The sequence below is a fragment of a genome, unplaced genomic scaffold (genome assembly GCF_019419815.1).
Source record: "Pyrus x bretschneideri cultivar Hongxiangsu unplaced genomic scaffold, Pyrus_bretschneideri_v1 Contig37, whole genome shotgun sequence".
NCBI lineage: Eukaryota > Viridiplantae > Streptophyta > Magnoliopsida > Rosales > Rosaceae > Pyrus > Pyrus x bretschneideri.
Window position 1 is genome coordinate 2,698,458 of NW_025999690.1, and position 55,455 is coordinate 2,753,912.

At 39.3% G+C, this 55,455-nt stretch overlaps 2 protein-coding genes and 1 pseudogene across 3 annotated transcripts; 2 read left to right on the forward strand and 1 right to left on the reverse strand.

The window, feature by feature from the left end:
- Positions 1–15,058: 15,058 nt before the first annotated feature.
- On the reverse strand, positions 15,059–20,191 carry LOC125480898. The gene is given in 5 exon segments (XM_048592140.1): positions 15,059–17,127; positions 17,593–18,103; positions 18,185–19,288; positions 19,382–19,660; positions 19,721–20,191. Coding segments are annotated over 5 exon segments (4,395 nt in total). The 3' UTR covers positions 15,059–15,097.
- Positions 20,192–23,234: 3,043 nt separating this feature from the next.
- Positions 23,235–28,154, forward strand: LOC103967687 (tyrosine-sulfated glycopeptide receptor 1-like). Of its 2 annotated transcripts, none has more exons than XM_048563917.1 (2): positions 23,235–27,138; positions 27,767–28,154. In XM_048563917.1, coding segments are annotated over exons 1-2 (3,213 nt in total). In that variant the 5' UTR covers positions 23,235–23,926; the 3' UTR covers positions 27,768–28,154. The 2 variants fall into 2 exon arrangements, with proteins under 2 accessions (XP_048419874.1, XP_048419873.1); XM_048563916.1 differs by having other exon boundaries at positions 27,807–28,154.
- Positions 28,155–40,612: 12,458 nt separating this feature from the next.
- LOC125480899 lies at positions 40,613–41,286 on the forward strand (annotated as a pseudogene).
- The last annotated feature ends 14,169 nt before the right edge of the window (positions 41,287–55,455 follow it).

The following is a 55,455-nucleotide window of genomic DNA, read 5'->3' on the forward strand; positions in this document are numbered from 1 at the left end:
CTTATTCTTTCATCATTGCACCACCAATTGAACACATGCACCCATCACCAAAACCACTCCCCATTGCCGTGCACTCCCACTCCAGATTTTCAGCCATCCCAATTCATCATTGCACATCAACACATTCCAGCATTTCCACATGCATCCCCCTTGCATTTCAGCCACACATTCACCCACATGCACCATTCAAACATACACCCATTCACCACCAGAAATCATCATTGCCGTGGCTCCCCCTCCACTTTCCAGCATCCCATTTCCAGCTTTGCACATGCATTCACTTTACCTAGCTGTCATGTTCCCTCTCCCATCCATTCATCTCCCTATAAAAACCATACACACTTCACACAACACTGATTCATTCTTCCATTTTCAGAAATTCACCAAAGAGAGCCCTTTGTGCCGTGAGTCTCCCTACCAATCCAAACACCACCAGAAATCATCCCATTGCCGTGGCCTCCCCCTTCCATTTTCACCACTCCCCAAACCATTCACACCATCAAACTAACCTTAGACCTTGTGCTACAACAAAGAGGAAGAGAAGCGGGCCTAAACGTTCATACAATTCAAGTTTGAGTTGTTGGAATGTTTAGGTGTTTCTTTTCCTTTGAATTCAATGTTTAATTTCATTTCCCTTTGTTTTGTACGTATGAGGAACTAAACCCCCCTTGGCTAGGGGGGATTCAAAATATATGTTTATGCTTGCATTTTGATTTGATTACTTCTAATTGCGTTTCATAAGTTGTGGATTCAATTTGTTTAACTGTTTGATTGATAACTTATTTATGTATGTTTATTAAGAGTACACGCTTAATTTTCATGCATGAATATGATGCTAGAATATAAGTGAGTTTCACCTAATAGTTACGAACTTATATTCACAAGTAGTGGAGGTTGCTTATAAACAATCGCGTTAAACGAATTCTTGGCATAAGTTTCATGCAATCATAGTAACGATTCGCGTCAACACTTATAATTTTCATAGAGCGTAATGATTCTTGCTTGTATCTCTATTATGCAATCATGTAGGGGACTTGTGGGGAATGTTTTGGGTTGTCGTATGCAATCATCCAATTCAATAACGTTAGGAAGATTTGAAGGTTAATTAGTGCATCACGGTTAACTTAGGGTGTTGAGAATTCATGGTTTATTGAAATGCAATTGGAAATCTTTTTATTATGCAAGTGTAACATGTGTGGAGATGAACCCCTTGGCTAGCATCCATTCATTCCATTTCATCAATTTCATATTTACATTCTGTTTTAATTGCAATTTGTTCATTTAGTTTAATTTCGTCAAATCAAAACCCCCCCCCTTTACTTTCTTGTTCTTTAGTGCTTAGAATCTGTTTAGTTTATGTTTTAAAATGTTTTGAATCAAGCCATAATCTTAAATTCGTCCAAAATTGGGTTTAAGGTCAGAAACTGCCTAGTTAGTGTTTTTAGGCAGTTTTGAGTCTTTTGAACTTGTTTTGAGTCCTTTGAGTCTTTGTATTGTCCAAATTAGTTAGAAAGTATCTTAGTTTGTGTTTATAAGTGTTTTGATTCAAGTTATTACACAAAGTCGTCCAAATTCACCAAAGTGCTCAAAACTGCCCAGAAAGTGTTTTTAAGGCAGTTTTGAGTGTTTTGGGTGATGTTTGAGTCTTTTGGTTTGTTTTAGTGTTTTAAGCGTTTAGTTTCGCATTCTTTGAGTCTAGTTTAGTGTTTTAAACTTTATTTTACGTTTTTGAGTCAGTTTCCAAGTGATTTGCAATCCCTCCTAATCCCCGGTTAAGAACGATCCCTACTTATACTTATACTACAATTGTCAAAAAGAAGGTTTAATTTGTGTGCGTATAATTCTCGCATCAAATTTTGGCGCCGTTGCCGGGGATTAGCAAATTTGCTAATCTCTTGGATTGTTCGTTTCTGTTATGTATTTTAGTTTTAGTTTTTGATTTGTGTTTTGTTTGTTGATTTCAAGTACTAGAGAAGCACAACATGGCAAATGATAATGCTTCTCTTTTGTCACAGCTCATGGAAAGGTCCCAAATGCAAAGCGTTGATATATTTGATATTCAATCAAGGAATAACGTGTTTTCCAATACTTACAATTCGGATTGGAGTGATCATTCAACTTCTATGTGGTGGGAACCTCAAAATGTTCAACAAGAAGGATATTGGCAGCCACCTCATATTCAATATGCCCAACCAAACTCAAGTTCGTCAATAGATTATAATCAAAAGCTTAATGAATTAATTTGTTTGGTGCAGGGCTCACAAAATCAAGACAATGAGGCTCAACAAGAAGGATATTGGCAGCCATATGAGGAGTTCTATTCAACGCCTATACAGCCACCACAACCTGCCTAAAGTAATGTAGGTAATTCAAATGATAATGATACGATTTTTCAATTACTTACTACTTTGACCTAGGGAATCCAAACTCAAAACAAGGAGAGGGAAAATCAAGACAAAAGGTTGGACTACTTGGAAAAGCAAATTGGGCAGATCGCGGAGTTCGTAGGACAATTTCAAGACCAAGGCGAACTCCCTAGTTCAACCATTGCAAATCCGAAGGGAGAATTTGAAACTGCCAAGGAAATCATGTTGAGAAGTGACAAGAAGGTTAGAACGGACCCTCAACCATCAAAATCAAATCACAAGGAAGAGGAATACACCCAACCCACGGCAAGAGTGGAAACACCTTTGCCGGAGGCACCTATTGCTCCTACGCCATCGAATTCAAGTAAGGTTGTTCCAAATTTAATTAGTTCTAACCCCATTCCACCTAATATCCCTATTCCTTGCAGGTTCATGAATTCCAAGGAAGAAGAAAGTGAAAAAGACACCTTGGAAGCCCTTCCAAAGGTGAAAAGTAGGGAATATCATGAATTCATCAAAGAGGACGTTCTTGAGATAAACAACCCCAAAGAAGTTGAATTTTATGACACAAGACAAGGACCAATCCTCACATCAAATCTGACCAAGTGCAAAGTCCCTGAAACGTTCAAAGAAGGGGTGTTTATTCTTGAGTTCTTATTGGATCACATAAGTAAGCCACCTCCTCCAATTTCAATTTTCTTTTATACTAACGTGTTGTTAATGATTCAGGCATCCAATCTTGAATTTAAACCATTACCGGATCATTTCAAGTATCACCTTCCATTCAAAGATCAATTCCATGCCGTTTGATTCGAAATAAAAAAAAAAAAAAAAAAAGAAAAAAAAAAAGAAGAAAAAAAAAAGAATGTAGCCTTCACAAAGGTTGTGTACGTGAAGCCCCACTACGTGGCAACACTCTCGGAGCAGGAGGCATCGGAGCAGAAGGCATCGGAGCAAGAGGCATCGGAGATAGAGCATTCGAGGCCTCAATACTTGGCGGAACGCTGGATGACCCAGGAAAAAGGTGCCTCTGGAAGAAAGACGCAAACCTTTGACGGTCACTTTGCATTCGACCTTGAGATTCTTGCATCTCATCAAGCTTCCTCTTCATGCTTGTCGAATAATTATTGGCAAGCACGTGCAAACTTCTATTCTCGTGCTTAAGCTGTTTGATCTCCTGCTTGAGATTTTCCACCTCTGCCATCAATGATTCAACCTGACGGGAGCGAGCAAGCAGGCGTTGGCCCATGTTGGACACAGAGCCTGCGCACTGAACACTGAGAGCCAGGGACTCTTGAACGGCCAACTCATCGGACCGTCCTGAAAGCAGTTGACTATCTTTGGGAGTGAAGAGGTTCCGAGCTACTATCGTAGCTGTTGTTGCATCCATCATCATGGAGTCTTCACCTGAAAGAGGACCGTTAGAAGATAAGAAAGAAGGGCGCCATACATTACCTTGACGGGGCGCAACCGGATCGCTGCTGAGACTCAATTCTAAGCTAAGGTTCGATGGGTTTGCCATTTTTCAAAAGTGTTCAAAGAGAAGGGCTGGATGGAGTTAAATTTCAAAGGGCCGGAGACGATTTTCACAGATGGGCAGTCTTCAGAGTGTGTATGTTGGTGGTGATCGATAGCTCTATAAAAAGCCAAGGCGAGCGTCCACCGATTCAAAAAGCCGGAATTTCCTGCGTAAAGTTCGGCGACGCTCTCTCGGTTTTTCAGAAAACGCGTTCAACTTTGTCAAAAGATCTCTGACAGAGTTGAAGACACGTGGAGGCCATCATCGCAACTACACATCTTTAGCCGACAAGCGCAAAGTTCGGCGACGCTTTCTCTGCTTTTCAGAAAACGCGTGTAACTTTGTCAAAAGTGGCGCTCGTTCAGAAATCGAAGGGGCGTCGTTCAGAAATCGAAGGGGCGCATTCAAAGATCGAAGAGTCGTCACTATTTCAAAAAGCCGGATTTGCGGGATCAAAACGTTTATCGACAACGGTAAAAGAATAGTACCACCACTTGCTATTAGGAAATCCCTATATATGTCGACCTTCATCTTTTATGGCAAGGCAGACCTGAAGAAAATGCCCAACTCTTCCTCACCTTTGAGGGCACACTCCCAGCAAAGCCTTTCGAAACACTTAATTCTTTCTTCTTCCCCAAAGATGATACCAGATGCCTGGAGTACAGATGACCCAGGAGGAAGCAGCACAACAAATACATGTGCTGATTCATTCACCGCTTCTTCAAAAGCAAAGGTATCTCATATCATCAAGGTCAAAAGCAAAAGTATCTCATATCATGCTCTTTCCCTGTCTTTTCCTTTGTCTTTGTTATTACTCGCATAGCAAAGTAAAAGAAGCAATCAGCCGGCACTTGGAGTCAGTCTTCCGATATGGAGCCGACTGCCTGGAAGCTATTCCCTGGTTGCTTACCTAGCGTTGCTCTTGAGTAGTCATCTTCAACGGTTGATACACTTCCAGAGAAGGGACCACTTCTGCAAAGGGGAGCAAGTAAGGCAAGTGAAAATGATACATTGAAGCATGTGGAGACAAGCAACAACTGCATATGCTGAGCTATCCTCTAACCCTCTTCAATACGAATTGGAAAGATTGAACAAAGAAACAGATAAAAGGAGGAAGCTCAGACCTTCGGGGAAGACCAAAAGAATCCTGCTGCCCAGTTCAAGAGTAGCACAAAGGAAAATCAACGAGTGGAGGAGACCAAAAGAATCCTCCAGCCCAGTTCAAGTGTAAGCCTGTGGAATCACAAAGATCAAAGCCTCAATGCAATCACCAAGGAGAAGAGGGAATTTACACTCCATAACCAGATTTGCGTCCCTAAACTCTTCTCTTTGTTAGTTACATTTTGCCATGTTTAGTATGTTTAAGTGCTTTTTGTGTGTTTACTTATGTTTTGTGTGAATCTATGCTTAAAACATTGAGGACAATGTTTGATTTAAGTGTGGGGGTGGGGGGGGTAACTAAGTATATTTAATGCAAATTCGTGGGATTGTATCACCCATTACTTCAAATGTTGTTCCTTGCTGTTTTAAGGTGTTTTTAAGTGTTTTAGTATGTTTTGTTTTTATAACTCCGAAAATCACATAAAAATTTGAAAAACATGTTTTGAAAAGCCTAAAAAGAGTGTTTTGAGTCGTTTTTGTGTGTTTGTGTCTTAGGGTACCTTCCAACACAATGATGAGGATTTGGTTTGTAATTGCATGACTGTTAAAAAGAGTTATAAACATAGAGAAAAGTTTGATTTACTCTTGGTATATGCTTGGTTATGGTTATAATGTATGACTTCACATGCAATCATAAAAGAAAAATTCGTTTTTGTAACATGCTTGAAGGAAGGAACTCAAATAAACGCTACAACCCTGTGAGACTTGAGCCATTACCTTCTTTGGAGAGTTTTAATCTGTGATTCTTTGTTTTCTAAAGTTGTTGCATGATCTCATTATTCCTTGCTTGGTTGCTACTTAGAATGCAATTGTATCATGATAGAACTAAATGCTAGAACTTATATCCGTTTCATTCAAACCATGACATTGAATTGCATAACATATATCAAGATGAAGTTGTGTAGTTGCCACCATAGCCAAATAGCCTTACTTCCCATATTTCGTATATGTTGTAAGTTTTACCCCCGTTGAGCTTTGTTTAGCCTTTATTCTTTGTTAACCCACATTATCCTCACCTAGCCTAGTTTAGGACTGTTGGAAATGTGCCCTAAAACCAATCATATGATGATACTTTACGGACATTTCAAACTAATGTAGTTTAAATGTAAAGGGCAAAGATTATTGTTTGAGCCGTCTCATATAAATGTTATATGCTTAAACGATAAGTCCAAGGAATATGTGATTGGAAGAATGCGATCTAAAGAAGTTAGATTCATGAGACCATTCTTTCGTTGACACATCCTAAACGTTCCTGATCATAGGATTGTCAATTGGGCATTGACAGTCCGTTAAGATCAGTACGTGCTATGTCTTCTCTCAGGGAGAGTGACTAGTCTCAAGTCATTGGTGTGTGTGACATCAAGACAAGTACGTAGGTGCTCAATAGAGAATGAGTTCACTGAACACGATCAACGAAGAGTTCTCATATTCATGTCACATGAGAACTCATGGTTGGGATAATGTAAATTAGTCTTTTGACCTGAGGCATCACAGTTGTCTTGTGGTTAGGTCCTTAATCTTTGATTATGTCAAAGTCACTCCATCAGGAGGGTGTCTACGACATCGTTGGGGTTAAGCCACTTAGCCATGGAGGCAAGTGAATGCGCAACAAGGGATCTCTAACCTTCAAACTGTTTGAGGGAGAATACTCTATGATATGATTAAGAATCTTTGGCCAAAGTATGAATGAGATTTAGGAATGTGTTCCAAATCACATTCAAGGTAATCATATAAGCACAAGACTCACATTGGATAGTAGACATGAATAAACTATCAAACCAAACAATGTGGTCAAGAGTATTGTATTAGAGAAAGACTGTATTGCATTTGTAATCCTAAAACTGAATAGGTTCTCCACCTCTTCTGATTAACTTGGGTAACCATGACATGCTGCTAGGCGTCAACCATGGTTTGTGGAAGCCCTAAAAGTGTATTATCACTAACGGGAGAATTGAAAGTAAGTTTCAATTCACAATCGATTTGAAAGAGTTTGAATCGCCCACTGCCTCGCTAAAAGGAACCTAATGGATCGTACACCGTGTAAGGTAGAGATTGAAGATTCAACGGAGATGAGTAAGAATAATTAAATGGTTTAATTATTTATGGCAAGGATTAATTAATATGTTAATTAATCAAACGAATAAGTTCGTTAAAGACCTCGGGATAGTTTTGGACCTTAAGGCCCAATGGGCTTCGAACGTCAAGTCCATTGACTTAAGTTGTATGACAACTTAATGAATAATGATTCACAAAGGCCCAAATAGCCCAATAAATCCCCTTAGGCCGGCCATTTAGAGGAGGGTAGTGAACTTGGCTTAATTGCAAGTTTGCCACTCCATTGTGAGGTGGTATAAAGACATCTTTATAGCCATTTCATCCTTAGGGTTTTCTAAGGAGTAAGGATGAGAACACAAACTCTCCTTTCTCTTTAGAAATGGCCGGCCACCCTTGAGGAAAACATCTAGCAATCTTACTTCCTCAAGGTCACTCATTTCTTCTACAATATGCCTTGGTGTGGAGACTTAGAGGTTCTCAATTTTGGGAACTTGGAGAAACCTTTTCATCCATCCAAATCCATGGATCTAAGATGCAAGGAATGAAGGCCCTCTCTTTGGGTGATTAGCCTTTGCTTATGCAAAGAGGAATCTACAAAGGTATTGATTTCTCAACTCACTTTGTTTTGAGTTGAGTCTTGGTTCACCTATCTACTAGGCTTTGAAGTTCATGGGTTAAGTTTTGTTTTTGAGTGCATATAAACATGATTCCGCCTTTTAATTGTTAATTGCATGTTGTTGATGTTGCTCAAATGAACTTGTTTTTGACAAATCTTCCTTTAAGGACAATCCACACCCTTGTTCTTAAAAGATAGTGAGCATGACTTAAACGAATTCCTTTTGAGTTACATTATGCAAGAAAATGAGTGTGGGGGAAGGAATGTTTGTTCTTAAGTTTATATGTATGTTTTGAGATTAAAAAAAAAAAAAAAAGAAAAAAAAAATTGTGAAAAACATATGAAAAAGAAAAACAGAAAAGAAAAGAAAGAAAGAAAGGAAAAAGAGCTTGTTCCCCCTGTTTGTTCAAAAGTTGAGTTTTCATTCAAAAGTGAATTCTAAGTTAATTCAAATGCTTTGCTCGCTATTTCTTTAAGAACCTTTGTTTTCCTTATCCCTTTTTTGTTAGCCAAACACCTTTAGCCCCGTTTCAACCCTTATGCTTCTATCTTGATCGTTATGTGTTCAATAATGTGGAGTTTGGAATTGATATGAGCTTATGAAATCACTGGTTCTCATTCTAAGTAGTAGCATTCCATTCATGAGATCATATTCATGTCATTATCGTAAATCCAGAAAATGCTTTCTTTTGTTATAACATATGTGAGATACTAGTCTTTCATGTTTACATCAATCTCTCACATATAACTAGTGTAGGGTGTGTAGTCAGAAAATCTGTGTGAAAAACGAGAGTACATCTAGTAAGGAATTGAGGGAATTCTCTAAGGCATGTTACTACATTCAAAACATGGTTTTAAATGTTTAATTGTGAACTAGTATGTGGTGACTATGATTAAGAATGTACTTAAGTGTAAAGATGGCTAAAATCTGTGGGAATAATGATTTTTAACTTGTCATGTGCATTGGAAATCCCTGAGACGATTGTTGGAAGGTGTAGGTTGTGTTTTGTTCATTTTGTTTTGTTTTTGGTTTCTTTTGTTTTGTTTTGCTCGAGGACTAGCAAAAGCTAAGTGTGGGGGAATTTGATAGGAGCATATTCATGCTACTTAAATGGCTAGTTCTCGTGCAGTTACGTTATGTTTCATTAGTTATTTTAGTCCTTTATGCTTCTTTTGTGTGTTTTCAGGTTCTAAGGGCAAAGTATGCAAAAGGATGCCTTTTGGAGCCTTTTGGAGCAAATTAGAGAGTGGAATGGATTGCATATGCTTAAAGCCAAGTAGATGGACGAAATTGAAGACCAAACCATTCACTTATCACTTATCAAACCATTCACTTATCATAACCATTCACTTATCACTTATCAAACCATTCACTTATCATAACCATTCACTTATCACTTATCATAACCATAACCATGCATTCCATCCTTTAATTCACCCACATGCACTCATAATCATTCACACCTTGCAGCCACATGCATTTCCAACCTAATCACTCACCCACACAATCTGTCATCATTCACACAAACACCATCATTGCCGTGCATCCCATTCCATTCATTCCAGCCAAGCCACATGCAATCCCTTTAATTAATTCAACCTAGCTGTCATTGCACATGCATTCATTATTCACTTTGTATTCCCTTTGCATTCAGCCACATGCACTTATTCTTTCATCATTGCACCACCAATTCAACACATGCACCCATCACCAAAACCACTCCCCATTGCTGTGCACTCCCACTCCAGATTTTCAGCCATCCCAATTCATCATTGCACATCAACACATTCCAGCATTTCCACATGCATCCCCCTTGCATTTCAGCCACACATTCACCCACATGCACCATTCAAACATACACCCATTCACCACCAGAAATCATCATTGCCGTGGCTCCCCCTCCACTTTCCAGCATCCCATTTCCAGCTTTGCACATGCATTCACTTTACCTAGCTGTCATGTTCCCTCTCCCATCCATTCATCTCCCTATAAAAACCATACACACTTCACACAACACTGATTCATTCTTCCATTTTCAGAAATTCACCAAAGAGAGCCCTTTGTGCCGTGAGTCTCCCTACCAATCCAAACACCACCAGAAATCATCCCATTGCTGTGGCCTCCCCCTTCCATTTTCACCACTCCCCAAACCATTCACACCATCAAACTAACCTTAGACCTTGTGCTACAACAAAGAGGAAGAGAAGCGGGCCTAAACGTTCATACAATTCAAGTTTGAGTTGTTGGAATGTTTAGGTGTTTCTTTTCCTTTGAATTCAATGTTTAATTTCAATTCCCTTTGTTTTGTACGTATGAGGAACTAAACCCCCCTTGGCTAGGGGGGGATTCGAAATATATGTTTATGCTTGCATTTTGATTTGATTACTTCTAATTGCGTTTCATAAGTTGTGGATTCAATTTGTTTAACTGTTTGATTGATAACTTATTTATGTATGTTTATTAAGAGTACACGCTTAATTTTCATGCATGAATATGACGCTAGAATATAAGTGCGTTTCACCTAATAGTTATGAACTTATATTCACAAGTAGTGGAGGTTGCTTATAAACAATCGCGTTAAACGAATTCTTGGCATAAGTTTCATGCAATCATAGTAACGAATGCCTCGTCAACACTTATAATTTTCATAGAGCGTAATGATTCTTGCTTGTATCTCTATTATGCAATCATGTAGGGGACTTGTGGGGAATGTTTTGGGTTGTCGTATGCAATCATCCAATTCAATAACGTTAAGAAGATTTGAAGGTTAATTAGTGCATCACGGTTAACTTGGGGTGTTGAGAATTCATGGTTTATTGAAATGCAATTGGAAATCTTTTTATTATGCAAGTGTAACATGTGTGGAGATGAACCCCTTGGCTAGCATCCATTCATTCCATTTCATCAATTTCATATTTACATTCTGTTTTAATTGCAATTTGTTCATTTAGTTTAATTTCGTCAAATCAAAACCCCCCCTTTACTTTCTTGTTCTTTAGTGCTTAGAATCTGTTTAGTTTATGTTTTAAAATGTTTTGAATCAAGCCATAATCTTAAATTCGTCCAAAATTGGGTTTAAGGTCAGAAACTGCCTAGTTAGTGTTTTTAGGCAGTTTTGAGTCTTTTGAACTTGTTTTGAGTCCTTTGAGTCTTTGTATTGTCCAAATTAGTTAGAAAGTATCTTAGTTTGTGTTTATAAGTGTTTTGATTCAAGTTATTACACAAATTCGTCCAAATTCACCAAAGTGCTCAAAACTGCCCAGAAAGTGTTTTTAAGGCAGTTTTGAGTGTTTTGGGTGATGTTTGAGTCTTTTGGTTTGTTTTAGTGTTTTAAGCGTTTAGTTTCGCATTCTTTGAGTCTAGTTTAGTGTTTTAAACTTTATTTTACGTTTTTGAGTCAGTTTCCAAGTGATTTGCAATCCCTCCTAATCCCCGGTTAAGAACGATCCCTACTTATACTTATACTACAATTGTCAAAAAGAGGGTTTAATTTGTGTGCGTATAATTCTCGCATCACCTTCTTGCCCCTAATGTGGTCGATGAATTCATCTAACCAGGCCTGTGCTTCTTTTGGCAACATCAGCTTGGGCAACCTTTCTTCCCGAGTTATGCCAAAGTTTTATGCATGCACTAGGTTTTCACAGAGAGTGTCAACCAGCAATGGTGGGGACATTCCTCTCTCAAGCGAGATAGTTCTAAAACATATTAGCTCCAGACTTCATCTTGGTATTGGTATCAATACCATGTCCTCTTGAGCTCTCATTAGGAATCTGTACTTCCCAGGATGAGGGCTCTGTGGCACATGATCTCCTTCCCCCCTCAGTCTTGCTATTTGCCTTTTCTACCTTCTTTTTGCTTCTCCAATGAAGTTGATTTCTTCCCCCATGAGGTACTTTCTCAAACTTCACATTTTCAGAGGTTTCTGAGGCAGTGAAGACTTTTAATGAGTTTATGTGAGCTTTGTGCTGCCTCTGAACTCTCCTGATCATAGAGGCTTCAATTTCTTTGACAGACTTCTCTTTTCCTACTACGTACCATTTCCGCTCGAGTCGGGCAAAATCTTTCTTGGTGAATAAGGATATAATGCTCTTTGTTCTTCCTTTCATTCTGACATCATTGTAACTTGGTTGGGGAGGTCTTACATCCACCCATTTTGGTATTTTGGCTTCTCTGTCATCCACATCTTCAGAGGCTTCATAATTTCTACATACCTCTGATAAGCCCTTTGGTTGAGAATCTCATCCCAATCTTTGGAAAACATTTCTGGAGGTCACTTTCTCAACTGTCTACATGATACTTCTGTGGGCTTCTTGTTATTCTTTCTCATTTCTTCTAATCAACTTCTGATCAATAATGGCTCCTAATGCTGGTACTTCTAACTCATATTCTTCCTGGCACTTACTACATAACATCAGTCCTTTAACTATGGCTGTTTTGGGTTTCTCGGGCAGCTTGATAGTTCCTTCTGTTGGTTTGTCAACTTGCCTTCTTTCTGCTTTCACTTCCCAGGTGACTTTTCCTTTCCCTTTTTCTGCCCAAGTCAAGTTGATCATGTTTATTGGGGCTTTTAGGAAGGGATCCGTGTCAATCATCATATTGGCTTGTGGTTTTTCCAACATCAATTTTCCCTTCACTATAAGGTTTTGTATCCAATCCTTAAACTGGGCACAGTTGGTTATGGAGTGATTGAAGGTATAATGTAGCTTGCAATACTCCTTTCCCCTTAGCTTTTCTGGCTTAGGTATTTTTTTGGTACGATCACTTTTGCTCGCACCAACTCTTCATATATCTCTAAGGCCTTGGTTAAATCAAAAGAATAACTTTGGTATTTTGGAGGCTTCATAGGGACAAATCCAACATCATTCATCGCCACTTTCTGATCTTTGACTGGTTGGACTTGATAAGCTCATATTTATATATATTTTATATCAAATTCACTTGTCTTTTCTTAGTTAGTTCCTTATATTTTTGAGTTATTTACCTTGTTTTTGTGTTTTTTAGGATTTGTCAAGTAAAGAAAAGAAAAATAACACAAGTGGAATGTTAAGTAATAAATTCGTCAAAACTGCCTGTGCAGGTCAGCTGACTTTGGAAGCCAGTTGCGGACAGCTCAGAATGAATTAGAGAATGAGCCTTATATGCTTGGAAAGCTATGGATGTCTATTTTCTGGACCATTTTACAGATTGTTAATATCATTTTTCTAGAAAAATGGTCCAGAAAATAGACATCCGTAGCTTTCCAAGCATATAAGGCTCATTCTCTAATTCATTCTGAGCTGTCCGCAACTGGCTTCCAAAGTCAGCTGACCTGCACAGGCAGTTTTGACGAATTTATTACTTAACATTCCACTTGTGTTATTTTTCTTTTCTTTACTTGACAAATCCTAAAAAACACAAAAACAAGGTAAATAACTCAAAAATATAAGGAACTAACTAAGAAAAGACAAGTGAATTTGATATAAAATATATATAAATATGAGCTTATCAAATACCCCCACACTTAGCTTTTGCTAGTCCTTGAGCAAAACAAAGAAAACATGAAAAGTAGCAACATGAAAAACATTAGCTCCCCACTATGTCACCCTCATAGAATTTCATTCAAGAAAACAAATCATCAAGAACCTTAGCTAGCACCAAGCAAGCTAATCCAAGCTCATCTTCCTTATTCAAATGTTAACAGCGACCTTTTAATCATCCTTGAAGTGTAGTGTGTGTAATAGCCATGCTAATGCAATTTCAAGTTTTGTTTTAAAACACTACATGCAAACTAGTGACCTTCTCACGGGACATACACTCAATCACACATATGTTTAGTTTAACGTGTTTCGCTCAAAGAATCAAATGTGAAAGATCTAACATAAGCTTGCATAAAGATCTCATCTCCACAATCATAATTGCAAAACTAAAATCAAGAGGACTTTTATTGGTTGTAATGAGGCTTAGGGAGGGGGTTATAGAAATGAAAGGATAGGTAAACACAAGTTCCAAGCTACATTGCAAGCAATTCTCTTGTTGAGATTTATAAGAACTCAAGCTCTCCAACCACTCTACTAATACCTCCAATCACACCCCTAAACTTTTTATTTGCTTTGTATACAAAAATTTTTCTTCTCCTTTTTTTTTCTTCTCTTTTTTTTTTTTTTTTTTTTTTGAACCAATTTTCGCACATAACTAAATACAAACATGAAATACCCCCACACTTATTCTTTTGCCAAACTCTTTCAAAGTACTTCACAAACATTTCTCATAAGACAATCTCACATTGCTCACTAGCTAGCTTGGAAAGGGTAAGGAAAAATGTTTAAGGTATAAGGGCAGACATATCTGGTGATAAGAATTAAAAGGCTTAACATATAGGCTCAAATTGGCAATCTAATGATCTCATTTTTCTTTAGGAAACATGTTTATTTGGGCCATGGTGATAAACCTAATGCCTCTATCATTTTCAAGTTCATGCAATCAATGACAAACATTTCGAAAGATCGTTATGCAAGTTCTAGAGATGTAAGTCACATAAGTTCATCACACATGAAAGAATAGGAGTGTATGAAAAATGCACACACTTTCAATAGGCTCAAAAACTCACATAGGTTGTATATGGTCACTATGTTCACATATGAAGCTTTAAATCATGCTTTAGTTTCACATCAACAAGGCTATGTGCTTTTGGTTTTTCAAAGATGATTAAACATGTATAAAGCTAACAAGAGAATAAGGAACTTCACACAATACATGCTTACTAAGTTCTTGATCACCATGCTCCAAATTCAATCCAATTATATCATTGGGTCGGGAAACTAATAAAAATCTAATTCAAAACAATAAATAAAATAAGACTATTTTTGAATTTTTCATATTTTCAAAATTTTCTCTTTTTTTTTTATTTTTTATTTTTTTTAAGAGTCAACAAAACTAATTAAGAAAACAAAAAAAAAAAACAACAAGGAAACAAATTAAACCAGTTCTTAGTCAAAGGGACGAAAATTTTCAATTTGGTCATTTTTTCAATCTTTACCCCCAAACTTAAACTGGACATTGTCCCCAATGTCATAAAACACAATAATGCATAAAATAAAAAAATAAAAAAGAAATAAAATAGTAAGAAACAAAATAAAGCATTTGGACTGAAAACTTCCCCAATTTGCAATAAAATCAAGTGATGACCCCCAAACTTCAATTCTGCAATCAACTCCAAGGGTGGACATAACCTAAGATTCCTACAAAGAAAAGAAATACTTCAGCTTAGCACGCATGAAAACTCAGAAAACAAAACAAACGAAAAATTGAAAATGACATGAAAAGATAATGAATAGAAATATTGGGTTGCCTCCCAATAAGCGCTTGCTTTTACGTCCTCAGCCGGACGGTACCAAGAGTAATCATTCAAGGGAAGCTGGTTCTTGGAGGGGTACAACCTCCACATCATGCTCCGCAAAAGACTCGTAATATGGTTTGAGTCTATGTCCATTCACTTTGAACAGGTTTCTGGTCTTTGCACTTTGGATTTCCACTGCACCATGAGGAAAAATATTAGTTATAACAAATGGACCAACCCATCGAGAACGAAGCTTACCTAGAAATAACCGAAGGCGAGAATTAAATAGAAGAACTTTCTGTCCAATGGCAAAGCTCTTCCTTGATATCATCTTGTCATGAAATGCCTTTGATTTCTCCTTGTATATTCGACTAGACTCGTATGCATCATTCCGAATTTCATCTAACTCATTCAATTGAAGCTTCCTCTGCTGTCCGGCAACACTCATATCCATGTTGTAGGCTTTGATAGCCCAATAAGCTTTGTGTTATAATTCTACTGGAAGACGGCATGGTTTCCCATAAACTAATCGAAATGGGGACATTCCAATAGGAGTCTTATAAGCAGTCCTATAAGCCCACAATGCATCGTTCAAGCGCATGCTCCAATCCTTCCTACTAGGACTCACAGTTTTCTCCAAAATTTGCTTTACCTCACGGTTTGATACTTCTGCTTGACCACTAGTTTGCGGATGATAAGGTGTAGACACCTTATGTGTGACATTGTACTTCCTAAGCAACGCTTCAAATGTTCTATTGCAAAAGTGACTCCCTCCATCGCTAATGATTGCTCTAGGTGTCCCAAATCTTGCAAAGATGTTAGTCTTAATAAAATCTGAAACAATTTTTGAATCATTAGTTTTGGTAGCTTTCGCTTCCACCCATTTAGAAACATAATCCACAGCCAATAAAATGTAAAGAAAACCATTTGAAGATGGAAAAGGTCCCATGAAATCAATGCCCCATACATCAAAGATCTCAACAATCAAAATAGGGGTTTGTGGCATTTGATTTCTTGGGCCCAAGTTACCTGTTCGTTGACAACGATCACATGTTGCACAAAACTCGTACACATCCTTAAACAAACTAGGCCAATAAAAACCACTCTCTAACACCTTAAGGGCTGTCCTTTTTGCTCCAAAATGGCCGCCACATGCATAAGAATGACAAAAAGTTAGAATAGATTTAAACTCAGATTCAGGGACACACCTTCTAATCAATTGATCAGGGCAATATTTCCATAAATAAGGATCATCCCACTCGTAGTATTTGGCGGTTTTGACAAGCTTATCTTTCTGAGCACGTGTAAAATCATCCGGAATCTTTTTGGTGACCTTGTAATTGATAATATCTGCATACCAAGGGTCAGTAACCTTTAATGAAAACAATTGCTCATCCGGAAAACTCTCACGTAAAGGGATGAAATCTTCCTCTATGTTTGAGTGCACAAGTCTGCTAAGATGATCTGCTACAACATTCTCACTCCCTTTCTTATCCTTGATCTCTAAGTCAAACTCTTGAAGCAGAAGTATCCATCGAATGAGTCGCGGTTTTGCATATTTTTTTGTGAGTAAATACTTCAAAGCTGCATGGTCAGAAAACACAATAACTTTAGTTCCAATTAGATAAGATCTAAATTTTTCTAAAGCAAATACAACAGCTAGAAGCTCCTTCTCTGTTGTTGAATAATTCAACTGTGCATCATTGAGTGTTCGTGATGCATAATAGATGACATGTGGCACTTTGTTGACACGTTGTCCTAGAACTGCACCGACAGCATAATCTGAAGCATCGCACATTAACTCAAAAGGTAAACTCCAATCTGGTGGCATGATCACAGGAGCCGTGGATAACAACTCCTTAAGTTTGTTGAATGCTACCACACACTCTTCATTCATATCAAATATTACATCATTTTGAAGCAAACGGCACAAGGGTCTAGAAATCATTGAGAAGTCTTTCATAAACCTACGATAGAAACCTGCATGTCCAAGAAAAGAACGAACCTCCCTGACAGTAGTAGGGAGAGGTAAAGAACTAACAATTTCTACTTTAGATTTATCAACTTCAATTCCATTTTCAGATATGACATGCCCTAAAACTAATCCATGTGAAACCATGAAATGACATTTTTCCCAATTTAAGACCAGATTAGTTTCTTGACAACGTTTTAAAACTAAGGACAAATTATGTAGACATGTATCAAAAGAATCACCATAAACTGAAAAATCATCCATGAACACTTCAATTATTTTCTCAATCATATCAGAAAAGATACTTACCATACACCTTTGAAATGTGGTGGGGGCGTTGCAAAGTCCAAACGGCATCCTCCGGTATGCAAATGTGCCAAATGGACATGTGAAAGTCGTCTTTTCTTGATCCTCCGGAGCAACTGCAATTTGATTATATCCAGAATAGCCATCAAGAAAGCAATAATGAGAATGACCAGCTAACCTTTCTAACATTTGATCAATGAATGGAACTGGAAAGTGATCTTTGCGTGTGGTGCTATTTATCTTCCGGTAGTCTGTACAGACTCTCCAACTATTTTGCACACGTGTAGGCACTAGCTCACTAGCTTCATTCTTAACAACTGTGACTCCGGATCGCTTCGGAACTACTTGAACAGGGCTTACCCACTTGCTGTCCGAGATAGGATATATGATGCTAACATCAAGAAGCTTGATAACCTCTTTCTTGACGACCTCCATCATGAGTGGGTTCAAACGGCGTTGAGCTTCCCTTGTAGGTTTTGCACCTTCCTCCAGCATAATCCTATGCATACATGTAGCTGGATTTATGCCTTTGATATCTGCAATGCTCCAAGCTATGGCAGTTTTGTGATCCTTCAGTACCCGGATCAGTTTCTCCCCTTCTTCTGCTGTGAGTTGTGATGATATGATGACCGGTAATGTTTCATCCTCTCCCAAAAATGCATACTTCAAATGTTCAGGAATCGGTTTAAGCTCCAATTTGGGTGCCTGAATCACAGAAGGAAGAATTTTTTCGTTAGAAGTAGGTAGAGAAATAAAATGGGAAGAAAACTTACCATGAATTGGTGAAAGAAACTCAAGGGCTGCCACTGTCTGGATTAATTCTTCTTCAATGTGCTCGGAATAATTAAGTTTTCCATGTGTAATGCTATGCACTAACGCCTTCTCTAAATTGTCTTGTCCTACACCTTCATTAAAACAATCCTGCACAAAATAATCAAACGCATCAATAGACAAACAAGATTCAAAATCATTAGGGTACCTCATAGCATTGAAGATTTTGAACTTGACACTTTCTCCATCAATTTCCATGGTTAAAGTACCATCATAGACATCAATCTTCGTACGCGCCGTTCTAAGGAATGGTCTTCCCAATATAAGAGGAAGTGCAGTAGGCATAGGGTCATGTTCCATCTCAAGAACAAAAAAATCAGCGGGAAAAATAAGTTCATTCACTTGCACAAGTACATCCTCCAATAGGCCTTTGGGATATCTATTTGAATGATCTGCCAACTGGATTACTACCTTTGTTTCCTTCAAGTCTCCAAGGTTTAGTGATTCATACACTGAATATGGCATCAGATTGATGGATGCCCCCAGATCGCACAATGCTCTTCCAAACTCTTTCCCTCCAATTACACATGGAATGGTAAAGCTACCGGCATCCTTCAACTTCGGTGGTAGCTTTCTCTGCAAAACAGCTGATACTTCCTCGCTTAATGCCACAGTTTCTTGATCATTGAATCTTCTCTTGTTCGTACAAATCTCTTTAAGGAACTTTGCATACTTGGGCACTTGTTTTATGGCATCTAAAAGAGGTAAGTTCACTTGGACTTGTCGGAAAGTATCCAAGATTTCCTTATCAGTTTGCTCCTTCTTAGACTTCATAAACCTACGAGGAAAAGGAATAGGGACACATGAGTTAAATGAATTTTGAACTTCTTTACTTACCTTATCAGAATCTTTTTTGTTTAATTCTGTATCTTTATGAGACTTTTCAGTTTCTGTTGAAGCCTCATCTTGCTCAAGATTTTTGGTTTGTTGCTCCCCTTGCTCATTTGTATCTTTTCTAGTCCTCTTTTGCATCCTTGGCTGCTCAAAAACTTCTTTTCCACTCCTTAAAGTCACAACATTCATCTGCTCCGCATTTGGATTCACCACGGTTTGGCTAGGCAACCTTCCTGGTTGATGTTGTTGCCCCATCAAACTTGCTAACTGACTCATTTGGCACTCAAGGTTTTCAATTGCTTTGTCTGTTTTCTGTTGATGAGATTGAGTAGAGTTAGCTAAAGAAGCAATTAAATCCTCAAGAGACTTACTTGGAGCTTGTTGTTGTTGAGGCTGAAACGGTGCCTGCGGTCTTGCTTGAAAGAAGCCAGGTGGACGGTTATAGTTGTTGGGAACAGATTGTTGTCCGTTGTCTTGATTGTTCCACTTTAAATGTGGATGATCGCGCCACCCTGCGTTATAGTTGTTGGAGTATGGATCATACTTTTGTCTTTGTTGCCCCTGAAACCCTCCTAACGCATTAGCTTGCTCAAGACCACCTTGATCCATTAACGAAGGGCACATATCGGTGGCATGTCCCATCATTGAACAAACACCGCACACCTGTTTTGGAGCCACCATAACCTGTTGCACAAGATTAGTCAAGTTAGCTAATTGTAATTCAATACTAGAGTTAGCACTTACCTCGTTAACTTTCTTAAGAGGTAGCTCATCTCTCCCTCCAAATTGTCGTGTGTTGTCAGCAATGTTCTTTAATAATGCCTTAGCATTTGTTGGTGTCTTGTCCATGAATGCTCCTCCACTTGCTGCATCAAGCATTACACGATCAGTACCACACAATCCTTCATAAAAATATTGTATTAAAAGATGCTCTGAAATTTGATGATTAGGACAAGATGCAACCAAATGTGTGAATCGCTCATAGTAATCTCCAAAGGGCTCTCCATGTTGTTGTCGGATTGCACATATGTCTTTCCTTATGCTTGCAGCTTTTGTGGCCGGAAAATATTGCTCCAAGAATGCTTGCTTCACCTGGTTCCATGTGTTCATTGATCCTGGAGGTAAATTGTAAAGCCACTCCTTTGCCTTAGCTTCTAATGTAAATGGGAATGCCCTCAACTTGACTTGCTCCTCATCCACATTGGCTGGTCTCATTCCCGAGCATACCACATGAAACTCCATGAGATGCTTGTTGGCATCCTCTGTTGAGAAGCCATGGAACTTAGGCAAGTAGTGAATCATGCCGGACTTAAGCTCAAATCCTCCTCCTGCATTTGGATATGTGATGCACAATGGTTGTTGATCCGTATTAGGCGTTGCCAACTCTTCATATATCTCTAAGGCCTTGGTTAAATCAAAAGAATAACTTTGGTATTTTGGAGGCTTCATAGGGACAAATCCAACATCATTCATCACCATTTTCTGATCTTTGACTGGTTGGACTAAACCCTTCACTATTAAAGGTTTAAAAGGGGTAGTCATCTCAGCCACACACATGTCCATCCCTTCTCTTCCATGGCCATCATTTTGTTCTAGCTCAGCTCCTTTAAACTCCACTTAGTGAATTGCAACTTTATTTTTTGTAAAAAAGATGAGCTTTAGATAAGTGTTTCACTTGTTGTTCCTCAAGCAATAGCTTTTCGTACTTTGTGGCAGCAATTACCAACTCTTGTAAATCATTGAATTGTACATCATAAAACTTTTTCCTCAAAGGCAGCCTCAAAGTCTTCTGAGCAATGGATATAAGTTGGGCATGATTGATAAGGAATTGGCTCCTCATTCTTGTCCTTTTGAACCTCATCACGAAGTCTTATGTAGACTTATGTTCATATTGTTTCACCTCCACTAAGTCATTGATAGACATCTCGGGCTCCATCCTATAGAACTGCTCATGGAAAGCCATCTCCATTGGCCCCCAGTTAACAATAGAATTGAAGGGCAATAGAGAATACCATTGAGATGCTAGGCCAACCAACGAGTTCCCAAACAATCTTAACTTATAATTAGAATTGTCTTCAAATGCCACACAATGGTTGGAGAACTTGAAGATGTGATTTCTAGAAAATACACTGCCATCTTCCCCACTAAAAGTAGGAAATGCGGGCATCTTAAAGTTAAGTGGGAAAGGATTTTGCTCATCAATATACTCCGAGTGTGGCTTCTGGTAAGTGTTCCTGAACAGCAGGCGAGCCTGCAATTGAGCATTCTGGGCCACCATCCTTCTTAGCTCAACTAACTCATCTCTGAGTTGTTGGTTAGTTGTATTGCTGTATGGGGTATGTGGGGATCCCCATTTTGAGCTGCGATCATTGCCCGATAAGGTTTCCTTTTTTGGGTCGGGTTGTCTCCACTTGGCATCCCCTCCCTTACTGGCTAATAGTGGAGGCCTATAAGGATGAGGCTTGTCTGCCTTGGTAGGTTCGCCTTTTCCACTGGATTCTCCGATTAACTGGGGCATCCTATACTTCTTTCTTTCTTGCCCGCTCTGCCCCCTACTACCTAGTGAAAATAATAGGGGGTCAGGCAACTCCTTATCTAGGATCTCCTCCAAAACTGGCTGACTAGCTCTAGATTCTTCCTTATTTTTTCCTTTATCCTTCTTTTCCTTAAGCACAAGAAATAGGGGGATAACTGGTTCTTTCTCAAGGCTCTCTTCCTTCATTATTTCCCTGACATAACCATTCTTTGGAGTACAGTACTCCATATCTAATCTTCTTTGCAGACTCTCTGTTAAATAACAGAGTCTGCTTACTTTTCCTCTAGTTTCTAGAGTGATTTTCTCTATACTTTTCAGCACTTGTAAATCTTCATTGGTCACCTTTCCTCCTAACTTTTTACATGAAGTTAGGCTTTCTAGAATAGTTGGTCCTAGCAAGGAAGGAAAATCCTCTGGATGATTTATCATGCTTGATCTTGGTAAACACTAGGGTGGGCCGTATTTTGTGTTCCACCTGAAAGTTTTCTCCTTCCTTCTTTTTCTTGGCATACAAGACTATGAATATCCCATCGGGCGTGCCAAAACTATGTTCGGGTGAAGATTTCTCTAGAGAAGGATCCTCAGACCTCAGCATAGCTTCCCAAGGGATTGGCACTTTGGACGTGTAGTCGGGCTCTTACTTGTTAATGTGCTACAAGAAAAGGACAAAGTTAGTTCTGAAAGGTGTCTTTGTGAGGCCTTAGGTGTAGGCCTTGAGGCTCACAATCAAAACTAACTAAGTGCTAGGCGTGCCATTTCTATCTCAGTATAGCAGATGTAGAGCAAGAGTGTTTTTAGTCGATTACTTACGCCCCAAGTTACTCGGATTTCTTGTTATCAAAGGATTGTCATGGATGCGTTGAGTCCACATTAAGTTCTTTTTCTTGCCTTGTAAACAAGGACTTTTAGTTCATAGTCTTGTATATTTGAATGAAGGGAGTCCAGAGCCCCTTAAGCCATTTGTTTGGTCCTAGATTGCTTTTACTGATAACATATCCATTAAACTAGCTAGATCCAGATGCAAATGTGACTCTTAAAATAGGAAAACTGATGGAAATAACTTGAATACATACTAGAGAATGCATTAAGTAATGGATCTACAAATTTAGAAAACAAACAAAGAGCGTCAGGCAAGATTTCACCTTGTCTGTCAAGGTTGAACATTTTTCAATCACTTCTCTTTGAATTAACAGGGGTTTATATGCTAAAAGGGGATGGATGGTAAACAAGTTTACACAAGGGAATCGATACTACGCCACTGAGGGAGATAGCTTGTCGCTAAAAATGACTGAATCTGGGTTGATTTTAGTTTTTGGATGCAAATCTGGCTTGAGAGCAGAGTTTGTATATTTGTTTGTTTGATGGGTTGAGTGTCCTTATCTCTGGGGCCTCTTTCTCCTTTTATAGGAAATTTAGCCCCAACTGCTGTGATTTTGCTCTTGCCCGAAAGCACTGAAGGGTAATGAGTCATCAGCCTTTTACTTGGAATGCCACTAGAAAGTGTTCTTTGGCTGGTAGTAAGTTAGTCTTCATCACTTGTTACTTCAGTGGTAAGCAAATGGCTTGTATCTTGGTTGAGAATGATTCACTTTGCCTTTGGGCTTGGTGCTGGGCTTCGGGCAAGTCCCTTTTTAGTCGACATCCTGGGCTTTCCTTCATCTAAAGTCCAATGTACAAATATTAACCCAAACACCATCATCTCCCAATCTCCAATCTGGCACCCAAAATTTGGATAGCTGAAGGGAAAAAAACCCACGATTTGGATTCTGAAATGGAAAATTTCTCGAGCGAACAGAAGATTTGAGTGCTGGTTTGTCTCTCTCTCTCTGTCTCTCTCCCAAATTTGCTAGTTCTGCGGTGGGTTTATGTTAAAGTGAATATCCACATCGTACTGCACACGCTAACCTCTCTCTTCCTTACTTCTTATGGTGGCGTTGAAAGAAAGAGGATGACCATCATCACCACCATAATGACCATCATCATGATTTCAAGATTAGAAACTGTCCAACACCAACAGCCACTACCAGCCGCCCACAAAGTAAACGCTCCTTCCCTCCCCTTTTATTTATTATTATCTCCTCCCCATGTCAACGTCACTTGTCTCACACACCCATTGCTCTCTCTCTTGCACCCCCCACCCCCCCTCCCTCCCTCCTCCTCTCTCGGTCAATTGCCTATTTGGGGTTTCTTCTTTTGTTTTCCTGCTATCCCAAAAACCCAATTCCCCCCGCCCTCTGCACCAGGTAGATATAGCTCTCCCTGTCCTCTCTCAGGCATTTATTCAAACACCCGCTGGGCGTTCTAGATTGGTACTATTCCCACTGCTGTTTATTCTATGATTCCAATAGATTGTGGTTATAGTATTGATGGTGATGTGATTGAGTGAGAGAGAGAGTGAGAGAGAAAGAGTCTTCATGTCTTCTTCTCTTGTTCGGATGAAACACGACAAGCAGAAGGTGAAGGTCCCAGCAATACCAACACCACCAACCTTTCGTCTTCTCAGCTATTTGGGTCAATGGGTTCTCGTCCTTCTTATTCTTCCTTGCTCTGCCTCTGCTGCATGCGACCGGCTCGATCGCGACGCTCTTTTGTCCTTGCCCTTCAACACACCGTTGAATTGGTCTGCTTCCACTGACTGCTGCCTTTGGGATGGAGTCACCTGCGACCCGGTTAAGCACAGCCGCGTCGTCCGGCTTTCTCTGCCCAGGAGAGGCTTATCCGGTGTCGTCTCTCCGGCCATCACCAACCTCACCCGTCTCACCCACCTCAATCTTTCCCACAATTCCCTCTTGGGTTCTCTGCCAGACGACTTGCTTTCTTCCCTCCCAAGTATTGAGGTCATTGACTTGAGCTTCAATCGTCTCATCGGCCGCTTCCCACAATCCTCCAATGAAAGCAGCCACCTGCAGATTATAAACTTGTCCAGCAACTTCTTCAATGGAACAATCCCAGCTTCGATCCTCGTCCCTTCAGTGTCCGTTTTCAATGTCAGCAACAACAGCTTTTCGGGACCAATACCGGTCAGCGATGGCGGGAATCACACTTCCCTTACCTTCTTGGACTTGTCCTTCAATAAATTCACTCGCCCAATTCCCCCAGGAATCGGATTGTGTTCGAGGCTCCAAACTTTTCGGGCAGGCTTCAATGCCCTCAATGGTTCTCTCCCTGATGAAATTTTTATGCTTGCTGATCTCCAACAGCTCTCTCTGCCTGTCAATAGTTTCTCTGGACCCATCAGTGGTGGCATCATGAACCTCACCAATCTCAGGATCCTCGAGCTTTATTCGAACAACTTCTTTGGGCAAATCCCCGGGGATATTGGTAACCTTTTCAGGTTGGAGAATCTGCTCCTCCACATCAACAACTTGACAGGTGCCTTGCCTCCGTCCCTCACCAACTGCACAAATCTATCCACCTTGAATTTGCGGGTTAACAACTTGACTGGACAGCTCTCTGCCTTCAATTTTTCCACTCTCCAACGCCTCGCCACTCTGGACCTTGGCAACAATAACTTCATTGGTGAGTTACCTCAAAGCCTCTACTCTTGCAAGTCCTTAACTGCTATTAGATTGGCCAGCAACCAGCTCACAGGCGAGATATCACCTCAAATAGTCGCGTTAGAATCGTTGTCTTTTCTGTCCATCTCTACCAACAACCTGACAAATGCCGCGGGGGCCTTTAGGAATCTGAAGGGTTGCAAGAATCTGACCACTCTGGTCTTGTCGAAGAATTTTTGGAATGAGCCTTTGCCAGATGATAAAAGCCTTGGAGACCCAGTTGGATTCCAAAAGCTTCAGGTTTTTGCTATTGGGGGTTGCCAATTCACAGGTCAAGTACCCACCTGGCTAGCCAATGTTACAGCTCTTGAAGTCTTAGACTTGTCGTTTAATTTTATAACCGGTTCTATCCCTGGTTGGTTGGGTAGTCTGCACAACCTTTTCTACGTAGATTTGTCTAATAACCTCCTTAGAGGAGGATTTCCTCTTGTGTTCTGCGGGATGCAAGCTTTGACATTGAAAGAGGCTAGTGATGTAGTGGACAGAAGTTATCTAGAGTTGCCCGTCTTTGTGAAGCCCAACAGTGCTACTAATCAGCAGTACAATCAGTTGTCCAACCTCCCTCCGGCAATATATTTGGGTAACAACAGCCTTACTGGCAGTATCCCCATTGAGATTGGTCGATTGAAGTATATTCATGTGTTGGACCTCAGTCATAACAACTTCACTGGCAGCATCCCGGAACAGATTTCTAACCTCACCAACTTAGAGAAATTGAACCTCTCCTATAACCATCTATCCGGTGAAATCCCTGCTTCTCTCAAAGGTCTGCATTTCTTGTCTTCCTTCAGTGTGGCATACAACGATCTTCAGGGACTTGTACCATCTGGAGGTCAGTTTGATACTTTTATGAACTCCAGCTTTGAAGGGAATGCTAGACTATGTGGCCCTCCAACTGCTCACATCACTTGTCCTCAACCTTTATCACTTGCTGGTCGAAGATCTAACAGAAGCCTTCTTATTGGACTCACCTTCGGGATCTGTTTTGGCATTGTATTTATTGTTGTCATGCTAGTAGTGTGGATGTTGTCTAATAGAAAAATCATTCCCGGAGGAGATACTGACAAGACGGATTTCGAGACCATGTCTAGCCAATCCACTGCTGTTGCTTCTGAGCTTGGCAAGGATACCAGCTTAGTCATACTGTTCCCAACCAAGACCAATGAAATCAAGGATCTTAGTATAACTGAAATCTTGAAGGCGACTGACAATTTCAGTCAAGCAAACATCATCGGGTGTGGAGGTTTTGGTCTGGTTTACAGAGCAACGTTGGCAAATGGGACCAGGCTAGCTGTTAAGAAACTCTCTGGGGACTTGGGTCTGGTGGAAAGGGAATTCACAGCAGAAGTTGAGGCACTGTCCACTGCCCAACATGAGAATCTGGTTTCCCTGCAAGGTTATTGCGTGCATGATGGCGTTCGCCTATTAATGTATTCGTATATGGAGAATGGAAGTCTGGATTATTGGTTACATGAGAAAGTGGATGGTCCTTCTCGATTAGATTGGCCAATTCGACTGGATATTCTGCGAGGAGCAGGCTGTGGGTTGGCTTACATGCACCAAATATGTGAGCCACACATTGTGCATCGTGATATCAAGTCAAGCAACATCCTCCTGGATGATAAATTTCAAGCACATGTTGCTGATTTTGGATTGTCCCGGTTGATTCTTCCGTACCAGACTCATGTTACAACCGAGCTTGTTGGAACTCTTGGTTACATTCCTCCAGAGTATGGACAAGCATGGGTGGCTACTTTGAGAGGAGATATGTACAGTTTCGGGGTTGTCATGCTTGAGCTGCTAACCAGAAAAAGGCCTTTTGAGGTATGCAAGCCAAGGGGGTCAAGAGAGTTGGTTGGCTGGGTGCAGCAAATGAGGAGAGAAGGCAAACCTGAGGAAGTTTTTGATCCTCTCCTGAGAGGGAAAGGCTTTGAAGAAGAGATGTTGCAGGTTCTTGATGTGGCTTGCTTGTGTGTCAACCAGAACCCTCTTAAGAGACCGACGATCAAGGAAGTTATCATTTGGCTGAAAGATGTAGGGACATCCCAGCAACACGAAGATAAAAACTAGTAAATTATTTTTTTCCTTTGACACTTGTTAAGAAAGTATTTATATGTATACTTGCACATAAATATTTTGGGTTTATTGTCGCAGAATTTCACCGCATTACTTATGTAAATGATATTTGCTTTAAACATCTACGAGGCAGTTATAGTTTTGTGTAAACCTGAGGCTCACATTTCCAACTCTTTCATTACAGAAAACTTGAATTTTTGCACAAAATCGATCTTTCTGTCTTAGACTTTCACCCCTTCTCTGAACTGGAATCGCACAGAAGAAACTGCTTGTGATATTTGTACATTGGATTTATAGCAATTGATTGCATTGTCATTCATTCGATTCATTGATGAACATAATATATAAAAAAATAAATGTCTGTTGAAATCTTTTGTAATCAGTCTTTTACTGTTAGATTCTCTGTAAATTTCTAAATTTTGAGACACCTGCTGATGCACAAATCACTAGTTCTGCTAATCCGGAGTGTGAATTGCACAAATCTTTGGGAATGCAGAATTGCAGATGTCACTGAACATTTCGGTATGATTAATTAGTTGGTTTTGCTCATTCCTGATATGAATAGATTATCTCTGCCATGATTATATGATATATAGAGTTTTTTTTTTTTCTCATGAAAAGAAAGACGATGTTATTGATACTGATATTCAAGTACGACCAGAATCGCGAAGGAGAACATCCTGAATTAAGTCAGGAGGAACGTTGCTCCACACTGTCGCACCGCAGAGTCTTGGATTTGGATTTGAAAAGGCGAAAGCTCACAAGAGTGATGTCTGCATTGCCACCTTCATGAGGTAGACATCACTAAGAGTATGGGGGAGGCAAAGAGGTTTGAAAAATTCTTGGTACACAACTTTTGTGGGAAAATGCTTTGGTGAGTCATTGATTCTGCATAATATATGCAAAAGTTTTGCAGATTTGACAGCATGTTTGGTTTCTGTAATTTTCAAATTTCTCCAACTTTAATGTGTTTTTCCTTACTTGATTTAGATGTGTTTCTTTTTACTTAGCAGGACAGTAGTGGCTACAGAAAATCATACTAGTTTGTCGCTTTTGCACGTCCTATCAGTAGCTTGCAGAAGAAGCTTCCAGATTTCAGATAAAATTAAATTAAAGAAATATAAAAGTTTCGAATCGGAAAGCGATTTTCAAACTCCCACTTTTTTAAGTTTTCTCTTCTTGCACCGAGTCTGCATCGCTTTTTAGCCTTTAAATTGAAAAAAGTCAAGAAAGATAAATGAACTAGTACTAAAACAAAAGGAGAAGTGCCAAAGTGAGGAAATGATATGTTTGTTTTCGAATTATTTACTTAACACAATGGACAATCTCATGTTCTACTTCTTTTTAAGTGTATTTCCACGAATATTTTGAAAAACGAATTCTAACACAAACGTGAGAAGAAAAGGCTTCTGAAGAAAAAGAAGTTATTGCAATGTCATTATGTCGTAATTCCCCCTTCCTTCCAATTTAAGTTCTCGCATCAATGGAATTAATCACAAATTTGCTAGTAACTAATATCTATGATCACTCAGTACTACGGTTTTGTAGTATTTCTCTTTACTTGTAAACGAGAAGTATCAGATTTGAATCTCGTGGATGATGAAATTCAATGTCAAATTAGATTACTCATTATATGATTTAACCGAACTCTTCTCTCGCTTTGGTGTTAAATATATTATTGTACTAAAAAAAAATATACATGACCACTTAAAGCTTTTTCGGCCGTATTTTAAGTTCGTTTTGCTAAAGAGAGACCGAAAGAAGTTTCTATTTATAGCATTGAAAGCCCTAAACCCTTTTTTTTTTATGTTAGTAAGATAGCTTTATTTCTTTGCTACGTAACATGTCTCGTTTCAAATCTGGATCTTTTTACGAATATTAAACCGATTTCTTAGTGTTCAAATGCGTTACCCTTGTACACTCAAAATTCAAATTTAATATCTTTTTAAATATGTAATCGATTCACTAGTGCCGAAATGTGTGTGTAAACACGAATTTTCCTGACGAAGAATGAGACAAGAACACGTGTACAAAGTAATATTTTGTATTAAAGATTTTGGGTTACAATCTCTTTGTAATTTGGTCATCTGATTCAATCTCCGTAAGATGTTGGTTTGTACACGTGTTGTTGATCCAAAGGCTGTCGAGGCTTGATCTTGGATGAACAGTTGGAAGTTTCTTTAAGGGCCGTCAGGGCTTGATCTTGAAGAACAGGGATGAACAGATCGTCGAGGGCTTTTGGGCTTGATCTTGAAGTTGTTGATCCAAAGGGCCGTTGGGGCTTGATCTTAGGATGAACAGGTGGGAGCTTCTTCAAGGGCCGTCGGGGCCTGATCTTTGAATAATGGTTGTGCGGATTTCTTCAAGGGCTGTTGAGCTTGATCTTGAAGGTTATGGATGAGCGGATCTTCAAGGGCTTTTGGGCTTGATCTTGAAGAACGGTTGGATGTGTGGATTTGTTGATGTTGTTGATCCAAAGGGCAGTTGGGGCTTGATCTTGGGATGAACGGATGATGAACGAAGAACACTTTCTTTAAGGGCCGTCGGGGGTTAATCTTGAAGAATGGTTGTACAGATTTCTTCAAGGGCTTTTGGGCTTGATCTTGAAGAACGGTTGGATGTGTGGATTTGTTGATGTTGTTGATCCAAAGGGCCGTTGGGGCTTGATCTTGGGATGAACAGATGATGAACGATGAACACTTTCTTCAAGGGCCGTTGGGGCTTGATCTTGAAGGAGGATTTGATGAAGAACGAAGAGGGCTTTCTTGATCCTTCGGGATTTGCTTGAGAGCTTTAGAGTTTCAAAGCTTCAAGGTTTTGGTGTAATGTGAATTGGTCCCATTCATGAATGCCTTGGCTTCCTATTTATAGAATTCCAAAACTTGATTTTTGGATTTAAATAATCAGATGAAATAAATCATTTCTGCCAGGTATTGACATGTGTCCTATTTGATGACTTTTCCATTTATTTCGATTTTTCGTTGAGTCACACGCTACATGTAAAATTTATGTGACATGTGAGCGTTGAAATTTTAATTATTGGTCAACATTCATTTCATCGAAATTTCAATGTCTACAGTGTGATATTATTACACCCAAATTTAATATTGTTTTTCTTGTAACTTAAATTAAATTAGAACATCACTTGAACTATTTCAAATTATGTTCTCTAATCATTTCGACTTATTGTTTCGTTTCATTTGTTTTTGTTATGAGGGTTTGACTTCCTTTACTTCATTATGAAGACTAAATTTAGTAAATTAAATGACATGAAAGCTGATGATAATTATCGTGCTTATTTCTTATTAGCGACACATCATTTAGTTTCTAAATTTAGTCTACAAATTTAGATTACTCCATCTTAGACCCAAAAAAAAAGACAGAAAAATGAGTCAATAAGCTAAACAGTTCACACCGGAGAAAGAGATGAAGCAGACGGAGCTCACCGCGCTGCTCTGCGTGATATGGGCGGCGACACTCCTCTACGGAAGCGGTAGATTAAGCACATGATTATTTACACTGTAGTTGGTTTAAAGACACGATTAATAGTTTAAGTTTGAAAACATGATTAGTGGTAAAGATTTAGATTACAAGGCAGGACAGGAATATCCTTGTTTAGATTTTATCTAATATATTGTCAGCCATTATTTGGTCATTCATTTGATGAATCTACAAACTTCCCCAAACTTGACAGCATATCCATTGACATCCCATTTGAATTTTCTGTCCCACCTTCATCAGAGAGCCCATCCAATATCCATGGTGAGTGGGTCACAAGATTGGATGTGGACTTTGCTGTTTGTAGTGGAATTTCACACCTTGTGTGTATGTGAGTAGGGGTCCAAGGATGTAGAACTTACTGTTTATAATGGATGTATTTTTTCAAGTTTATAATGGATTTCATACAATTGTTTTAAGAGAGCAGTTTTCCTGCAACGGGTTATCACCCTTTCTGCATCTCTCATTGTCTGGTTAAGGAGATATGTAAAGAGAAACAGAGAGAGCTATACTTTCATTGCATGTAAGTTTTACGCTTATTTAGAGTCACATAATCTTTCCTAATCCAAACAATTACAAAGTTGAAATTGAGAGTGTTGAGTCAACGACTTATCTAATTATGGTTACATTCCAATCCAAATGACAATCATTGCAAACCCCATAATTACAATTATTACTCTTTTTTGGCCAATGCAAGATGTTGGCAATAGCAAGTGCTCCATTACTCTTTCAACATCCCCAACAAACCCATGATTACAAGCCTTGTATTCTCCAACATTGACAAGGAGGGTGAAAACATTTTCTCCCCTAAAACTCCAAAGAAATTAGGGAGAAGGAAAAAGGGAGAGGAAAAAAAAAAAAAAAAAAGAAAAAGGGAAAAGGAAACATCAAGGGGGTGTTTGTTTGCCCTCACTAAGTCGGACTGGACTGGACTGGACTAGCTATTAGTCCAATACTGTGTTTGTTCCATGCTGGGACTAACATTAATGAGACTAAAGGGGACTAGCATGGACAAAACCCTTCACTAAGAGGTCTTAGTGAGACCCCCCAATAACCATGGGACTAGCTAAGACTATCCTCTATTTCTCGTCCTTGTCATGCTCAACGACCACTCCCGACAAACTCCTCGTCATCTCCGGTCACCTAGATCAATCATTAACTTTCCGACTCTCTTTCAGATCCATTTCACAACCAACTTTCATATAAAATATACCAAATTGAAGCTGGGAGTGACAAGATTACGATTTTACTTGAATTGAGGCCAAAATGTGGTCGAATGTGGCCGGAAAATGGCCTGGAAGTCTCGGCCTGTTTGGGCTTCTTCAAATCCATGATAGATTCGAGCATGCAAAGCTAAGATCTCGGTCCAGGGATGGTGATGAATTTTTTGGCGGTGCTAACTTCATCCAATTTAATGAGGGTTGGCCAAAAAACACATCGTGAAACCTGCAACTCGTCGGGAAAATTGGAGCCGTGAGGTTCCGTTCGAACAACGCATAGCTAGAGAGGGAGGGAGGATAGAGAAATAGAGACTGGAATCAATAAGGTGTTTGACCAGGAATGAGAAAGAGACATGAATTGAGAGGTCTAAGAGGAAAAAAAGAGGGAGAGGGTGGGACGATGAGAGAAGAGGAAAAGAGTGGGATGGAAATGGTAGGAAAAGATGGAGAAAAAGATAAGATCATAATAAAATATTAATAATTTATATATTAATAATTTATATATTAAATAAAATAATATTAGAATTTGTTATTATCCAGCTTCTTAGTCCAATACTGCACCAAACGCTTCACTAAGTTAGTCAAGTTTAGTCTAGTCTAAGCCAGTCCAGCTTAGTCCTTGAAGCTAATCCAGTCCGAGATAGTCCGGCGCAACAAACGCCCCCCAATTGTACTAGTAAATATTGACAGCAATGAGTCAATCAAACAGGCCTGTCAAATACAGAGACCCCTCCATGTCAGCTACATCAGTGTCCATGCTTTGAAGGTCTGGCTAGTTAAAAACCAAGCGTGTGGGCATAAATTTTAACCTCTAATGTGCTCCGAAAACCTAAATTGGGTTGGCCCCCAATTAGGTCAAAAAACTGAGTAGTGGCACTCCAAAGCAAGGAGAAGATAACCCACATAACAATTGAAACCAAACCAGACCAGCAGAAACAAGCATCTTCCATGGAGTAATGTAGTGTAGGTACAAGGAAAAAAGGTTAAAGTAAGACCGGACGGTGAGGTTTAGTGAGTTCTAAGGCCATCATATGTATATATGTGACATCTTTATAACAACATGCATGCGAGATGCATCATCTAAGAATGATGGATCTCGTAAACATGTTGTTAAAGGAAGAAACGTCAGGTATGATGGGCTAAGACAATAAGTTTTGGTGGATAAGGTGAAAAGAAGAGAAGGAAATTAGCTAGTCATCTCCTTCAATGTACCAGCAAAGGAGCATGGTAGCACAGCGGCGTAGGATGTAAATGTGGGCACGTTGCTCCTTCACCAAGGCAGCGCATTTCCGGCTAAAACCGTTGCTGGTTGGCTTCAAGTGAGCCTTGACTGTGGCTGATTCACCCTGGTTGCATTGTACTTGAACCATAACCATGACTGATGATGGCTAGGCTAGTTGAAGGGTGATGTTTTGAAATGAAAATAGAAAGGAAAAGAAAAAAAAAGAAAAATAAAGAAACAAAGCTCAGGAGAGCTTGAAGGAGTAGAGTGTAGGGTAAGATGGTAGGAAGTATATATACAATTTCAAAGCATGGAGTTGACTAAAGTTTGAACCAAGGATGTGAACATGGTCAGGCTCGGAAACTGAGGGATATGCAGCCTTAGCAGCATAGTATTCTATGAAGAAGGGGGAGTGAACGTGGGGTTCGATGTAATAAAAAATTGGAAATTACTTGCATCCACCTTGTTGTTCCCTCAATTATAAAGGGGTGCATTTTCACATCACTCTTAAGTGGTGATAAATGCAACAATGATAAATAAAATGGTGAACATCACTATCATTTAAGGATGGTGTGTAAAAATATTTCTATTATAAACTAGATGAAGTCTACACATTGTGTGTAAACATAAAAATTTTAAAAAGAAGAAAAATATATGAAAAAGATAGAAGTTTGAGAGAAATGTGAGAAAGAGAAAGAGAGAGTGAGAGAAAAGGTGAAATTTTTTATATATTATTTTAAGTTAGAGATGCTTTACTGATATGTGGGTAAAATTAAAATTTGGTTTGTGCGAAATTGCATTACTGATGATGATTTTATTTTGTGATAGAAGTCTAAATTGTATTTTCATCCTGTTTTGATTGATAAACATGATTTTGTTAATAAGTATAGATAATATATTTGACAAATAAATTATAAATAATATATTTTAATTGGATAATATCATAATTTGGACTGTTCATTTTCTTAATCATTATTTAAAATCATCTCTGCATAAAAATTTATTTACAGTAAATCCTCTATAAATAACTAATCTTGAGACTAAGGAAATCATATTAATTTAGCAGAATATGGATTAATAATTTAATCAATTAATTAATTTAATAACATATTAATTTATCAATATATTTTTTATTTACTTAAATATTGTACATTGTATTTAGTTTCTCGTCTTACGAACTAACAATTTTATGTGATTATTTAACAAAGTAAAATTCATGAATCTACTTGTTTTTTCCAAAAGAGTAATGCTAGGTGAGAACATTTTTGCTCACCACCATTTAGTGTGATGTATGTTTACCATCCTATTTATCACCGTTAGATGAATTTGAAAACTAAATGAAGTGTCACCAATAAGAAATAAGCACGTAAATCAAAACTTAAGTAATAATCCAATCATTAACTTCCATATCATTTAGTTTATAAAATTTTATCTACAAATTTAGCCTCCCTAGTATTATCTTTCCCAAAAAATAGATTGTACATTATTCTATTTATGAACATATAACCAAGCAAAAACTCTTTTTAAATTAGCAAAAGCCATAGTAACACAACAATCATACGTACAACAATAGCTCTCATCTCAAATGTGTACAGAAATCAACAATGACGGATGAATGCGTAAAGAATTGTGCAAGTAAAGCAAATATAATTCAGGTAGCAGTAAAAACAATTGCAACAGTGAGTGTTAGAAAAATTTAACTTGGTGTTTTAAAAATTTAACTTGCAAGTGAGTCAAAGGACGATATCAAATACAATAAAACTTGCAAATGAGTAAAAGGACGATATCAAAAATACGATCAACTGGTCTTCAGAGTATCTCTCAACTGATCTTGAAAAAGGTGATGTTAACCGACACAAATCCACAAAATTCTCCAACCTAGAGAATGCTCTCTATCAGTGGACCGTTCAATACCAAGAATGTGTGAATTTCAAGAACATGCAAACGATGATTGAGCCATATTTTAAGGATGTCTCATAGTTGAATCACAAGTATTTATCAAGAAATTATTAATTTATATATTATGTAGGACCTATATAAATTTTTATAATATATTCTCTTATAAATTTACCAAATTATTGATTTAGCACGTTCCCAAGTCAAGACTGTCCAAAAACATTATTTAACCGAGGTTTTTCATCATGACTTTGGTAACAATTAACATTCTCATGATGAATTGTTCATTTGTTTGAAGTATATGCATGTCTAAAAGATCACTAATTTGAATAATTTTTTATGTATGTAGATATATCTTTAAATGATGATTAAGAAAATGGAAGCTTCCGATTTTACCAATTGCACAATTAAAGTACATCAATCACAACGAGTGGTTCAGAAAGTGCAACTGTGAAGTGAGTATGGTCCAAAAAATTTAATACATGGACGCGTTCTACCAAAAAAGAGGTTGATAGCAAACTTCTCCCTCGCAACTTTCTATTTTACTTTATTGGTTCTCGTTTTCATTCAATGTTGTAAAATAATACAAATCATCAGCTTCCTAAATTATCATTTAAAGATCAACTTTACGAAAAATATCAACTAAATAAAAATCGTTGAACCGTTCATTAATGTTGTCAAAATTCTAATGTTTAACAGAAAACATGATTCTAATTTTTTTAAAGAGATAATCTTTAAAGATTAACCTAAAAAAATAAAGAAAAACTAATGAAAAATATTTGAAAACTTTAAATTTTAACGATAAGGATAAAATAAAGGGTAAAGTGAATAATACCATAATTGACTTTTTAGTATAAAAATATGGTTTTTCGTTAAAGTGAATTGTACCAGGAGCTTTTCGTTAAAGTTTATAAAAACAAATGATTTGGATCATTACAACATTACAAAATGAGAAGAAGAGTTAAAAAAAAAAAAAAAAACTAATGAAAATGGTTTGAAAACTTTGAGTTTTAACAATAAGGACAAAATAAGGGGTAAAATGAATAGTACCATGTTTAAGTTTTTAATATAAAAATAAAATTTTTCATTAAAGTGAATAGTACCATGAATTTTTCATTAAAACCCTCTTAAAAAAAAAAAGTAAAACGAAAGAGCCTAAAAGAGAGTGTTGCAAGTATTTTAAAAGGAAAAAAAAAAATGTAGCGTATATTAGGTGGAGTGTGGGGTCGAAGTGAATCATTGAAAGGGGCAAAGGTGGGCATGAAAACTTGAAAAAGAGGAGAGCTGCTTAATCAAGAGAAGGCAAGAGGGATTTGGCATGGGTTATGGGAAGTTGGGAACCATGAACCGGCAATCTGACCTCAATTCTGATTTTTGAGGTACATTGGTTTGGCTGGATTCAGTATACGGCCAAGGATTGTCGGCCTTTTTACTTTCGGTGTTTTTCTGTGTTCTTTTGTTTTATGTGATCATAGTTATGTTACGTCAACATTTTTTATATATTTTTTATAATGATAATAAGATAAAAATAAATAATAATATAAAATATTAACGTAACTTAACCGTGACTACACAAACAAGAGAATACTAGAAATAGGAAGACAGACAATCCTTATCACTAGCATTCTGGTGATCGGCCATTAGTCCTCACAAATCCCAATAGCCGAATAAACTATCAAATCACAATTAATTTAGCTCAAGTGAAGTGACATTCATTATATTAGTGCCGGGTGGAGAAATTATTGAATAAAATATCGTCATGTGTTCATATGTTCTAGAAGAGGTGTTATTCACAAATCTATTTTTATTTTTAATATATTTTTATTAATTTTTGTCTATTGATTTTTTTTAATTCATTCGATTAGATGATCGGAAATTGAAAAAAATATATGGAAGGTAAATTAAAATGAGTATGTGAATAACATCATCCTATGTTCTAATATCCCGTAATAATTTTTTGCTATGTACATCTAATTGTTCCTAAATTTAAATGACGGGGAATATTAGATATTTAATTCACTAAGTTATACAATGATCCATAATTTGTAAACTTTGTCAACAATTGTACTTAATTAATTTAAAATATGTTTACCGTTCACCTTAACAGACAAAAAAATGTGGGAGGTCTCTAGTTCGATGCTCCGAGCTAGTGAGTTTGCTTGACTGTAGCTACGAGCAGAGTTAATTTCTCATAGCCTCTCTGGGCCCGAAATAGGTAAATAATTGTGACTTGCCACCAGTTATTCCTCTTTAAAACAAAAAGATTCCAAATGTAACTTATTCGTCTTTAGTATCGCTTGTATTAAAAAATAGCAAACCTATATGACTAGCATTATTTTAATTATACGTCTTAGGTGAAAGAGGGTTAATTATTTTACAGCTAGCTGTATATGTCGATGCCAACTGTTTATGAATGAGGAAATGTGTTTAAATATAACATGATTCTTTTCAGTCAGATGTGTCCATAGTGCTGCCAGTGGCATCTATCTAAACATCAAGAACATATCTGAGAGGATGTGATATGCGGGCAACTGACTAGTAAACATATATGGTGGCTTCATGGACTTTGCAATTAAATAAGGGTTCGAATAATTTTGAAATGGGAATCATATTTTACAATCGTTTGTTCACTTGAACTTGAAGTGGCATACCTTACCTTAGGTGATTTTTTTGGATTTGGTATTTGGATTCATATTCTCTCTGTTGATGCACAAAATCGATGAGGACTTTGGTACAACAGAAAGTGTCAAGTTTGTGACCTTCGCTAAATTGCTCTAGTCATTAATGTGGATAAGTATGTAAATGGATAGAGACAGGGAAGCAAACAACACAAGATGTACATGGTTCACCCTGATTGGCTACGTCCAAGGAGTAAAGGAGTTCTCATTAGTTGTGAAGGGTTTACACAAATACATAGATTCAAGCTCTCTTTTAGTGAGTTCTAGTGAATAGTTTAGTACAAATGACATTAGAGATTATTGTAGGAGAATGATCCCCTTTTATAGAAGAGAGTTTCTAGCTTTGTTCTGACATTGACACGTGTCATGTTGTGATTGGCCTCTGATATCGACACGTGTCGTGTTGTGATTGGCCTCTTGGTTGGAGGAAAAGTCTTGTGGGTCCTTGACGGTATATTGTTGACCGGTGCTTAGTAGTTTCGGGATTGGTCAAGTATGGTACAAACAGTGCTCCCCTAAGTTCCCAAGTGAGGGAAGCTCCTCGGTTGGGGACTTGTAAGATCCAAGCCATTGAGTAATCATGAAACTTCCAAGTATCGAAGTGTGGTGTTGCCTTCACTTTCCTTCTCTGTCCTGTAAGTAGAGGTGGCGTCTTCTCTTGGAAGTACCTTTCCTTCATCCAAGAGTGGTATCTTTAGTTGGCGTTGACGCACAAGGTAATGTATCATTTTCATTTGAAGCTTACTTGTAGTTTCGAGTTTGGTCAAGTGCGATACAAACCATATAGTAGGAGTCCCCTAAGTCTATGAGCGAGGAGATCTGCCGAAGAAGGTGATAGACAAGGTAAACAATCAGAGTTCCAAGCAATTAGTCTCAGATCAGTAGGTTGATCTTGGGTTCCAGCTGATTGTGTTCATTCTCCCTGTCTCTCATTCAACAACAAGGATAAAGAGAAGAAACAAGGAGAAGAAATGATACGAGATACTCTTATTTTTGGAGAAGACGGACGAATCGGCACGTGCTTTGTTGTACTTGACTTTCCACATGTGTATTCTTGAACTGGGCTGGAGGGTTTTCTGGTTTCCTCCAAAGGAGCGAGCCGACTCCAAAATTTGAGGGTCAAAATAACTCTATCAAATCTAAAGTATGTTCGATCCTGATGATATGGGATTCTTCTGCTGTTTGACAAAGTAGTGGATGTGGCATGGAGAGACTTTGTTCTTCGGTGACAGTGCTAGCAAAAGGTTGTTAAAGCTTCTCGATCTCTTCAATTAGAACAACGATGCTGAGCTTGGATTTGACTTAGACTTCTCCATCTGAATTGTGCGATTCTACAGGAAGGGCGTCGTGCTGTAGTGATCTGTTCCAGCTTGTTGTTGAACCTTCTGTTTCAATCTTTTGCAGTATCTGCCTCCCAATGCAGGAGTGGAATGCAACCTTTGCATTTAAATGGTCTTTCAGAACATTACTTCTCAGCGATGATGAGTACTCGAGAGCAATGTAAGGTAAGCACCCAGGCAAAAGTTCGGGCAATCAGTTCTAGATCGGAAGTTTGATTTCAGGTTCCGACTGATTGCTTTCTTTCTCCTTGTCTTGCAGGTAAGAGCAAGGGCAAAAGAAAAGATAGGGAAAAAGCATGATATGGGATATTCTTGCTTTTGACAAAGTAGTAGATGAATTGGCACGTGTTCTATTGCGCTTGTCTCCACATGCTTCTTTGTATCATTTTCACTTGCCCTATCTATTCCCCGGGTAGATGTGGTATATTCTCTAGACGCACAAGACGTTGAAGATGAATACTCGAGAGCAATGCTAGGTAAGTAATCAAGCAAGGGGTTCAGGTACAGTCAGAAACTGACTGCCATTTGGACTTGAATGCTCCTTGTGGACTGACTGCCATTTGTGCTGGTTGATTGCTCTCTTTATCCTTATCTTGCAGGTAAGAGCAAGGGCAAGGGAAAAGATAGCGAAAAAGCATGATATGTGATACTCTTGCTTTCAACCCTGATGATATGAGATATTCTTGCTTTGATGTGGCTGGTTGGCAGAGGCATTATTGAGGGGGAAGAAAACGGAGTATTTCGAAAGGCTAGATTGGGAGTGCCATTTCAAATGTGAGGAAGGGTTGAGCATTTTTTTGGCAGGTCTGCCTGGCTGTAGAGGATGAAGGTCGACATATATAGGAATTGTCCCAACAGCGAGTAGTAATATTGTTCCTTTACCCTTGTCGATCAGAACAATGTAGTGGTTGCTGTAAGGTTCACGTGTTTTAATTTTGTCAAAGCACTTTGAAAGAGTGGTCTATGGTATCCAGAAAGCTAATGTTGCGTGTGAAGATTGTAGACAAATTTTATCCAAGCAAATCTGGCTCTCGAAGTTCGGAGAGCGGTGTCTTTTCGATTTTCGGAACAAACAATCTTACTGGGGATCTGGTTCTCGAGATTCAGAGAGCGGTGCCTCTTCGATTTCTGAGCAAGCAATCTTGTTGGGAGTGTTTTCTCAGATGTGAAGAAAGGTTGGGCATTTTTGCAAGTCTGTTTTTGCCACGGAGCACGGAGGTTGACACACATAAGGATTTTCCAGTTATCAAGCAGTGGTGCTGTTCCTTTATCCTTATGGGTAATAGTAGGGTAACTGGGCCTTCAAAATTTACCTGTCTTAACTTTGTCAGAGTTCTTTAGCAAAGTTATCCTTGGTATCTGAGGAACTGATGTCACATGTGAAGATTGCTAATAAATTTTAACTTAGGAAATCCACTTCTCGAAATTCGGAGAGTGGTGCCTCTTCGATTTTTGAACAAGCAGCCATGTTGAAGATCCGGCTCTTTCTTTTATAAGGGCACCAATCAAGTTCAAGGAGTACGTTTAGAAAGTTATTGCTTGTAGGAATTCTTCCCTTATTTTCATACTTCTGAGATTTACTGTACCTCATTTTTTCTTCATCCTTTCTGAAAATGTCTAGCCTGTCTGACTGTCGTTTGGACTTGAATGCTATGGAAGAGGTAGCCATGTCTCTTCAAGATAACATATGGCGCCCATCATTCTTATTTCATACTGGTCCCTTACCATCGGGGACTCTGTGATGAAGAATGACATGACCACTGCAGTGGTGGTTAAGAATCTTCTCACTCCTAAAGACAATAGACTACTTTCCAAACGGTCCAATGAGTTGGCTGTTAAGGATTCTCTGGCTCTCAGTGTTCAATGTGCGGGTTCAGTGTCTAATATGGCCCAACGCCTATTTGCTCGAACCCGCCAAGTTGAATCGTTGGCGGTTGAAGTGATAAGTCTCAAACAGGAGATCAGAGGGCTTAAGCACGAGAATAAACAGTTGCACATGCTCGCACATAGCTATGCTACAAACATGAAGAGAAATCTTGACCAGTTACAGGAATTCGAGGGTCAGATTCTAAGTGATCATCAGAGGTTTGTGAGTTTGTTCGAAAGGCATTTATTGCCTTTGTCTTCTGGGGCCGTACCACGTACTGAAGCTCCAAATGATCAACCTCTGGTGCCTTCTTTTTCTGGGGTTCTGCCCAGTACTGAGGCTCCAAATGACCATCCTTCGGTGCCTTTTATTTCTAAGGCTTTGCCGAGTGTTGAGACTTCTCCTGAGCAACCTTTGTGAAGCCCCATCCTGTTTGTTTATTTTGATTCATGTGTATGCACGCATTTGTAATTTATCGAAGATATCAATAAATAAGCTTTACTCATTCAATGTGTTGTGTTAAATACACTGAGGCATCCTTCACTAAGTTCTTTGAATTTTTTCTTTTGTTGAAGTTTGCACGTTGAAACTTCGTGGGTGGATCCTGTAGGTTGAAATAATGCTCCCTTAATTTCCTAAGTGAGGAAAACTTCTCGGTTGGGGACTTGAAAAATCCAAGTCACTGAGTAAGCGTGAACCTTCCGAATACCAAGGTGCAGTAGTATATGGTAGGAGTCCCCCAAGTCTCCGGTCGAGGGAGTTGACGAAGGAGGTGTCTTGCTAATAGCCAATTTTCCAAACAAAACTTACCATTTTCTTTTCTAAGTGGTTGCCCAAAACTTCTCCTTCATATATATTTGGTATGAAAGTTGTTAGGCCCAAAGAAGGGGAAGCTTAGGCTCTTTTTTTTTTTTTTTTCGAATTTTTGAATTTTCGAAAATAATTTTTTTTTTAATGGGTGAAGCTTTGTAGGTGAAGCTTTTGTGTTGAAGCTTTGGTGTTGAAGCTTTTGTGTTGAAGCTTTGTAGGTGAAGCTTTTGTGTTGAAGTTTTTGTGTTTAAACTTTATAGGTGAAGCTTTTCTGTTGAAACTTTGTAGGTGAAGCTTTTGTGTTGAAGCTTTGTAGGTGAAACTCTTGTGTTGAAACTTTGTAGGTGAAGCTCTTGTGTTGAAGCTTTGTAGGTGAAGCTTTTGTGTTGAAGCTTTTGTATTGAAGCTTTGTTAGGCACCATAAATTGATTTTGCTTCACACTATCTTGATCAAGAGTGTGTGAAGCTTTTGAGAATTGTTGTTGTCTTCCATTGATGAAGTTGTTGTGTTCCCCCTCCTTTTTTTTTGGAATTTTTTTTATTTTTTTATTTTTTTATTTGGGAATGGGGGGAACAGAAAATTTGAAGTTTGAAACTCCCTAGCTTGTGGAAGTTTGAAGACTTTCCATGTGGGGCTTTCTTATGGTTTGAATTTGAATTTTGAATTTCTTTGGTCCTGTTGAACTTATATAAGAAGGATAAGTCTCCACTCTTTACCTTGCCTTCGTTTGCTCATTTTGTAGTAATTTTGGAAGACAAAGTGTTCTCTAGTTGAGAGGGATTCCGACATTGTTTTGCACCATCTTCAAGTTGGTAGTCTTCTCCACTAGATCGCATGCTTTCATTCTTGTTAAATTGTTTGAATGTTCATGTATTTGGTTAAGAACATGATGAACTGATTGAGCTTTTCTTCATGCCCTAGGAACTTCCTTATGTTTTGATCTTTCATGTAGTGATAGAGTTTGTTTCTATTTGTTGTAGATGTCAGAGTCTGGAAGTCCTAATGATGAGGGCTTCCCTAGCTCTAGCTCTAGGTTTAGGCTTGCAATGTTGGAGTCTTCATGGCCTTTGTTGGAGTCTTGTACCAAAGAAACTTTGGATGATTTTCGCAATTGTCAAACCTTAGCCAATATTGGTTTTTCCTCCTTCATGTCAGTGGGTAAGGGGGTTGTTTTTGATGCCATACCCATATTTCGCTCTGAGTTCACAGCAGACTTTTTAGAGAAAAACTTGTTAGTTAGCGAAAGGCAGCTTGAGGCCCTAAGGTAGTCATGTTGTATCCCCTGCAGTGTAGGAATACGTTTGGTACATCATGAAGAATTGCCCTCTGAACCGCCCAAGGGTCATGTTACGTTCTATACCCAAATATTATTGACCTTAGGGGTGAAGTTGCCTTTGCACCCTTGGTTGCAACGGATGCTATCTTTCATTGGATATGTGTCTGGGCAACTCAATCCTGGTTTTTGGGGTACCTTGATTGGGTTTTATATTATTTGGATGGAATGTGGGTTAGGTGAGCCTTCCTTCCATCAGTGGCGCTACTGCTATAAGATGCGCCCAGTGAAAGCATGCCCTGGGTATGCCGAGTGTGCATGTCGGAGTGAGAGAGAGCATATTGTCTTTGGTAAGAAAAAGGTATACTGCACTTGGAAAAATTGTTGGTGCTTTCTTTATAATGATTGGGAGCATGTTAGAGGTGTCATGCCTGAGCGACGTGTTCTTACTCACTTCCAGACTGTAGGTTGTAATGTATCCATTGTTCGCACTGTTTGCTATTTGTTGTGATTTCTTCTTGCGTCTGACATTTTCCTTAATGCAGTGACGCGAGGCAACATTAAATTGTCCGGATAGGAGCTGGCTGATGTAGAGAATGTGTTAAGAGTGCCTAAAGAGGATATACATTTGGGCAAGCTATGACCTTTGTTTCGAAGGTACGGTTTCCAGCCCTTGGTATCGAAGTGCCAGAGATGAGCAAGTAAGTTATATCATTCATTTTGCCCCCTCTTTCTTTTACAGAGTTGTATTCTTTACTTTGATTTTTCTTATTTAGTGGAGAAAGTGAGCAAGAAAGGGAGGACTAGCACCAAGAAAGGGAAAACACCAATGTTAGTTCTCGTAGATGACATTTTGTTTCACAAAGGAGCTCGTAAACACCGGGTAAGGCCAACCCCTAGACCTAAGTCACAATAGGAGGTCCTCAAGATTACTGCCTCAAAGAGAGCTGAAGCTGAGGCTATCACGTGTGCTACTGCCATAGTTGCAGGGGAGGAGAGACGATTGTTGCCTCCTCTTCCTACCATCGATCCCATATTTCCTCCAACCATGGCATCCACTGACCAAGAAGGTGACCCTAGCTCCAGTCATAAGATTTGAAGGTTGCCATGCAGCCAAGTAGTTTTAGGTATGTCAATAATTGCCTGGCAGGACGTCGATCCACTGTTGATGAGCTTGTTGAGCCGCTACATGAGAATGAATCAGATCATGACCGGATAATGAGGTTATCTTCTTATGTAAGTGTTATTCTGTCATTTCTTTATTTTCTTCCCTCATTTTCTTGGTAGTGACGATCATCTTGTCATGTAGGTCATGACTGAGTATGATGACAGATTACGAGAAGTCGAGCGGTACAAGGCAAAGTTTAAAGAGAATAACTAGCTTGTGAATGACGCCAGAAAAACAAGCAAAGCTTTGGCTGAGGCCATCCGGTTCAAAGATCAACACTTTGATAGTTTGAAGAGGCGAAATGGTGAGAACGTGAGGCTCAAGAAATAACTGGAGGGGACTGGGAAACAGTTTGAGACAACTATCCTCGAAGTTTCCAAGGTTAAAGGGGAGTTGGATAATGCCTTGGTTGAAGTTTTTAAGCTAAAGAAGAGTATCCTAACTGAGAGGAACGCTGCCATGTAGGAGTTCTTAGGTTCCCAGGCCTTTCACGATGCTTTTAAACCTCACTGCATCCGGGTGGCTAATTTTGAGAAAAGGAAATGAATGGCTGTCCTTGAACGTTACGATAATGGAAGCATTATCCGAAAATACCGTGATGAGATGGATGAGTACCGATAAAGAGGTGAAGCCTTTGTCCTCACAGTTGATCCTAATAGTGAAGATGACTCTGATAATGAGGCTAGTGTCGGTGGGCAGTCTTAGGAGAGTGAGGATGGTTCTGGAGATACCGATGATGGTGGCGATGGCGATGCGGTTGAAACGCAGAAGTGATATTGCCAGGGGTTCGGCCTCAGATGAGGATGACTCATAATGCACTCTTTTTCTGCATGTACTTTGAATGTACTAGTTTGTTGTTTGTATGGTATGTGCCATGTACTCTGGATGTACTAGTTTGTTGTTTGTATGGCATGTGCCATGTTATAAGGCTGATGGTTTTTTGTTTGCGTATGTTTGCAACCTTGTACTGTGCATTTTGATGTTAATTGCCAAGTATTTGTACTATCATTGATAAATGTTTGGCTATGTTTGAATAGATCCCTTGTGTGGATATATGTCATGTTGACATATACTTCGATTTTATTTCATGTTGTAAGCATTCGTGTTGAAGCTTCAAACCTGAGCGTTTCAGTGATAGGGATTAAGGGAGTTAGGACCAAGTTGTTTAAGTCACCTCTTTATTGAATTGATGCCAAATGGCCTTTATTACATAGGATGTCGAATGGTCGTAGCTCAACATTTGTATAGTGTGAGTTTACTTGTAATAGTACTTCAAATGATCAGCATTCCATGGATGGCCAAGGGTCTTGCCATCGAAGCTCCTGAGCTTGTAGGAACCAGGGCGACTGATGCCAATAACTTCGAACAGTCCATCCCAATTTGGGCTTAGCGTGCCTTCACTCGGAACTCTGTCGCAGAGTAGTCTTTTCTTCAATACCTAGTCCCCCAATTTGAAAGAGCGAGGTTTGACTATTGAGTCATAGTAGTTGGAAATGCACTGCTTGTAGGTGACATTCCTCAAGTGAGCCTGGTTTCTGTGTTCCTCGACTAGATCCAAGTTGAGGGTTAGTTGTTTGTCATTTTCACTTTGCATGTAGTTCTGGACTCAGAACGTTGCTTGCTTAAGCTCAACTGGGACAACGACCTCTGTACCCAAGATAAGTGAGAATAAAGTTTCTTTTGTTGAAGTCCGATATGAAGTGCAGTATGACCAAAGAACTTGGGGTACAAATTTTGGCCAACATCCTTTAACTTTGTTCAAGCTGGTTTTCAAAGTGCGCTTAATTATTTTGTTGATGGCCTCAACTTGTCCGTTAGACTAGGGATGAGCTGGGGAGGCAAAACATAAGTTGATGTTGAACTTATAACAGAACATCTTGAACTTTTTGTTATTGAACTGTCGCCCATTGTCCGTGACTGTCGCTTTAGGAATGCCAAATCTGCAAAGGATGTTCTTCCATACGAAGTCTTCTATTTTTGCCTCAATAATGGTTGTCAAGGGTTCTACTTCAGCCCACTTTGTAAAGTAGTCAACTGCAACGATTGCATAGCAGACCTTGCCCTTCCCTGCAGGCATTGGGCCGATCAAATCAAGTCCCCATTGGGCGAAGGGCCAAGGGTTAATTATAGGAGTAAGAGGCTCGAGAAGGGAATGATGAATAGTTGCGTAGCGTTGACACTTATCACATGAGCGGGATATTCTGATGGCATCTCGATGGAGTGTTGGCCAGTAATATCCTTGGCGAAAAGCTTTGTGTGCTAGGGATCGAGATCCAGCACCGCAGACTCCTTCATGTATTTCTCGAATGACAATTTCCACTTTGGCAGATGTGAGGCACTGTAAGTACGGTAGGTTAAAACCTCGCTTGTAGAGTTGGTCATTAATGATCAGGTAGCGGGTAGACTTGTATCGAATCTGCTTAGCTTGGACTTTATCATTTGGGAGGGTGCCATGAGCAAGGAATTTATAAATCGGGGTGATCCAGCTATCCCCCTGTTGCAAGTTGTACACTTCTGCGACCATGGTGCTTGGTGCTGCCAACTATTCGACATGAATTTTTCTCCCAATCTTGTCTTCCACTGCTGAGGCGAAGTGAGCCAAAGCATCTGCTTGACTGTTTGCCGCTCGTGGGACTTGGGTGATCTAGTAGTGGAAGTGTTTGAGCAAAAGCTGCGTTTGCGCAAGATATGCTGCCATGGAGTTATCCTTAGCGTCAAAGTTGTTCGTGACCTGGTTAACCAGCAATTGAGAGTCACTAAAGATATTAATTTGTTTAACTCCAAAGTGTTTGGCCAAACATAAGCCTGCTAAAAGGGCCTCATACTCGGCCTCATTGTTTGACGCCTTAAATTTGAAGCGAATAGCATACTCCATTGCCACTTTGTCAGGTGTAGTCAGGACTAGTCCTGCTCCACAGCCCTGTTGGTTGGATAAGCCATTAACATATAGAGTCCATACTTGGAGTGTTGGTTCTACCTTCCTGGCTTCTGGGGGTGATGAAGCCACTGTCTCAGGTATAGGATAAATGTTAACAGGATAAGTGAATTCGGCGATGAAATCTGCAACTGCTTGGCCTTTCTCAGCTGGTTTTGGGTGGTAGGAGATCTCAAACTCTCCCAGTGCTATCGCCCATTTGATCATTCGCCCCGAAGTGTCAGGACTCTGAAGTATTTGTCGAAGAGGGTGATTGGTAAGCATGATGATGGAGTGTGCTTGGAAGTAGGGGCGAAGTTTCCGAGCAGACATGACTAATGCTAGAGCTAATTTCTCAATGTTGGAGTATCATGTATCAGCATCTTGTAGAGCCTTGTTAGCATAATAAACAGGTCGTTCGATACTATCATCCTTACAAATGAGGACGGAACTAATTGCTGAAGCCGAGACAGACAGATAGACAATTAAGGTGTCGCCAACTTCAGGTTTGGAAAGCAAAGGGGCTTTACTCATGTACTCCTTAAGGTTCTTAAATGCTTTGGCACATTCATCAGTCCACGTAATGTACTTTTTACTTCCCTTAAATGCTTTGAAAAAAGGAGCACATTTGTCTGTGGCCTAAAAGATGAACATGGTCAAGGTTGCCATCTTGCCAGTAAGGCTCTGGATGTCTTTTGATGTTATTGGTTCTTTCATGTCCATGATTGCTTTGATCTTCTCGGGGTTAGTGTCAATGCCTCATTGGCTAATCATGAAGCCCAAGAATTTTCCAGAGCTCACGCCGAAAGCGCATTTGTTAGGGTTCAACCTCATTCGATACTTCTTTAAGATGGAGAAGGTTTCAGACAAGTTGGCGATGTGTTGGTCAGTATGGTTGCTTTTCACTAACATATCATCAACATAAACTTCCATGCTTTTCCCAATCTGTTTAGCAAACATTGAATTGACTAATCTTTGATAAGTCGCCCCTGCATTCTTTAGGCCGAATGGCATGACTTTATAGCAATATAGTCATCTGTCAGTAATAAACGCCGTGTGTTCTTGGTCTGAAGGGTTCATGAGGATTTGGTTATACCCTGAGTAAGCATCCATGAAGATCAAAAGTTCACACCTTGCTGTAGAGTCTATAAGTCTATCAATGAGAGGAAGGGGAAAGCTACCCTTCGGGCATCCTTTGTTTAAGTCGGTGTAGTCGACACACATTCTCTACAAGATCTTTTGAAGTAAGAGACTTTCTTTGGTCGGATTTTTCTTAACAAGAACCACATTTGCTACCCACGTTGGGTAATTGACTTCACGGATGAAGCCTATGCTTTTGAGTTTTTCAACTTTTGCTTTCATTGCCTCGTATCGTTCAGCATCATAAGATCTTCGCTTCTGTCTCACCGGCTTGGTCTTGGGATCAATACTCAAGCGATGACAGATGATATCAGGAGAGATGCCTGGCATGTCTTCGTATAACCAGGCGAAGACTTCAGTGTTCTCTTGCAAAAAAGAGATCAATGCCAACCGAATGGGTGGTGACAAAGTGGTGTTAATCTTCACTATGCGGTCCGGATAATCTTTTGAGATAGAGACCTTCTCTAACTCTTCAGCAGGTCGTGCTTGCTGGGTGAAAGAGTCATCTCGAGGATCATCGGGTTGACTGTTACCACCGTGAAGATCCAAGTTCGCTTTGTCTGAGCTGGTCTTTATAACTTAGTCATTTATAGAAAGTGTTTCTTTAGGTACATGTAAGTGTTGTTGCTTAACTGAAGTGTTGTAACATGATCGTGCACTAAGTTGATCTCCTCTGATGTAATCGTTGCTATGAGAGGTTGGAAATTTCATCAATAACATATGTGTAGATACTATGGCTTTGAGATCATTGATGCCTGTGCGCCAGAAAATGACATTGTATGCCGTTGGGCAGTCAACCACCAAGAAGTTAGTGGTGATGGTGGTTGTGTAAGGGCCTGTACAAATGGTGAAGGGTAAGTGTATGCTCCTTAAAGGTTTCACGATGTCACCGGAGAAGCTTATCAGAGGAGAAACTAAGTGATCGAGCAAGTGTTCAGCTACATTAAGTGTTCTGAAAGCTTTAGCAAACATGATATTGACCGACGGCCCCGTGTCTACCAGGATTCGTTGTACGTCAAAGTTGGCTATATGAGCCTCCATGATCAGTGGGTCGTTGTGAGAATAGATGATACCTCTTTCTTCCTCAGGGTAGAAACATATTGGATCCCAGTTAGGCTTTTGATACTTGCCTCCCATGATGTCTTCCACATGAAACACTTGGTGGCCAGGCCTCAAAGTTCGTTCATTGTTTTTCATGGCCTTGTTGGAAGATTCAGATATGGGTGTGCCACTGCTTATGGAATATATCACATTCACTTGGTGTTGATTGCGGTCATCCCTTGGAGGGTGAAGAAGAAATTGATCAATTTTTCCTTCACGTGCCAAAGCTTCAATATGATCACGAAGGGTGATACATTTCTCGCCGTCATGGCCATTATATTCGTGGTAACCACAAAACATGCATGTGTTCTTCAGTGGACTTGTAATCTGGCTCCCTTGGCCTTGGATTTGGTATCAAGTGAGTTATACTAAAGTAAATGGTCGTGCATGTGGCGTTCAAAGGTGTGTATGTCTCATACCTCGGGGTATGACCTTTCTTGACACGTGCTTGGCCCACTGCATTAACTGCCTGAAGCGGGCATTATCGTGGCGATACCTTTGGTTATCGTGATAGTGCCTCTTACTCTTTTTATTAAAATGAGATTGGTGATGATGAAAGTCTTTCCTCTTACTTTGAGAATGATACGCTTGTTGACTTAGCGAGGTATTAGGTAAGGCAGGGGGAAGCGTCACTGCCATTTGGAAGGTTGAGGTCTTTTCATTCGGTTAGATCTGGCTTCCACTCCCATTTGCTGATTAGGGATGGCTGTAGGGAGTTTCCTTTGATATGTCCTTGCCTCGGCGGAGGCATGGTTGTAAGCCTGTGCCATCACATCAGAGTAAGTCTTCCAATTGTTAGCATTGACCATGTACTTGAAGAAACAGTCGCATAGGCCTGCCGTGAAGGCTTTAAAGGCGGTCTTATCATCTGCCTTAGCGCAGCAAGAATACTCATGGCTGAAGCGGCCGGCATACTTTCGTAATGACTCGTCCGACTTCTGGCAAATAATGTACAAGTCATCTGCAAAATGCAAGCGATTTGTCTGGAAGATGTGTTGAGAGACAAACAGTTTCCTTAGTTCCTCAAATAAGTCTACCATCTCAGGTGGAAGACGGCAATACCAATTCAGAGCTCCACCAGAGAGGATAAATGGGAAGAAAAGACATCGCTCATCGTCAGTGTGCATCCGGTATGCCATGGTGGACTCAAAGAGGTTAAGGTGTTCAATCGAGTCCTCCCTTCTAGTGTAGAGTTGTAAGCCAAGCTTCTGCTTTGTCTTTGCTTGAAAGGGGGTGTCGAGGATCCTCCTTGTAAGAGGGCCAGGCCTGGGTTGGTTCCAGTCAGGTATTTTGGCCTAACGTTCGACCTTCAACTTATTTACTTCCTCAAGGAGTTATAGGACAAGGGGGTCCTGAGTGGAGTCAGGTACTGCTAGATCCTTCTTCCGTAAGTCTTCATCTCCTCTTGAAAGTAGGAAAGCCTGATCAAGAGCATGAGATTTTTCTTTAGACTCACTGTACTGATTTCTAGGGCGAGCCTATCGAAACGCCCCCAAGTCCCTCGTACCTTCATATTCCTCTAGGACATATCGCTCATTCCCTAGATTGGCAGTTGTCTTAGGGCATGGAAGAGGACCGAATCTTTCAGAAACCCTTGGGTCATTGACCTTCGAGCTTATGTGGATGGAGTTTTCTCGACGTTGCCTCAGGAAGTCCCGACAGTCACGATAAACGGCTTTTGATCCTTCTACGCCTTCTGCAAGAAGGTGCCTTCCTCCATTTCTCCTGCCTTGGGTCGAAGCAGCTAGGTTGAGAAAGGTCTCATGTTGATCAACACCTTGATGAGTAACTCGCTTCCTATTAAGGATATCCATGTTGAAGGTAGGTGATCCCCCGTGTTGGGGGGCACCAGGTAATGGTTGACTTCCCCGGGAGTGATAAGTTCGTGTGTTTGAGTATGCCTAGCTTCATGGAGCATTCCGAAGTGCTTCTCATACTGCTTCTGGAGGATCTCATTCTTTATCGCTATCTTGTTGTTCTGACCCTCTAGCTCATCGACTTTAGCCTAAAGAGCAAACTTCTTTCGTTCCTTCTTTTATTGTTTTGCACTAAGTGCGATGAGGATGTCGTTCTGCATGTTGTGGCTCTCTTCTCGCTCCACATGTTGGAGAAGGGTGCCTGGCCGAAACAAAGTGTACGAATGGTGGAAACCAGCTTGACAAAGCTGGAGAGAGTAGGAATAAGTGCGATTCCCACAGACGGTGCCAAATGTTGATACACAAAATCGACGAGGACTTTGGTACAATAGAAAGTGTCAAGTTTGTGACCTTCACTAGATTGCTCTAGTCATTAATGTGGATAAGTATGTAAATGGATAGAGACAGAGAAGCAAACAACACAAGATGTACGTGGTTCACCCAGATTGGATACGTCCATGGAGTAGAGGAGTTCTCATTAGTTGTGAAGGGTTTACACAAATACATAGGTTCAAGCTCTCTTTTAGTGAGTTCTAGTGAATAGTTTAGTACAAATGACATTAGGGATTATTGTGGGAAAATGATCCTCTTTTATAGAGGAGAGTTTCTAGCTTTGTTTTCACATTGACACGTGTCATATTGTGATTGGCCTCTGATATCGACACACGTCATGTTGTGATTGGCTTCCTGGTTGGAGGAAAAGTCTTGTGGGTCCTTGACGGTATATTGTTGACTGGTGCTCAGTAGTTTCGGGATTGGTCAAGTATGGTACAAACACTCTCCAAATATCATAATTGGGTAGTTGAGTTAGCTAGCCAATGCAAACAACCCCATCTCTCTAAAGATATGTAATGCAGTAATGGTTGCTCGACGATCTAGTAAATACAGTATAATTTTGTGTTGTGATACAATGAATCATGACTCAATTTGATTTGACACCCCACAGTGAGCACCTTACTTAATATATGAATGTTGAATTGACTTACATATGAAATGATTTTGTGGACTTGTAAGATTTTAGTTAAAATGTTGTTTTATGAATACTACTACAAGTTTAACGTGAGATACAATTTGCACCCCGAAATTTTTCCTCTTCAAGCTCTCAGACTTATTTTCACTCTCCATTGTTTAGCATAGTAAATTCTAACCATTAGAGGCACAAATTAATACTGACATACTATGATGAAAAATGTTTACCTTTGACAATGAAATATAAAATCGACTATTTGGAGCTCCACGTGCTATATGATTTTTTTTTTTTTTTTTTTGCATCAATTTGAACAAATATCATTCAAAATTGTAAAGATATTTCTATGCATTTAGATAAATTTAGGTTTTGCCTATTGTGTATATTCTTTTCTCAATCGGAGGATATGTATGTATGTATACAACGCTATACATAACTTACGGTACAAGAGACAACTAAGGAATCCTAGTAAATCAAAGAATCCTAATTACATACTAAAACAATTATGTTGACTCACGCCAACACTCTTCCATAAGTTGGTGCATAGACATCTCCTCAACTCAACTTGTCAAGTAAGTCATAAAACACTCAAGTAGGTGTTAAAACATATGCCAGCTATTCTTGTATCCTCATGGAATGTCTACTAACTGAACATCCAGCTTCTCCTTGATAAAATGTTGATCCACCTCAACATGTCTAGTATGATCATGTTGTACTAGATTATTGGCCATCTTTCGCGCTGCTTGATTATCACAATATAAAAGCATAGGCGCCTTGGGCTTGAAACCTATCTCCTTGAGTAAAACCCTAAGCCACAAGAATTCACAGATAGTATATGCTATCCCACTCGGCTTACGCAGAGGACCAAGCCATAACATTTTGCTTTTTACTCTCTAAGTCACAAGATTTCCAACTACAGAAATAAAATACCTTAATGTAGACTGTCGATCAGTAATATTCCAGCCAATTTGCATCAATTTACTCTTTTTCCTCCACATTGCCATTTTTCTTGAAAATTAAACCTTTCCCAGGAGCTCTTTTCAGATAACTCAAAATATGCATCACTGCGCTACCATGTGGTCTTTACTTGCAGCATGTATAAATTGACTCACCGCACTTACGGCATAAGCACTATCAACCCTTGTAAATGACAAGTAAATCATTCTTTCTACTAACCTCTAATATCACTCCTTGTTAATTGGGACTTGGTCTTGATAAATTACATGGTGATGATTCCGCATAATGGTTGTATCCGTCGGTTCGCATGCCAACGTACTAGTTTCAAACAAAAGATCCAATACATACTTACATTATAAGTATATACCCTCTTGAGAGCAAGCAACCTCAATTCCCAAGAAATACTTAAGTCCTCCTAGGTCCTTTATCTCAAACTCAGAAGACGAATATTCTTGTAGTTGCTCAATCTCAGTCATGTCATCATCTATAACAATCATATCATCCACCTTTATACTAAGCAATGTTACTTTACCATCCTTGCATTTGATGAACAAAGTATGGTCCGAATTCCCTTATCGATACCCAAACCTCTTCATGGCTTGAGTGAATCTCCCAAACCATGTTCTAGGTGATTGTTTGAGGCCATATAAAGCTTTCTGAAGTCTGCACACTTTCTCAATGGAATTCGGCACGCCATTATCCAAGCAGGAGATCCATGTATAGCTCATTCTCCAAATCTCCATGCAAAAAAGCTTTTTTTTTTTTTGCATTAAACTGTCTCATGGGCCAATCAAGGTTAGTTGCTAGAGATAATGACATGCGGATGGTATTCATTTAGCAACGGGAGCAAAAGTTTCCTAATAATCGACACCAAAAGTTTGTGTATATCGCTTGACCACTAATCTCGCCTTATATCGATCAATTGTTCCATTCACCTTGTGCCTATGGTAAATACCCATTTACATCCCACCAGTCTCTTCCCGTTTGGAAGCGAAACAGCCGTCCATGTACCATTCTTTTGTAATGCCGCTGTCTCAGTTTGGATTGCCTCTATCAACTTTGGATCCTTCAGGGCTTCTTCCACCATTGTTGGTATTTTAATTTCCTCCATATCTTTCACTAATGCACAGTATACCGGTGACAACTGATGAGTAGATACATACTTTGTAAATATCGTACATTTCCCTTTGGAGAGTACCTGTCAGGGGGTTTCCACAGTTTTGTCTCGGAGGTAGCACATAAATTTGATTAGCAGTTTCAAAGTTAATACCAACATCACTTTTTAATGTGCTTAACTCAGAGATATCCATCGGACTATGAACGAGTATTGAAGGAGTGTGTAGGGTAAGGGTTGGTCTTCAATTCTTCTGCATCAAGTTTTGTTAGGCTGATTGGTGTTGACATTGGCATTTCAGGGCAAACGTTGCCCTCTAGGCACGAACAATTTTTTTTTTTGGTTTTTTGTTATCTAATTGTACCAACAATTTTTCGTGATACATATTATTTTCTATTTTTGTAATAATTAATGTTTTTAAATTTTTAATTATTTTTTTAATATATTTTTATTTTAAAAAAACCGCAGCCCGATGAGCAAAATGTTTATATATTTTTTAATTATTGTGTTAATATTTGTTTTTTAAAAAAAAACCTTAGCCCAAAGAAACCGCCGTTGCGCAAAATGTTTACCGTAGCTTACCCGACAACTATGCCGTCGGGTCAAGCTCACCACATTACTTAATTATGTCTTAGCCGACGACATAGTTTTCGTCGACCAACAGTACTTCTGCCGGGTCATTTTAGTCAACGCACTCACCCAATGACCACGTTCGTCGGGTTAATCCATATCTACCTGACTGAATAGTGTATTTGTTTTGTAAGGATTGGGGCGATGAGTTTTGCCCGACTATTCTTCATAGACGAACCTCCGTCAGGTAAAATCTCTGTGACGAACGGTGCTTTCGGCCTACAAAGTTGTTCTGTCTAGCAAAGTTTTTTTTTTTTTTTTTTTTTTTTTTTGGTAGTGTTAATTTTGTTAATAAATTTACAGAAAATCGTACGCTGACTTAAGAGATTGTTTGGGCGTATTACAAATAACATGAAAATTTTTAACGAGTTCCCACGAAGATGGGGGACTAGCTTAGTTTCCAAATTTGATGGAACATGAAGAACAGAAGAAGAGTCAAAGGAGCTTAACTGTTCCTTCGAGGAACATGCCTTGTTGACTTCTGAAGGGAAAAACCCTAATGCTATGGATATTATTATCCTCATGCAATGTATTTCCTAAAGTAGTAGAGTATGTTACAAGTAGCCATCGTCTCCCCACCCTGAAACTTAATCTTGTA

Bases quoted from the DNA above. Each gene is read 5' to 3' on its own strand.
- LOC103967687 (XM_048563917.1), top strand. From the start codon at position 23,927: ATGTCTTCTTCTCTTGTTCGGATGAAACACGACAAGCAGAAGGTGAAG.